Source organism: Pinus tabuliformis, chromosome 3_1 (genome assembly GCF_031772625.1).
Source record: "Pinus tabuliformis cultivar Carrire ecotype Pingquan chromosome 3_1, CPIR1, whole genome shotgun sequence".
In the NCBI taxonomy this organism is placed as follows: domain Eukaryota; kingdom Viridiplantae; phylum Streptophyta; class Pinopsida; order Pinales; family Pinaceae; genus Pinus; species Pinus tabuliformis.
This window is the reverse complement of record NC_142301.1, coordinates 457,361,229-457,433,317: the sequence shown is the minus strand read 5'-3', so window position 1 is coordinate 457,433,317 and position 72,089 is coordinate 457,361,229. Positions and strand designations below refer to the sequence as shown.

Sequence of the window (72,089 nt, the reverse complement as noted above, 5' to 3'; positions counted from 1 at the left end):
CCTTCGGTTCACTCTACACAAGGACTTCTTTTACCACTACATTAGGCACATAAGCAAGAGTATGCGAATGTAAAATGTAAACTGAGAAATCTTTGATTGTCTTATGAAAGACAAGGCCTATTTCTCAATGATGTTGTACTTAAGGGTTGCATCCCTGATGTTGCGTCTGAAAAATGCTATTGGCAGCTTGGTCTTATCCCTTTTTTGCATTAGTACCGCTACTATAGTATGCTCAGAAGAAAATGAAAATATGATAAAATTATCAGTGTAATCAAGACTAATCAAAATAGGGGTAGTGGTTAAGGCGAGCTTCATCTCATGAAAAGATTTGCGGGCTTCTTCGGACCATTTCACCTCAATATCCTTTTTTAACATATTGGTAATTTCTTTAATAAGTTTAGCTAAATTAGGAATAAATCTGCGTAAGAAATTCATCTTACCATCGAATGCTTGGATTTCCTTTTTGCTGTGAGGGAAATCAATTTTCTGAATGGCTTCTAATCGTGAATAATCAATTCAGATGCCATCTTTTGAAATGATGTGGCCGAGAAGTTTACCTTCCTCCATAGAAAATTGACTTTTCTTTGGATTGAGAGAGGTCTTGAACTTTCTACACTTCTGAAAAATGACTTAAATGATGCAAATGTTCATCATCTAAATGTGAAAACACGGTTACATCATCTAAGTATACAACCAAGAAAACATCTTTTTCATCTGAAAAGGCTATGTCCATGGCACGTTGAAAAGTGGCCCCTATATTTTTGAGACCAAATGGCATCTTTGGATATTTGAATGTGCCCCAAGATGTGGTGAATGTTGTCTTGTCCTGATCATCTTCATGCACTAAAACTTGATTGTAACTGGAGTAGCCATCCAAAAGTGACAGTTGGGAAGCACCCACAACTCTTTGAAGGATATGGTCCATTTTTTAAAGTGGGTAATTATCTTTCAGAGATACTTTGTTCAAGTTTCTGAAGTCTACGCAGATCCTAATCTCCCCAGTCTTCTCTCTCGTCGAGACTAGATTTGATATCCAATCAAAAAATCTGATAGGAACAATGATGCCCGCCTTGTAAAGTTTACTGACTTCTTTCTCTATGGATGGCAACAACCTTGGGTTAATCCTCCTTAGATTTTGTCTGAAGGGCTTTTGATCGGGCTTGATTGGGATGGTATGATGAATTATTTTCTTTTCATATTCCTTCAAATCTGCATAATCCCAAGCAAAAATATCAGAAAATTCACACAATAAATGAATGTATTTCTCTTTTACCTTAGGAGACAATGTTTTTGACAGCTTGATCATTTTTGGTTTGTCTACTATTCCGATGTTTACATCTTCGACACTTTTCTCTCTAGGAACCAATGTAGGCTTCCTTGCTACGTCATCCTAATAAAATAAGTCTTCCAAAGGTACAAGACCTTTTAGAATATTGTTTTCATTCAGCTGTAATATTTCAACTTGGGTTGCTTTGATGACTTGATCATCTTCATCATAGAATTCGTCCATAGAACAATTTTCAAACTCTCCTTCATTCTGAAGAAAGTTATTCACCTATTTGTCATCCCAAAATACTTGCCAATTGACGCAGGAAAAACCTGCAATACCCACAGTATGCTGATAAAATGCATAATCTCATTTATCCCAAGAATTTCAATGATCTTCCTAGTCAAACCTTCATAAATTAAGGTTTAAGGCCCCTTAATTAAATCTCATGCGGAACAATTTAATAACTAACCCCAGTTTGATCCTTAGTTAATCGTGTTTCACTAAACCTTATAACTCAACCCTTCAGCCTTTATAACAACTTTGGTTAATTCTATACCCACACATATTAACCAAACCCCACTCTACGTGCCAACTCATCATATATTGCAATCAAGGAGTTTCAAAGGACTTAGTAGAATATGCATCCAGAACTCTCGATTTGTGATATGTGATTGCTCTTTCCACCATTGATTTCATCCATCATATTAACGGATGTCAGAATATCGCGGATCACACCAACATGTGACTTTGTCATATTCCTAAGACTCCTCCTCTCGCATGCGGTATGCAATAAACACAACCAGACTCCAAATAAAATAAAACTGCGCCCATAACCTTCTCAGGTACGCTCTAGCCAAGCCTTATCGGCTTCAATCTCCACCGTCGATCTTACCTTTAATCCGATGGTTGATGTCTTCCCCGATCAACAAAGCTACTCGATGATCCTACGCCATAGATCAAAACCCATTTTATCCAATGGTTTGTGGCCCTTAAACTAGCACGTGGGTTAATTACAGGCCTAATACCATAGTTGACTATGACGTAAGCGTTTACTAATGAGATCAACAGTTGAAATTGAGTACGACCCTTCAACCACGATCAAGGCATATCGTACTCTCCTACCCCATTGCGGTTGCTAATCACCGTCGATCTACCAGATCTGTCGATCTGACGATCCAGATCGATTCTCGTGATTCACCTTCTGCAAGTACTTGGATTTAATCTCCGTCGTTCATTTCTTTCTCTTATGTTGTACGACTTAATCTTGGTCGCCCATCGCCTTCAGCCTCGTTCATTGATCTTTAGATCCAACGACTCCTGTGCATCATTACCTCATTTCTTCGTCCTTCTCTTTACTTTTTTTTTATGTCGTTTCTTCAATGTTCTTCTGTGGTTTCAGCTTTCTTCAGGGTTCTAGTCCTTCGTTGTTCTGCCACACAACTCTCTCCTGAGCTTAACTCTATGTATTCCTTAACCACTGTCACTCCCAAACTTTACTTTGATCCTTCAATCAGATTCAATGATCCAACACGATCCTTCATCCTCACTTCTTTCTGTATTCTGCTCGAACTCCACCTGCATACATATACTGTGCAGAACCTCTAATTCACACATAATTTATCATTCAATACTCAAACCACACACTTACACAGTTTAGGAATTGAATCTCTGTATATATATATATATCTATATATAAACAAATGATTACATAATGAGACTCTCTGTCTCTCTGGCCTGATTTTCTCATCAGTGGTCTCTATTTTCCTACCTACTGTAGGCTTATAGTCAAATGTATCTAACTCTTGACATGAATGACTAACAATTAACCCCTAACTTTTCCTTTTAGGCTTACATTTATAAAAAAGGATTCTACAACCAATTCCTGGTTTAAATCCATAATCTTCTCAACAAACTCCTAAAATCTCTTCCTTATCTCGAAGGATCATCTCTAATCCACAAATTCATGGACTAACTCCTAATCTATGTTTTACAATTAATTCTCAAATCTCTCAATCTCTCAACTATCCTGATTCTCTCATGTTCTCCTACATTCGATAATATTTACTAATATGCCCCACTATACTTAATTAAATCCTTATTCTAGCTTCTCTCATTAAAATCACTCAAAACCTTAATAATTACATTAATTCAAAACATAGGAAACCAACTTCCTTGAAAACACAAGACCCCCTATGTCTACTAAAATACAATGATATTATTGAGCTGAATGCTCCTGCATCAGACTCTCAAGGTTGAAAATAATCATGATCTCCTGATCATGTGCTTCTGATTTGTGTCCTCCTGGATCCCATACTTTGTTCTGTAGTCTGTCCTTGGTTGCTACTGTTGTTTGTTGTTGTTCTCTAGGTCTCCACACTTTATGTTGCATTTCCCCACTAGCTATGCTTTCACAGTCTGTTGCTATTTTTTTCTTGTTGCTGCTTTGCTTTCTTTCTGCTGTCTTCTCCCTTTGAGACTCTTTTCTCATCAAATCCTTCATGAGTTCAATTTCTATGTCCAAATAATTTCTTTGCTGGAATCTTTCCTATTCCTCTCTTGCATATCCTTTTCAATCTTCATCGGGTTCTTTCTTCCCTATTGGTGCTTTCAGCCATTTCTCCAGTAGCTCCAATTCTTTCTCCCATTCACTAATCCTCTGATGAGAGTTTAGTCCTTCTTCTTTATTGACTACCTCAACAGCTTCCCTGGTTATCTCCACTGTTCCTATCATCATGATGGAATGATGATCCTTTACTATGTTTTTAGCTAACATAGTCTCTTCTTTAAATTTGCCTTTAATCTTCTGCTGGCTACCTTCACTTTGTAGTTGTTGGTTCCTTACTGCCACCCTTACATCCTTACCCTCTTGTTGCTTCTGAACTTCCATTTCATCCCCAAATAAATTCTGTTCAATTTCTTCAATCACAACATCACACTCATTCATTCTATGCATTGTTCTTGCAAACAAACTATTGGTTTGTGAACCAAAACACTCTTCTGTCTCCATTTCTTTTAAAGACCCTCTGCTATTGTTAAGTACCGCTGTAACTACTTCTTTTCTATTTCCGTTTCCTCCTAGCAACCTCTCCAGCAATTCAATTTCCTCCTTACATTTAGCAGGTTTCTTATCACAATGCTCTTCATTTCTAGCTTCATCCTTTACATGGTCACTATTTCCCAATGATTCAATCAAACTGCCTTCCATAGACAATTCTGTCTCATTCATCTCCACAGAAATAAGTTCTTGTTCAACACTTATAATCCCTGTATTCACATAGCAATTGTCAGTTTGAAAAATCTACGGCTCAAGAGCCTCAACTAACGTTTCACATATCAACTTTTCAGGCTGATCTTCATCTCCTTCTTCCATAAGGAATTATACTTGTTTTGTAACAGTTCCAAATATCAATTCATCAATAATTTCTTTCTGCTGCAACAATTCAATATTTTCCTCATTCAAGAGGCATTCTTCATCATACTCTGCTCTATAATACTTATCCACTGAAAGGTACTCTTCATCCTCTATAGTACATCAGTATGTTGTTCCAAGTTCTCCTTTGAATTCTGGTAATTTTTATCAGGTTTTATGATAGCTTCATAATGCTGCCAATCCTTTGCAAAACCTGCACTCACAAAACAATCATTATAATTAAAAACATAAGGCCTCAATGTCTCCTTTTCCTTTGGCAACACTTTAGTATGCTCCTCTAAACTATCCCAATAGTTCACTGATCTCCATTCTTCATTTTCACCTAGAACTTCATCCTGTTCTAGTTCACAAATGTAAACTTCCATTTCCAACTCAGCTTCTCTGAGTTTTCCCATAATTCATTTTACTTGCCTCTGCTGTAGCCTTCTTTGTAGCTTATGCCACTTTACTGGCTTCTCCTTTAATACCCAACCTAATCTCTGGCTTTCCTCCAGTATCCTCCTTAATGCATTGAGTTGTTCTTTCATCTCTACAATTTCCTCTTGACTCATTCTCTATTCATTTGCCTTAGCATCCTCCTTCTTCACTTTTCTTCTGTTATGGTCCTCAGAACCTCTCTATGACTATCAGTAGTCATTTTCTCCTCCATCTCTATGAGTTCCTCACTCACTCACTATGAGCTCCATTAAAGCCTCTACAACAACAAGTCCTCCCTACTACCACTTACCTCACCAAGCTTTCCTCTATACTTGGTCTTTTGGCAAGCCCTTGGTTCTCTATCTCTGGAACCTCTTTTGAGCACTTCTCCCTACTCCTTCAGGCTTCAACTCATCTGCATCTTCTAAGAGCACAAATGTCCTCTTGTATTTCAATCACAATGAAATACTTGGTTTTGACCCCCTCTTCTTTCACTTAGAAAGTCTTATCAGCTTCTTTCATTACTTAGAAATTCTACCCACATCCTCTATGGAATTGCCCTTATGATCTTCTTGTGAGTTGCATCAATACCTCTACAGTAACAAGTCTCATTCTTGCTACATATGCCTCACTAAGCTTCTCTCCTCTAATCTTAGTCTTTTAGCATCTCTCTGGTTCTTTCCTCTGGAACCAATTGAGCACTCCTTGCTCTAGGTTGCTACAATCTTCTCACCTTATTTTGTTGTTACCTGTGTATCAATATAAAGACCACACACTCTCCAATCTTCAAATCAAATTAAAATAAAAACATACCATCTCACCTTCAAGATCTCTACACGATCTTGTTCTACCATTCACCTGCACTTTGAATGGATTGTCCTCTGTTCCCTTGCATCTGCAATTCTCCCAATATTCTGCTATACTTTATCTCTGTGTGCTTACTGTTTGTCAGATTAGAATCTGATCTCCTCTTGCCTGCTTTCATCACCATTCACCTATATACACACCTTCAAAACATAACTCTGTTCTAAATTCTTTTCAAAGAAATTTTCACACAGAATTTCTTTGTGCTACTTTAATATCAAATGTTTCAGCCACAATTATGCTCTGATACCAAAATGATGCAGGAAAAACCTGCAATACCCACAGTATGCATATAAAATGCATAATCTCATTTATCCCAAGAATTTCAATGACCTGCCTAGTCAAACCTTCATAAATTAAGGTTTAAGGCCCCTTAATTAAATCTCATGTGGAACGATTTAATAACTAACCCCAGTCTAATCCTTAGTTAATCCTGTTTCACCGAACCTTATAACTCAACCCTTCAATATTTATAACAACTTTGGTTAATTCTATGTGCCAACTCATCATATATTGCAATTGCGGAGTTTCAAAGGACTCTATAGAATATGCATCCAGAACTCTTGATTTGCGATATGCGATTTCTCTTTCCATCGTTGATTTCATCCATCAGATCAATGGCTGTCGCAATATCGCGGATCACACCAACATGTGACTCTGTCGCATTCCTAAGACTCCTCCTCTCGCATGCAATATGTGATAAACATAACCGGACTCCAAATAAAATAAAACTGTGCCCATAACCTTCTCAGGTTTGCTCTAGCCCAAGCCTTATTGGCCTCAATCTCCATCGTCGATCTTACCTTTAATCCGATGGTTGATGTCTTCCCCAATCAACAGAGTTGCTTGGTGATCCTGCGTCGCCGATCAAAACCCATTTGATCCGACGGTCGTGGCCCTTCAACTAACACGCAGGTTAATTACAGGCCTAATACCATAGTTGATTGTGATGTAAGCATTGACTAATGAGATCGACGGTTAAAATTGAGTGCGGGCCTTCAACCATGATCAAGGCATCTTGTACTCTCCTACCCTGCTGTGGTTGCTAATCATGTCGATCTGACGATCCAGATCGATTCCCACGATTCACCTTCCGCAAGTACTTGGATTTAATATCCACCGTTCATTTCTTTCTCTTATGTTGTACGACTTAATCTTGGTCGCCCATCGCTTTCAGCCTCGTCTATTGATCTTTAGATCCAACAACTCCTGTGCATCGTTACCTAATTTCTTCTTCCTTCTCTTTACTTTGTTTTTATGTTGTTTCTTCAATGTTATTCTGTAGTTTCGGTTTTCTCCAGGGTTCTGGTCCTTCACTGTTCTGCCACACAACTCTCTCCTAAGCTTAACTCTATGTATTCCTTAACCACTTTCACTCCCGAACTTTACTTTGATCCTTCAATTAGATTCAACGATCCAACACGATCCTTCATCCTCACATCTCTCTGTATTCTGCTCGAACTTCACCTACATACATATACTGTGCAGAACCTCTAATTCGCATGTAATTTATCATTTATTACTCAAACCACACGCTTACACAGTTTAGGAATTGAATCTCTGCACACACACACACACACACACACACACACACACACACACACATATAGATATATATATATAAAAATGATTACGTAATGAGACTCTCTGTCTCTCTGGCCTGATTTTCTCATCAATGGCCTTTGTTTTCCTACCTGTCGTAGGCTTACAGTCAAACCTATCTAACTCTCGACCTGACTAACTAACTAGCTAACCCCTGACTATGCCTTTTAGGCTTACATTTATACAAAAGGATTCTACAACCAATTCCTGGTTTAGATCCATAATCTTCTCAACAAAATCCTAAAATATCTTCCTTATCTCTAAGGATCCTCTCTAATCCACAAAATCATGAATTAACTCCTAATCTAAGTTTTACAATTAATTCTCAAATCTCTCAATCTCTCAACTATCCTGATTCTCTCATGTTCTCCTACATTCGAGAATATTTACTAATATGCCTCACTATACTTAATTAAATCCCTATTCTAGCTTCTCTCATTAAAATCACTCAAAACCTTAATAATTACATTAATTCAAAACATAGGAAACCAACTTCCTTGAAAACACAAGACCCCCTATGTCTACTAAAATACAATGATATTATTGAGTTGAATGCTCTTGCATCACCAATATCACAAGTTGTTAGGAACTGAGGGCCGATGTTTCACATGAATCTCAAACTTCTTTTTTGGAAACATGGGGATTTTGAAATTACTTGCGACTGTAGCTAATGAATCCGCCACAATATTCTGATTTCTTGGTACAATTGAAAGAGTATTCTCAGGAAACATACTAAGAATGTCTAAAACCACATTTCTATATTGTTTCATTCAGGGATGTTGAGCTTGATATTCACCTTTAACTTGCTTGATTACAAGTTCTGAATCACCATACATTGAAATTTTGTGTGCACCTAACCTATTCAAGATCTTCAAACCTGTGATCAGAACTTCGTACTCTGCCTCATTGTTAGTGCAATAAAAAGCTAACCTGTATGAGCACAATATAACATGCTAAGGGAGATTACTAAGTTGATGATGATGTGGGCTTCGAATCCAAATGCCAATACCTACTCTGTCTTTCCCAAGGGCATCATCAAAGTCCATGGCCCAAAGGCCATTTTCCTCTTCCAAGAGTTGTATATCTTTTTTTTGTTTTGGGTCTATTTTCTCAACTTTGATTTCAGACTCTTCTGAAGTTTCCATTACCTTCTCTGATGGTTGATCTGAAACTTTTTGTGCCTTCTTTGATGGCTGTTCGGATGAACTTGGTAGCTCTTCTTTTTATTGATCTAAAAATGTCCTTATAGTGTTGAAAATCTCTGGTACATCTTCAATTTCTAGTAGTTGACTATCTACATCATTCAGTCCACTATCATTATACAAAATAAAAGACTCTAAATCTGTATGTACAACATTTATAGGATGATTATTAGGCTTATCCTTACTAGTTATCATGAACTTCATTTTGTTTTCTTGGTACAAATTTCTCAATTGCCAAACCGTGGTGGTATATCAGCTATCACCACATCCATTAAAACATTCATAGCAGGGATTTGATTCAAGGATACTACCAAATCCATTTTGCAAAAGGGAGTAAAACTTTGCTTAAGAATTTTTGGTCTTTGGAAATTATATAAATTAAGTTCTTCAGTGAGTTGTCAGCTAAGGTGTAAGTGGAATTTTTTCCAATTTATAGTAGTTTACCTTTCGTCAAATTTTAGATTAAAGGAATGCTCCATTTTTATAATGAGTGGTTGACAAATTTCTTCAAGGAACTTGATTGATTTTGCCAAGAAGCTTGTTTTATACAAATAAATTGATCTAGTTAACTCTTTGATGGACTTAAAGTATCATCAATGCACTTCATTTGTTTGAGAAATAGCTCAAATTGGTGAAATATTAGAGTTACTGAACAATATAATACTCTCTACTATGGATAATACAGTCAAAATCAGCAAGGATTTTGTCATTGATATTCATAGTTGTTTACAAGATGTATATGAAAAGATTGATTTTTTATGGCTTGAATCTCAACTTCACCAAGATGAGTTATATCAGAAAAGGCATCATTTTGAACTTGCTTTTTTTTAGAACAATCCCCTATTTGAGTTTGAAACGGGTTCCTATCAGCAGCTAGCAAGTCATCAAGTCAATAATGTTAATCTAGATCAAGTGCTCATTTCAGAATCAGATTTGTAGGTAGATATAGAAGTTTAGTTTGAACTTCCCAAGACAGTATTGGATATGAAAAGGATGTGTCCTTTCATATTCCTATTTACTCAAAACCCATCAAATTTCAGAGTGCTAGGTTTCTTCATGACATTTCACCTTCAACAACAAACCTTACCAGATTCAAAAGAATACAAGTTATGGTAGTCACATGTTATATCTAGACCCAACCTTTCATGATGGATTTTGGCATTAAATTATGAGAGGCTCCGGAGTCAAGCATGGAGTTGTGAAGAATGAATTGGTGAATTCTCATGGAGGAACATCACCATCTCAACTGACTATCTACGGATGGACCAAAAATCAATTCAGGCTGGTCATCTTCATTATTAATCATGTTAGACATAGGATCAACTTTGAGCATTTTAACTATATCAGACTTGTAATGTTTATTTTTGACTAGTTCAATAAGAGGGATTGACACTTTCAACTTTGAAATTTTAGTTTCTAGATTGAATGAATTAGATTTATCTACCTCTCTTTGGACATTGTCTCTCATCTTGGGCATATCTCTTGGTATCTGATCCTTCTTTTGACTGTCGTGATCTTTGTTTGGACTACTTGTAGATGGTTGTTTTGTTTTGCTTTGATCGGCTGTTGCCAACTCTTTACCTTTTCTTTGACTACCTTGAGGATTTGATTTCTATTGGGTATCTTTCTGCCGTGATTTCCTTTTCTGAATAGGAGTGATTGGGACATCCCTATTCGTAAAAGAATATTGCTTCTTCTGAGAAATAATTGCATTCAAATATCCTCTTTGATAATCATTGGTTTGGGTCTCCAATGCATTGTCGCTTCCTAGTATGTAATCCTCATCTTTAGGATCCTATGCTTTCTCGACATAGTTCTCATATTTAGTCAAGAAAATGGGATGGTGATCTTCCCTAAAGAAGTGATTTTCCTCAACAATCAGGTCTATTTCATCATCATATTATCATTGAGCATAATTTTGTTGCAAGGGTGTCCGAATTGGCTGCTGAGTTGTTGATGCTTCATAAGCTTTCTGCTCTGCTCTCTTTGTTTTATCTTGTATTGAGGTTGCTACTAATTTCTGAAGTTAGGATTTCGAACTTGAGGCTCTTGAGATCTATCCACATTTATCATCTAGTCGGCCATTCTCTCCATGATTCTGATCAGTGCATCTAACTTAAGATTGGTGGAAGAAGATGGTTCTTCTTTGATGGTCACTCTCTTTCCGGTTTCTCATGTTTCAATTGAGACTTCTTAATCATCAAGTTTGCCTCCACACTTACTGCATTATTCTGCATGTCTTCCAGAGTTGTGGGATCTCTTTCCCTCAATTGATAAGCCATCTCCGGATCAAAAGCATCGGGTAGTGCTGAAGCGCCAAATCAGGTGGAGGTTTCTTGTTATCCGGAATAGAATTGTAGATCTGATTGAACCTTATGCTGAATTCCTGAACTGTCTCATTAGGATTCCTCTTCAAAGTGTTGTATTCCACCAAGATCTGTAATGGATTCTTCTTTTCACGCCATTTGGCTAAAAACAATTCATTGAGCCTTGCTGAAGAAGGCAAGGTACTTTAAACTTGTAGTATAGTGATGAGATGGCTTAGACTAGTGAGATGCTAAAAATAGCATGAGGGTCATGAATTCTTTTTAAAATGAAGAAATGAAACAATCTATGATGATTTTTCCAAAACATAGCATACAAAGATGAATTTTGCTTATCACACCTTGAAAATCAAACATAATTAGAGTGAAATGGAGCATGAAAGGAACAAAACATTCACACATATGAAACTAAAGAAGAAACAAGATCAAAATACCATGCCACGGGAATCCCACCAAAATAGCTGCAACTTCATCCAATATATTCCATGCCAAAGTTTGAAAGCTATTACAACATCCAAGAGAGTCCAACCTATAAAATGACTAAGAAAATACATAATATAGGCCTCAAACCAACTCATCCTAGCCTCAGGGTTCAAATCCATGAGAGGAGGAGTAGTTGCAAGAAAAATTGAATTGGTAGCTAGAGTATAGGGTGGTCAAAGTGACTCATCCCTAACTTAAGCAAACTGATTCATTACAAGTCATGTAGGCCATTTAACTAATGTATTTACCCTAGATAACAGTAAGAAACATAATAATTACATCATAATTATCAATTACATCAGTAAAACATCAATTTCCCATAGGTGAAAATTAATTTGGAGAGAAATAGTGAAAATTGGAGAAGACTGTCAAACACACCCTCTCTTTGTCAAACACGCCCTCTTAGTGTCAAATGCGCCCTCCAAGTTCAAGGCTGCTTTTGGGTGCCTTCCCAGTGTCCAAATTTTCCCCAAGATAGGTCGTTGGAAATCCCTTCAAGTCTACTTTCTAGATATGCCTTCAATTTTTAATTTGGAGCTCATTTTGCCCGTCAAAAACTCAATCTCCCAAGACTGGTAAACTCGTAGCACCAAGGCCAAAAAAGAGGCGCAAAGGTGGTTTTTTACTTTTTTGGCTGACCAGTTTGCCTCCAAATGTTTAGAAAATTCACAGGGTGCATGTCCTCATCACTCTAAATCCAAATATCCTGGCCTTTTGTTCATCAGATGCCTCAAGAAAGAGCGCAACACCCTAGTTGTTGCGCGTTTGACTCATTGACTGTGTTAAAAATGCTTTAAAAAAAACACAGAAAATCATAACTTGCAAAATTTGTTCAAAAATGGTCAAAATTGGTGGGCTGATGGCTAATCATATGTTTGAGGCATGGAGTGATGCCTTGACAAGATTATCTAGCCTCCTTTTCTCCTCTTGCTTGATCAAGGCTTCAATTTTTGCATGGGCTCTTTTCAGTTTGGCTCTTGCAATTTTGTTTCTCATGGCATAGTACTTTTCCATCCTTCTTTGAATATCAATATCCATTTTGGCCTTGTTTAAGAGGCTCTCAAGATGGGTGTTCACCCTCTTGAGCCAATGTTCCCGGTTCTCATTTACCATTTTGGCAAATTGCTCATTTAGGATGAGTTGATTGGCTAGTTCTGCCTCCCTTTTCTTTGCTAGCTCCAGAGCTCTCTTTAGGCCTCTAGTTCTTGTCCTTCTTCTTGGCACCTGTTCATCAAGTTGTTCACCATATTGTCCATATGCCTCATCAACTAAGGCCTTAGCCTTTTCAGCCTCTCTCTTTGCTGAATCTCCATGAGCTCATTTTTGACCTCAAATTGCATGTTCTCCTGCTCATAGTATGAAATAACATATTTGTCGCTTTGCAAGTTGACCTAGAGCCCTCCTATGAGTGCATTATTCTCCTTGATGACAATGGCTATGTTATCACTGTCATCATGCTCATTTGGGTCAACTAACTTAAAATCATGCTCTGTCTAATGGAGGTCCTCCTGCTACTGCTGAATCTCTGCCTCTGCCACCTTTTCCTTACCCTTCTGTACATGCTTTGCCGATGAAGAAGGCAAGGCCCATCCCACAATCTATGGGGCAAACATTTTTATGTGCCCTCTCTGATAGGTATGTGTCAAGGTCCCTAAACCAATCCCTTTAGGTTTGCTGCTTTCACCATGCTCAATGTGTTCTTGCTCACTGCCTTCATCTCTACCAGGTGAATGAACAGTGTCATGAGATAGTGATGATGAAGGTGATGATGTGGCTGACTCATTAGATGAAGATGGATGATGTATGGGCTGAGGTGGATGAACGGAGGTCGATGGATGAGATGATGAAGGTACTTCTTGGCCATGCTGAATAGGTGGGACTGTGAAAATCTCATTGGATATGTGTTAGGGTCCCACCCTAACCCCCTTATTTATGTAATGGGATCACGTCATAGTCAAGAGTCAATAAAGCCCATATTAATAATTGTAAGTGGTTAATCCGCAATTAATGATGAGACCACAGTTAGTTGCAAATGGGCCGTAGTATTAGATAGATGGTATTAATAAAACCCACGGTATTAGCCCGTGATATTGTATGTATGAGTCATATATAAAGGATAGAGACTCCCTGCGAGGAGCATCATGTCTTATTTTGTAATTGAGCTCTGCTCTATTGGAGGTTTCCCCCTCGAAGAGGCAAGTGAACATTACTCTCTGAATAATAAAATCATTGCTATTCTGTGTTCTGGGTATCTTTTCTTCGCATATTCTGTATTTGGGTATCATTTTGCAGGTTAAGAGCATAACAAGTGGTATCAGAGCACTTTCCAGGGCCGGTGGGATCTCCATTTCTTAGCAATTTTTTTTTTTGGCTAGAGACGTGTTCCGGCATCTTTAAACCATGGGATCTGTCGTTGAGCGCATAAACCTGCGGATTTGGGGAGGCATGCACGCAGGAAATACAAGAGGTGGTCATGTCTGTTGGACTCCCTTGTAACTCCTGTGGGTACCCCTTCGAGTAGTAGTGCATTAGACAGAACCGCGCATGGACTGTCTTCCACGTACCCTCTGGGTATCTCGGAAGCCCCCTAGGCTCCTTTGAAACCTTGCCATAGATAAACCGTCGGCCGTCTTGCGGCTACAGTACACCGAGAACAACACTCGGAGAGATTACTCGCCCGTACGATAGTGTAGTCAGGTTGTACGGCTAAGGGTACGGTCGATCCTCCTTAGTTAGAGCCCTGAAACATTGGGCCGAGTACTACTGCCAGACCCTTATGTATATTGCGATCTGTAGCACCTGACACTCCTCAAGTCCATAGTTCCCTTTTCTATCGGGGGATCACACATCATCTCTTCCAGATCCGCTTGTGCAAAGGGGTGCAGCAGCAGCAAACATCAGTCCCGCCGTCTCGAGTTCGCAGATCAGCTATTCCGATCTATTAGATCCATCAGATCCGCAGAAGCAGTCTGTTCCGCCGCCCAGAGCTATCAGATCCGCCATTCAGATCTCTCAGCTCCACCAGATCGGAGTCGTTCCTATACCGGGGTATAATTTTCGCAGGACTTTTGGCCGCATTGACATTTTGAGGATTTGGCAACTGCAGTATTGATAAAGAAGGAGTAAAACTCCGTTAGGAGTTTTCAGAAAAAAAAAAAAAAAAAAAAAATCAGGACGACGAGCTGAGCACTGTGGTACCATTAACTTCTTAGTGAATTTTTTTTTTTTAGGCGGTCCCAATTTTCAAAAAAAAAAATCAGGTTGGTGTATGGTAGAAACTAGAGCTCAAGCGATGGCCAATGATAGGATGGACAAACTTGAAGAATCAGTGCAAAACCTCCACATTCAGCTTACCGGACTATGTAGCATGGTCGAGAAAATAGTCCCGAAGGGCAAGGAGCAAGCCCACGAGGAGGAATATAATGGCAATGAACACAATGAGGGTGAGTCTAGCCACTCTCCTCACGTCTGGCACACCCACCAACCACCTAGTCAGCGACCTCCCAAGTTGGATATGCATAAATTTGACGGTTATCACCCATCGGCATGGATATCACAAATGGAGCAGTATTTCAAACTAAATCACATCTTCGATGATGCGACTCAGGTTATGTTGGGGAGCATGTACTTGGACAATGAAAGGTGGCAATGGTGGGAATGGCACCAACGTTGCACTGGACCTTTTAGTACTTGGACCAAATTCACCAAAGCTCTTCAAGACCGCTTTGACCAGGAATCATCTTTTTTGGGTCGTCTTACTAAGCTCCGACAGACTGGTACAGTGGATGAATATATTACAGCTTTTGAAGCCTTAGCCTTCCGCACTTGGGGTCTCTCAGATGTGTTCTACACGGAATGTTTTATCAGTGGTCTTAAAGAAGCTATCAAAGCCCAAGTCCTACTGCACCACCCTCCCACATGGACGGAGGCTTGCAAGGTAGCTCGTAATGTGGAACATGCATTAGCAGCCCAATACAGTCGCCCAAATTTCTCAGCTAAAGGTCTCCCCCCACAGGCTCACAACACGACTCAAACACTTAAGGTCCAAAAGGTGTCACCTGCGGAAATGGCCGAAAGAAGAAAGCAAGGCCTATGTTACTACTGTGATGAAAAATACTCCCCAGGCCATAAATGCAAGGAGCCCAATTTTTTTCAAATTGGTGCCACTGACTACAGCTCAACAGAGGAAGATCCACCACTTGAGGAACATGAGCCGCTAGAAGAAGACAACCAAAAGGACAATGTCTCTGATGAACCAGTTATTTCGTTGCATGCTTTGGCAGGGATTTATTCCCCTCAAACTCTCAAAATACGAGGTTTTATTAAACATCGCCCAGTAGTAGTATTGATTGATAGTGGAAGTACACATAATTTCATCCATCAAAAAGTCGCAGAAGCAGTGCATTGTTTTGTACGAGTAGTTTCTAACTTCCAAGTTCAAATTGCGGATGGAGGCACAATGAAATGTGAAGGCTGCTGTGAAAATGTCAAACTTCAAATGGGGGATTATCAGTTGAAAACCCACATGTTTGCCATACACATGGGGGGTTGCGACATTGTCCTCGGCGCTGAATGTCTCCGCACTCTTGGGCCAATCACAATGGATTTCCAGGAGTTATATATGAGTTTTAAGTAGAAAAACTACACACATACCCTCCTTGGACTCCAGGCGGGAGCCCCCTCTATCATCAGTTCGCATAGGATGGAAAAATTGTTAAAAAAGGGCAATCATGGAGTTGTAGCTCAATTTAATGCCATCTAGGCAGTCGAAACCAAGCCTCTGCCAATTCATCCTGAGATGCAACATATTTTAAATAACCATCTACCGGTCTTTGACAAGCCTCATGAGCTTCCACCCTCGCGAGGGGAACATGATCATAGCATCACATTGGTTCCAAGGGCCCAACCCCCAAATGTGCACCCATACAGATATCCGTTGACCCAAAAGAATGAAATAGAAAAAATAATCAAGGAACTTTTGGAAGTAGGTGTCATTCATCCCAGCATTAGTCCTTATTCATCCCCAGTGGTCATGGTGCTCAAGAAAGACGGGGAGTGGCAGATGTGTCCCGACTTCAGGGCCCTCAATAAGTTGACGGTCAAAGATAAATTTCCCATCCCGGTGGTTGATGATTTGCTGGATGAACTCAATGGGGCTCCATTCTTCACTAAGCTGGATCTTCGCTCAGGCTACCACCAAATTCGCTTGAAGGAAGTTGACATTCCCAAGACTGCTTTCAGAACTCATGAAGGCCATTATGAATTCCTGGTCATGCCATTTGGTCTTTGTAATGCCCCCTCTACTTTTCAGAGCCTTATGAACCACATTCTCAAACCATATCTCAGGAAATTTGTCCTTGTCTTCTTCGATGACATCCTCATCTATAGTTGCACTTGGGCCGCACATCTTCAGCATGTAGATCTACTCTTGCAACTGATTTCCAAGTGTTCGTTTGGCATGGCAGAAGTAGAATATTTGGGCCACATTGTGGGGCGTGAAGGTGTCAAGGTGGACCCCAAAAAGATCCAGGCAATGCAGGAATGGCCTCAACCTAAGACCTTGAAGAGCTTGAGAGGATTTTTGGGTCTCACAGGCTATTATCGTAAATTTTTCCGCAACTATGGTTGCATAGTGAAGCCCCTCACCAAACTCCTAAAGAAAAATTCATTCTTATGGAATGAGGAAGCACAACAGGCCTTTACAGCTCTAAAAAATTCCATGTGTTCCACTCCAGTCTCAGCACTACCTGACTTCACCAAATCTTTTGTCATTGAATGTGATGCTTCGGGTACAGGTATTGGGGTGGTCTTAATGCAGGAAGGGCGACCTTTGGCCTTCACAAGCCAACAACTAAGTGGGAGGAATCTTGGCCAATCTACCTACGAGAAGGAAATGATGGCCATCTTACATGTAGTCGAGACTTGGCGACCTTACTTATTGGGGCGACTTTTTCAAATCCGCACAGATCATCACAGTCTTAAATATTTTTTGGAGAAACGCCTATCCTCCCCACAACAAAATAAATGGCTCACCAAAATGCTCGGATATGATTATGAGATCATTTACAAGAAAGGGAAAGACAATAGTGTAGCAGATGAATTATCTCGCCAATTTGAGGAGGAAAGTACTCTACTAGCAATTTCCCTCCCCATTCCAGAATGGATTGAAGAGGCTTGCAGGGAATGGTTTTCACACCCCGGGCTCTCCCAACTCATTTCTCAATTGCAGGTAGATCCAAATTCCACCAAGGGCTACTCGTTGCAGGATGATATTCTTCACTACAAGGATAGAGTCGTAATATCACCAACATCCACCCTCAAAAGTCGCATTTTGGCAGAATTGCACTCATCTCCCATTGCAGGACATTCGGGCTTTCAGAATACATATGCTCGCACCAGAAGATCATTTTTTTGGACAGGCATGAAAAAGGACATCCTTACTTTCGTAGCAGAATGCGATGTCTGTCAACGCCACAAGGGGGAAACCGTCAACACACTAGGCACATTACAACCATTGCCCATTCCGGCATCAGTTTGGACGGAGGTTTCTATGGATTTCATTACAGTTCTTCCAAAGTCAGGGAACAAGTCAGTCATCATGGTGGTTGTGGACCGACTGTCGAAGTATGCTCATTTCTGCGCCCTACCACACCCGTTTACACCAACTTTGGTTGCTCAATCTTTCATGGATCAGATCTTCAAATTGCATGGCATGCCCGCTTCTATTGTGTCCGACCGCGACCCGATCTTCACTAGTAATTTTTGGTAGGAACTCTTCAGGATACAAGGCACTCAACTAAAACTCAGTACTTCCTATCATCCGCAAACAGATGATCAAACCGAAGCCGTTAACAAATGTCTAGAAACCTACCTTAGGTGTTTCACTTCAGAAAAGCAACACCTTTGGGTACAGTGGTTACCTCTAGCTGAATGGTGGTATACCACCAACTATAATGCCACCACCAAAATGACTCCCTATGAAGCTGTATATGGTCAACTCCCGCCTTCACCTACTTCGTACCTCAAGGGGTGCTCAAAAGTCCAAGCAGTGGATCAACTCCTACAACACCGCGCAACCATGCTCACCCATCTTCGAGAGAATATTCATCAAGCTTAGAACCACATGAAGCAACAGGTAGATCAGCATCGCTCAGAGCGCCAATTTCAAGAAGGGGATCAGGTCTTTTTATGGCTACAACCATATAAGCAAACATCACTCAAAGACAAGGGGTGTCAGAAACTATCTCCCAAATTCTACGGACCATATCAAGTACTTCAGCGCATTGGAGAAGTGGCTTACAAGTTGGCCTTGCCACCTACTGCAAAAATCCATCCAGTTTTCCATGTCTCATGCCTCAAGAAAGTGATTGGGAACAATTGCCGAATTCAGACCAGTTTACCTGAATTAGACGAAGAAGGGTCCATCTAGCTTCAACCCGAACAGGTCCTAGACACACGAGACAAGCAACTGCGCAGCCGCATTATTAAGGAAGTCCTCGTCAAATGGAAAGACACCTCTCCGGAAGATGCAACTTGGGAACCAGCCACTATTCTTTAGCAGTTTCCGCAGCTTCAGCCTTGAGGACAAGGCTAGTCTTAAGGGGGAGGGCATGTTAGGGTCCCACCCTAACTCCCTTATTTATGTAATGGGATCACGTCATAGTCAAGAGTCAATAAAGCCCATATTAATAATTGTAAGTGGTTAATCTGCAATTAATGACAGGACCACAGTTAGTTGCAAATGGGTCGTAGTATTAGATAGATGGTATTAATAAAACCCATGGTATTGGCCTGTGGTATTGCATGTATGAGTCATATATAAAGGATAGAGACTCCCTGCGAGGAGCATCGTGTCTTATTTTGTAATCGAGCTCTGCTCTATTGGAGGTTGCCCCCTCGAAGAGGCAAGTGAACATTACTCTCTAAATAATAAAATCATTGCTATTCTATGTTCTGGGTATCTTTTCTTCGCATATTATTTATTTGGGTATCATTTTGCAGGTTAAGAGCATAACAATATGAAAGTGTCCCATGCAATGTTAAGCTGATCAAGGTGGTGTAGGACTATCATCTTCATGTGGGAGTGGTGAAATATACTTTGCATTTGATGATCATAATCTTTCCTTTGGGAAATGAATGACATCTTTTCAATGTCCCGGTGTTGTGGGGAAAAATGCCTATGCAGGACGATCCTATCCACCTAAGGTGTGACAGTGCCTTAGCAACAAACAGAGACAGCTATTTTGGTATTCTTCCTTTATGAATTAAGAATGAAGAGAGAGATAGATGGACTAACCGGTGTCTTCCGTTTGTCCCATGATCCGGCTTCTCTTCCCTTGGAGAGTTCCCAGCTACTTGCCTTCTCGCTCGCCCAGCTTCAAGAGGTTTCTGCAAGATCACAAGAAGAGAACACTACACAAGACATGGATTCATATTCATAACTAGTTTAGGATTAGAAATAAACTAAACATACTAATGCATTCATACATCAAAAATACATCAGTATATAGGAGAAACCAAGATAGCTTTATTGATGAATAACAAGGTTCAGGAAGAGATACAACCCAGAGGGCTCCAATCCAGCATCTCCTTCCCAGCAAATGGAATTCCTATCTTCACCCCCTTCAAAGCATTAAGCACCTAATGATTCCAATCTCAAACCAACAACAATTCTTTGCAATAACAAAATTCCAGCCTCTAGATCTCATGGAGGAGAGATCCATATATAGATGTTTGGAGAGAGGATGAGTCAGCTTGAGATCTGACTAGTGTCCTCTCCCTCTGTCAGTTCTTGATTCCACTTGGAGGTTCTTGCTTCCACTTGGAGATTTGGAACCTCTTACTCATCACCAGTCAAATTCCCTGAGGCAAGTGTCATTTTGGAAGCTTCCTGGGTTTTGACACCTTGAGAAATGAACTTGCCACATGTCCACTCTCGTTCAGCGCAGGTAGCCAGTGTTCCCTTTGACATTCAACGCAGGTAGCCAGTGTTGGCTTTGACATTCAGCGCAAACAGCTAGTGGAGCCACTGAATTGATCCTGAATTGACTTGTTTTTGAGCAGTTTCTGGTGGAGAACTTCTGTGAATTGCTGTGGTTTGTTAGCCTTGTTCCTCTAGGGGTAGGAACAACATGTTTAGGGACTTTGGATCCCTTAGATTATGGACATTTCATGCTCAATGCTGTAAGGCACAAAAATGTCTATAACAGTTGCCCCCTAAAGTATGAGGCCGTTTATCGGGTGAAATGCTTTATCAGGGGTATCCGAAGTTCATCCAATGCTGGGAGGAGACCTGTAATAAGATACAATACAATACATTATTTTTCATACTGCTTTCATGATCTAGCTGAGGCGGGCATTCCCATGCTCAGCTTTATAAATTCATTTTTCTGTACATAGAACAGACAATCATCTGATGGTAGACTGATAATTTTGATGAAATTATCATCCTTTGAGTAGGATGATTATCTGCTGCAATGATGTACATGTCAATGTCTTTATTTTTCCTGAATATATATCGCAGCCCGGATGGATGAAACTAGATCCGGGGTCTTCAAACTCGTTCGATCTTCACTCTAAGTACAAGTCGATCCATGTGAGAAATGTTCTGAAGTCGAACATGGAAAGACATCGCTTGATTACCGGTCAATGATGTAAACCGTTAACAAGCGCGAGAGGAATCACCGATAATGATAATGACCCTCAAGGTACTGCAGTACAATTCACGTGGTGTGAATAAAGGACTTGGTGTCGAACACCACGCAAAATCTTTCGGTCGAAGGTCATTGATGTATACCTGTCGCCGGAAGTGAGAAACTTGCCATTGAGGCATGCAAGCTTCAAAGTACTGAAGGGGTTGTTCCTAGATCAACTTCTTGGATAATGAGCTGATGTCGACAAGAAGCGATCTGTCACAGGAGGGCCTTAATGAATCCCACATCAGTGACACGGAACGGAGTTAATGATTTTAATGGAGGTGAAAACGATCTGTGACATGTGATTCAGGGTGGCGGTCATGAAAGGATGAAGGATAATGTATGGCAGTGGATGGGACACGGTTGACTTTTCTGAACGACTTCTCTTGAACATGTGGTGACACTAATACGATGGATCAGTAGCATTACCCCAAATATGGATGGTATGGCGAGACCATGGATGTGACCGGTGAATGAAACAACCCAACCCGATTGTGGTACGGAGGAAAAGTGTCATGTTCAAGAGCGACTTGCTACCATCAAAGTTTTCTTGAGTTTCTCCCAATTTTTCCCCAGTCATTGCTAACCAGTACCTCTTTATTTTTGTCAAGCTTGAGGAGGATAACATATGCTTGTTCTATAACCTGCCCATCGGGCAAGCCCATCGCTATATTTTAACGAGCCTAGCGATAGTGAAACTCGTTCTCGTCTAAAGACAAGTTTGTCGCTATTTAATGATTTTAATGAGTCTAACGACAAGGATAACTCGGTCCTTTTCATTTTTAGAGAGTATGAAAAGGTACATAAAGTTAACTCCAAAATTCCTTTTTCGTCATCTAATCCCTTTAGTCCAAAAAAGTATAAAACAATACATAAGGGATGAGTTTTCGATAGTTTTAACGAGCTGAACAAAACAAGCGCTCGATATTTTTGTGCAATAATCCCTCAGGTCCAAAAAGATTAAAATCTAGAGGAGGGATAGCTCTTTCGGTCGCTTTAACGAGCTGGAAGGCCAAAACTCAGCAATCTTTTCATATTTTACGAGTCAGATGAAAAGAGCTTAAACAAGACTCGTCTTTTGAGGAACGAGTGATAAACAGGGTTAGCAGCTGATTCCAGGTACAAGTTGGAATTTTCCAATCACGGCAGTGTCACAAGGATGGCTAGGTGAAATCACTCTTCGCAGCTGTTCCTCAAAATGGGTAAACAAACATATGGAGGTGAACGATCGGCCAATGGAAAAGTGGAGGTGACGGTGCAAACACGACCAAGGCTTTAATGGCTGATAAGGTTACATTCACAGTGGTTATTTACCGGGATAGTTCATTTTTTAACGAGCTTAAACGTGGGTGGAAACATTTGCTCGATCTTATGTTTATTTTTTAACGAGCATGAACTATGCGCTAAAACTGCTCGGATCTTGCGTTTATTTTTTAACGAGCATGAACTGTGTGCTAAAACTGCTCGAATACCCAGTCATATGATAAGAATGTCTCATCAAGATTCTATTTTTTATGGAGCTTCATCTCACTAAGCTTTGCTCCGGATCCTTTCTTTATGCAAGTTTGGAAACGACTAATCCTACGAGTTTAAAGGGTTAGAGGTCCTAAAATTTTAAAAATAAATAGCCGCCCCTTGCTTGCACTCCAAAAGGTTTGCATGCCCCCAGGTATAAAACAGAGTTTCAAGGTTACCTCTACTTCACTTCCGCCAAAACATTTGTTTTAACGAGAGAGGCTTACCTCTTTCGGGTTACCCAAAGATTGTCTCGTTAATCTTTCAAACAAAACACTTCCTCGGCAATGTCTACCGAAATAGACAAAGGTGAGCGACGATGCCCGCCAACTCACATAACTTTGACAAAAGAATCTTATTCTAGAACAACCCCTCTTCCTAGACGGACGGGATACGGACTAGTCATATCCTCCTGCGGAAACCTACTCTATACGCAAAGTTTTCCTGCCGAAGCAGACCAGGACGCATGCCCCCTGGGTTTCAGTCATATCCTCCCGGATTACTCGCGCTCATCAGGAGGACGGACTGTGGGTTGAGACACTTCTTGCGTGAATAGACCATTTAGGGATGGTATATGACTATTTGCGATGCGTGATCCGGGAAATGAAAGTTGGTCCACGAGCTTGACCACTCTTCCTTCATGCGGAAAACACATTACTCTAAAGAGTGAGGAGACGATGGCTCCCATGCAATATATATAGTCTCGTCCAAGGAGTAGGTTATAATCCAAGGGTCCTTGAACGACCATCACGTTCATTTGAACGGTCTTCCCTTTCAATGTTATAGGCACATTGGGGAGGATCCCTAAAGGTCGACTGGTTCCTTTATCAAAGCCTGATAGATTTCTCATTTCAGGCAAAAGCGTTGGCGAACCAAGCGCTTTCCAAGCAATAGAGGAAAGGATACTCACAGATGCACCCTCATCAATGATAGTGCCAGCCATTACCATTCTGTATATTTGAACGATAATTCTGAATGGTATGCTTGCTGGCAACCGGGGTCTGCCTAGTTGGTTCCAGTCGAACGAGACAACTAGGTTGCTTGGTGGTGGGACCGAGTAGATGGCCGGGTATGACTCTGACGAAGTTCCTTCCTGCGATAAAGGAATGGGCAAATTGCCCCCTTGTTCGTCGGAGTCTGTGTTGATGAAGAGAATTTGGACGGTGTCGTCTTTATTCTCCTCTGTGATGGTATCATTCGAAGATAGAGCCTCTGAAGGCAAAACCGGGTCAACTGCCATCTCAACCTTTAGAATTTCGTCAGGTATGGATTCAGACGGTTCATCTTCAATGATAGGTGCTTCGGCTGACCACCTGGGCGGGTTAGCCGGGTTCTCAACTAGTGAAGGACTTGGCAGGAGTTTTTGATATCCAGGAGGAAGTTGCGCTCGTAAAATCGGGCGATCTTCCAAAACTCTTTTAGCCTCGTCTAAGAAGGGACAACGGTGGATGGCATGGTCACCTTCACACAGTTTGCAGGGAAATCTAGCTTTCCTTCTCTGTCCTGTGACTTCACTTTCACTAGTCGACGGTGAGCTGTCAACATGGCTATCAGAGGTCGACGCTACCGAATTGTGCAAACGGGGAGACCAGTCCCTTAGTATCCGAGGGATGCAGGGACAATCTCTGTGGAAGTGGTTTCCCTTGCATATGACACATGGCGATTTAGGCCTAGTCAGTGTTGTGTGTGGATTTTTGTCAGACGACACTTGTTTGCCCCCAGTCACTTTTGGCTCCTTCTTCTTCTTCTCTTTCTTCTTCTTTTCCTTCTTCTTCTTAGGAACTTGGTTTTTTGTTTTACCAGTTCCGTCAAGCGAAGAGGAATGAGGAGAGGAAGAGTTAGATGAAGTAGAAGGCTGGTTGGCAACTCTGGTCTGGTCTAACTGTTGACTCGACTGTTCAGGAATAGTGGTGTTCTGAACGACATTGGTTGAAAAGAGCCAGACTGGCAGGCCGATTGTCAGTCCTGGAAGTGACAATGTGGCCATATGGGGCGCACCAACATCTCCCCAAGAGGAGAAGGGACTAGGATTTCCACCAAGGGGAATTCCTTGGTTGGTGTGCTCCATTTTTTCAACCTAAAGATCAACGCAGGAATAAAGGGTGATTGTTCCGTTTAAAATAAATTTTAACGATGCTTAGACACAACTTGCTTTTTCAATTTTAAAGAGTCGAGAAAAAGCTAAAGATGACTCTAGTCTCCTTCGATGTTTTAACGAGCCCGAAGTGACAAATGCTCGGATGGACTTTTTCCATTATAGAGTCTGAAAAAGGCCAAAAGGAACTGCTCTGGAGTTCTAGGCAGAGGGTGTGCCGAACTTTTCGCAAAACCGTAGAATACTTTTTAGGGTACGGGCGGTCGATCTTCCTGAATGCTGTGTTCAGTGCATTGCGATTAGTAGGGCGGCCGACACGGCTTCCTAAGGATAAAGGTTTTATGCCTATAGGGGTCTCCCAATATATACACGACGGTACGTGGGAGCACAATCCGTACTGGCGCTATCGTCCCTCAGGAGGAATCACCCACCATCCACGAGATCGACAGTCACCAGGCTTTACGACGCCGGAACACGTCTCTAGCCTAGACCTCTATGTTGTGCGTTATGTTGCAAAGCGTTGTTAAGTTCATTCAATTTATTTTAGGTTGATCTTTTTAGAAGTTTGCCTTTCAAGGTTCACCACGAGATGTATGATACAATTCCTAAATGCAGTCTAAAGATGATAAGCAAGATTTATATCTTTTCAACTTTGAAAATCCTAGCTACTAAGGGAAAAGAAAGACACCATCTTTTCTCAAAGAGCAATCAGCACACTCTAATGCACTTTTCCTAAATCAAACATGCAAACTATCAAGATGCAAATGCACAATGCAGGTGTTTGTTTTCCGCTTTCTTAGTATTGATGCCTACAAAGAAAGCTTTTTGTACAACTTTGAATTTGATTTTAAATGACAAATACAAACAAGTTTACTTTTTCGAAATCAGAGAGGGTAGAAGAGATTACAACACTTAACGATTTCCGAAATGAATACTTGTTTTGACACTTAAAAGAGACAAACTCAAACCAATAAGCAAGAGTAAATGTATAATCAACTGCAAACAACCAATGAACTCTCTTCTAAGATCACAATCAACAGATCTGAATCAAGGGCTACAGGATGACTATTTCACTCATGCAAAGGAAAACTGTAAATGATGCCACAAACACATAAAAACACTCACAGTCTTTTTGTACAAAAGGAGGCGGAATTTAAGTAGAGAAAAGGAGTTATTAGACTGGTACCTATGCTGGTTATAGGCTGCAAAAATCAAAGATCAAAACAAGGCAAAACAGAGCAGAGAACCCTAGCTGCACAAGGGTAAACTGGTTCAACGCAACCTCAACACAGGGGTTTTGACATTCAGTGCAGGTAGCCTTCACGGGACCTGCGTTGAAATGAAGAATCCCTTCACTGGGTCTGCACTGAAGGAGAAACTCTCGTTTCTCACTGGGTTCTGGGTCACAGATTGCTATTTAAACCACTGTTTCAGGCCAAATAAAAGCAACAAGCAAGGTGCAATCAAAGGGATGCTTTGAGGGAGTACTAAGATCTATCACAAAGGATCATCAAATCATTTGTGAGTCCATTGTTCAGATCATAGACAAGTCCAGTGATTGGATCAAAGCGGCAACTGTCTACTTTGCATCCAGGAATAGCAGATGCAGTTCGATTGTTGCTGTCGAGTCTATGAAACAAACAATGATAGAAACACAAATAAAATGACTAAACAGATCTCCCCAGTGGAGTCACCAATTTGTTGTGTGGAAAAATGCCTATGCAGGACGATCCTATCCACCTAAGGTGTGACAGTGCCTTAGCAACAAATAGAGACAGTTATTTTGGTATTCTTGAATTAAGAATGAAGAGAGAGATAGATGGACTAACCGGTGTCTTCCGTTTGTCCCATGATTCAGCTTCTCTTCTCTTGGAGAGTTCGCAGCTACTTGCCTTCTCGCTCACCCAGCTTCAAGAGGTTTCTGCAAGATCACAAGAAGAGAACACTACACATGACATGGATTCATATTCATAACTAGTTTAGGATTAGAAATAAACTAAACATACTAATGCATTCATACATCAAAAATACATCAGTATATAGGAGAAACCAAGATAGCTTTATTGAAGAATAACAAGGTTCAGGAAGAGATACAACCCAGAGGGCTCCAATCCAGCATCTCCTTCCCAGCAAATGGAATTCCTATCTTCACCCCCTTCAAAGCATTAAGCACCCAATGATTCCAATCTCAAACCAACAACAATTCTTTGCAATAACAAAATTCCAGCCTCTAGATCTCATGGAGGAGAGATCCATATATAAATGTTTGGAGAGAGGATGAGTCAGCTTGAGATCTGACTAGTGTCCTCTCCCTCTGTCAGTTCTTGATTCCACTTGGAGGTTCTTGCTTCCACTTGGAGATTTGGAACCTCTTACTCATCACCAGTCGAATTCCCTAAGGCAAGTGTCATTTTGGAAGCTTCCTGGGTTTTGACACCTTGAGAAATGAACTTGCCACATGTCCAATCTCGTTCAGCGCAGGTAGCCAGTGTTCCCTTTGACATTCAACGCAGGTAGCCAGTGTTGGCTTTGACATTCAGCGCAAACAGCTAGTGGAGCCACTGAATTGATCCTGAATTGACTTGTTTTTGAGCAGTTTCTGGTGGAGAACTTCTGTGAATTGCTGTGGTTTGTTAGCCTTGTTCCTCTAGGGGTAGGAACAACATGTTTAGGGACTTTGGATCCCTTAGATTATGGACATTTCATGCTCAATGCTATAAGGCACAAAAATGTCTATAACACCCGGTAAAGGTAATAGCGCATATTAAGCATTTTGACTCTCTTGAAATGCATGAGTAGCTAAATATGATAGGAATAGAGCATAGAAAACCTACCCTCACATGTGAAGTACTTCATGATGAGTTTCATCATGGGAACATATTTGTCTAGGAGGTAAGAGAAAGGAAAAATCCTCTTTCTCTCATTCTTGTACCTTGGTTTAAGATATGGCTCATAATAAAAATGATCCAATTCTCCTTGTTTAAACCATTTTTCCCCAACATTTGGGATCCCAAAGGCTTCTGATATGATAGCAGGAGATATAGTGAAGGTGACACCAGAAAGGGTTACCCAGTTGTCATGGAGGTTGGTGATGAATAATCTGGTCAACACAGGATGATGCTGGATCCTTTCCACTTTCTCACAAAACTCAAAACAACCCATATGTTTAAAGCTTGTCACAGTGATGGGAGATGCCATGAGTTCTCGGGTATTGGTTGGCTCATGTCTAATGATTCTCCCTCCTTTCCTAGATAGCCTCCTCTCCTATATTTTTTCCTCACTCTGACTTTTGTTCCCTTCTTCTACCATGAGTTATTGGAGTCAAACCCTAGGGAGATGATGAAATAGAATATAAGTGTAGAGAGTATGGAATGATGTGAGCAAATTGAGGAGATGGCAATGGGGATGTGTGATTTGAGGGAGGTGATAGGGGTTAGTTTTGAAGTGAAGGAATGGCAGTCAGATGCTAGGAAATGAGATTTAGGATTGGAATTATGTTACTAGGGTTTTGAACTTAGTATAATTCCAAAACAAAATGAAACACCATATAAATCAATTGTGAAGGAGAGGAATAATGTAACTCTAACCTACTTGCTTGCTGGAGCACCTTGTTGGCAAATTTTGATGCTTGGAGCAATGTAGTGCATTTTGGGCAATTTCTGGATGTTCTTGGGCAAAGGCGTAGCAAAATGGTCAAATGTGCCCTCTCCTTACAGGGGCGCAGTGCCCTTAGAAAATACACTGAGTTTTATGGAAAACGTGCAACACCAGTTCTGAACGCGCCCTCCAGTTTCTAAACGTGCCCTCTGGCCCTGTTTTGCCCAATTTCGCCTGAAATTCGAAAATTATCTTTTGCTGAGGAGTCTTTGAGAGTGTAGGACTGAAAATGAATGTTGAATTGATGTCTTTGAGGGCTTTTATACTTGAATGGGTTTTGATTTATGCTTTTAAAACCCATTTTCTAATGTTTCATGTCACTTTTCAAATTTTCACACTAATGCTCTTTGACTTTCTGACCTTTTCCTTTGACAAGTGGATGATGCTTTAGCAATCTTCATTTTTACTATTGTTTGGATGTTGTTGGTAATGGAATTGAGTAGACAGCTAAAATGGTGACTTATTACATATAATAGACATAAAATTATAGAAATGAAATAAAAATTATTACATCTCTTTTGAAATAAAATTTACAAACTAGAATTCCTTTCTTGAAATCAAATTTGGAAGTTCAGTAATCATGGTTACATACTTCTAAACCTTTATTTAACTAAAAAAGGGATATTATTTGTTTCACTCTCATATTTTGTTGACCTTATGCAGTGAGAGGGTGATTTATTGGACCTTGGGAAATTGAAACCTAAGTGACCTAATGGAACCTTGAATGACTGAACTTCAGGTGGACTTGACTGATGTAAAACATGATGAAATGAGCCTTTATAGTCAATAAATGCTTAGCCAGACACATGAAGGTGGGCCAACAAATACAAATTTTTGAGAGGGGAGTGTGATTTTTTATTTCAAGCTACCATCAGTGAGAAAATTTCTGCATGATGACCTAGGTGCAACGATAAAAATTTCAAATGGGACACTAATATGATGTAAAAGAGGAATTTTTATCACTGATGGTAGTATGCAAATATTGACTCTAACAAAGAACAATATTTTTAAAAAATTATCCTGAATAGAAAATCTTCAAAGGCCATCTAAATCAATGGGAATTTTAGGATTATTATTGTGAGATATTTATTTGTGGAAGTTGGCCTTCACTTATCTTTTCTTTTGGGTTTATAAAATAAACAGGTAGTGTTCCTATTAGCTACCTATACCAATAGGTTTCATATTTCATGATTGGCAAAGAAAGGTCCAAATATGCTCTGCTTTGGTGATGCAAAGATCCCATATTTCCAAGAGAAAACAATGTGTGTACATAGCTTGAGGTTGACTAAATTTTGATGGATGGTCCAACAGCCTAATCTGGACCATGCCATGTTTCAATTTTTTGTTGTAGAATAGAGAAAGAATTCTGTCCAAACTGTTTAATCTTGGCAGACCAGTAGCTTAGGTAGAGAATTAAGGTTACCAACTGCTTAATCTAGGACCTTGGAAGCAATAAGGGTAGTTCTAGATAGAAAATCAAAAGAAAAAGCCAAGAGAAAAGAAAAGGCAAATAAGGGTCTGCAAGTCTAAGTGCACCCTCCAAGAAGAAACAAAAAAAATGCTAAACAAGTACATGGGTAGGCAGATGGGGTTGCAGAAATGTCATTCCTTACAATTGAAAATGTGCTAACCTATTCACAAAGGAACATCAATGGATTGAGAAGCTCTTCTTCTCCATCAGGTGGCAGCAAAGCAAAGGAGCATGTCTAACATTCCATTTTCCCTTTTCCCATTCATAACTAACATCCCTTCATCAGTTGTGTTCATGAGAGAATTTGAGGTTTTATGCTGGTGCTTATTCCTTTAAAAGCCACATTTCTTGTCTAAAAATCTTTTCATTTTGATCTACTCCCTAAACTAAGTGGTTTTCAAATAAACTTAGTGATTTCACTCCTCATTCACCTTTTCATCCATATTAACCCTTAACTCTTACTATCTAAATCCCCTATGTCACCCTTTCCCTACTATTATAACACTATGGTGTATAAATCCCAGCATTGTATAAATATCCTCCCTCTTTAGCACTATAGCTAAGTAAGTTAGTCTTGGGGGACTTTAGTCCAACAGGGACTATGATCAACCCTGTAATGGGATTGCTTCAACCTCTGGTTGGAGTGATAACCTCCTCCTAAGCCCTCACTTTCCCTCTCCTCGAAAAATGCCATAGAAAACCCCCTTCCCCCTGCTAAACCCACTCTTAACCTCTTTTTCCTAATAAAAAACCCTTTAAAAACCCATAAATCCTGAAAAACCCACCAAAACCCTTTTATCCTAAGGTTCCGCGCATTTAAATTAAATGGAATATTTTAATAATGGGCGGGACCCAACCCAGAAAGCTGCGCGACCGTCGGCATTACCCGCCAGCCGTCCGATCTCCGCCGCCCAGATCTAACGGTGGGCGGTCGATTTCGCTCCCCGACCTGCCTCCCTTTAACGTCCGGGGAAAGGCGGTATTGGGCGCCGTACCCGGGACGCGTGGCAGGTGGCGGGGTTGTTCGGAGCCCCCCTCCCCGATACCGCCTTCGCCCAAAGGTGGTGCGGGGAAACCGCTTACCACCATCCCCGTTACCACCTCCCCCTTACGTCATGCATACGTCATCATGACGTAGCACCCTCCCCCGCCCCCGCGCCGTGTGGCCCTCCACGTAGCCCTGCCACCCTATCCGCCCGCCACCGTGTCAGTCCACTCTGGCCGCCAGCTCAGCACCCACGTCACCTCCGTACCCGGGCCCACCATGACGTCATCGGCGGAAAGGCGCCAATTACTCTATTTTTCCGAATTTGTTGTTAAAAGCCGCGGTTTGGGCTGTTTTATGTCATTTTCGAGCGAAAAAGACATAGCCGTTGCCGCTGGTTCACTGCCAAATCGCCTCCGGACCTCCAAATTCAAACTTGCGGCCATGCCAACTCGTCAACCAAGCTACATTCAGCCTTCACAGGTCGGCCCGCAGGCTTTCTAAGCGATTTTTACAGGTATTCACCATAATTCCCCTATTTCGCCCATGCATACCATTTCTCTGCAAATTCACCATTAAAACACCTGTCAAGTTCCACAATTAATCACTGTCTGCTAGTTAAATAAGAGCTAAAACAACCTGCATTGCCACAGCCCTATAATTCGACATTGAAACAGTCAAATTCGTGCACCAAAATTGCAAATTCGTCCCCAAGGTGCCCAACATTGTTCCCTTTTGCTGGGTGTAGACCAGCTGCAGTTTCTTACCAGAATAAACCTTACATACCCTCTGAAAGTTACCCCTAGCAATTCACAATCCCTGTGAATTTACCAAAAACTGCAGAAACAAGCCTGCTTTTCCACTGTACAAAAACATTTCAGACACTGTCTGCAGTTGGCCTATCATTTAAGCTCTTAAGAACTTTGCAAACCATTGCACTCACCTTATTCAAAGTCAGATCATACAATGGCTGCCCCTGCACCCACAGCTCTCAGTGTTGCTTCATTAAATCCACCCAATAAAGACCTGCAGTCCTTGCCTCTTGCTGACAAGGACTACCTTATTGAAGACTGTGTGGGAAACAGGGACTTTCTGCAGACCTTCAGGCAGTTAAGAAAGGACTACCTGAATGGTCATGATACATATGGGATATGGGAGTCAAACCTGCCATACTATTGCCTCCCATCTGTAAATGTCTTCCCTGAAATCATTCGCCTATGTGCTGAAAACTATGATGTGCAGCACAGAGCTATTAGCACTCCATCTGGGAGGATCCTCTTCTACGTTAATCCTGAATCCATCAACAAAATGCTACATTTTGATCAGACAGAGCTGCTAATCCCATTCTCCATGAACTATCTGCTAGACACTGGTGCCAAGATGACCAGTGAGGAGATTCAAAAGGTCACCAGGACATTCATGAGACCTGAGTGCCAGCCTGTAGGGCCACCTCCTTATTTAGATGTCTACTTCACTGAAGTAGGCAGATTACTCCTGGACATGATTGCTTATGTGCTGGGATACAGAACCAACGAACATGTGGATGAGACAATGCTAGTATTACTAGCTGTTTACAGCCCAGGCCAACCCCCTGCCCGCAAATATAACTTTGCCAAGTTCATTGCTAACAAAATCCATGATCAGTTGGGTGCAGTGGATAGGCAGGGGGTCTTCAAGTACTCGGCCTATATCTATCACCTCTTTATGTACTATCAGTCTAAGGCTTTTCCATGCTATATCAAAAAGCTGGATTATAGAGGGGAAAGAAGATCTGTGATCTTCTGGACCTCCGTCTATCACAAAGTCACAAACTCACCCTATTCCTATTGTGAGTTTGTTGACCAATTTGTGTATCCAGTCTCTTGCCTATTGATGAGGTCCCCTCCTCGCAGAATGTCAATTGAGATACAGAAGGCTCTGCAGCTTTCCAAAAAATGTAAAATAGGTGATTGGTACCTATATGAGGATCATACAGTCATCAGAGTCTATGGCTGTGAGCTCTGTCCATACAGGCTCCCAAAATATGTGCCTATGAGGTTGTTTGCCTTGGAGTATTACAGGCAGCTGATTCAATCCGACCTCACCCACTTCCACAGCGCCAAAAAGAAGGCCCACCTCAAGTTCAAACACCAGTTGGGCCCCTTCATCATGAATCAGAAAGAAGGGTGGGAAGATGCTGACCTCATCCTCAAGGACAAATATAAACTATCATATAGTTTTCGGTGGGTCCCTTATGACCCTGAGGGCTTCATTACTGCCAGAAGAAACAAATACAGGCTTCTAGGTTATAGGCATTGCCAATACCCACACATTGAAAGATATGCCAACCAGCAAGAATGGCAGCAGGGTACTCTAGTTGAAAAGCTAACTGAAGAAGAGATAATGCTAAAGAATATGAAGGAGCTAGAAAAAACCATTGACCTAGACTCTGTGCAGCAGGTACCTTTCAAGCAGCCTTATTCAACAGGAGAAGGGACCTCGGCCTCAAGGACTGCACCAGTCACACAAGCACCTTCCACAGCAGCGCCAGCTGCAGACAAAGGCAAAGGGATAATGGGTGCAGAGGAGGAAACAGTGAAAGAAAAGCCTGCCCCTGCAAATGAGCAGCATCAAGGGCCCCAACAAGGGCAGCAAACAGAACAGCAGCAAGAGCAGACTGCCCCTCAACAAACAGAGCTACCAGCAGCTCCAGTAATGCAAACTCCACCTCCACAGACTGAGCCATTGACTGCTCCAAGTTTGCAGACCCCAGCACATGAAGAAAGGGGTATGAAAAGAGATAGAGAAGAGTCCACTCCAATTAGTGGATCCTCCGAACAACCAGGAGCCAAAAGGCAAAGGCTAGACTCCCCAGAGGTAGAAGACATCACTGAAGAATTCCTTGTCAGCTCAAGGAAAAACAGGGAGGGCAGCCAGCACACAGGGACAAGCTCCTTTCAGCAGGAGCAAGGATTGCAACTTGGTTTGGAGGTGTCTTCCTCCTCCCAGCAGAGCAAGAAGCCCAAGAGCACTAAGGCTTCTTTCAAACAAATAAAATCTCAGAATGATCTGCTGAGGGCTGAGGTCTACAAGCAATTTATAGATGCAACACCAGCCCAACAAGAAAGGCTAATGTCTGTGTATGACATTAAAGAGGAAAAAATAATCCTCAGTCACTTTAAGCCTACAATACCGCAGCCTAAGTCAGCTGCAGATTTTGTGAAGACAAGGGTGGAGGTCATGACCAAAGACATCCATCCCATGGACCAAATAGAACTCCACAAGCAAGCTGGAGAAATGGTTTATGCAACCTTGGTGGAGAGGGCAACCATGGCCCATGAGCTAAAAGAGTCCCTGAAAAACACCAATACACAGTTAGATTTTGAGAGAATGTCCTCCTTGGCCAAAGACAATAGAATAAAGTCTCTTGAGGACATCATCATTGATCTAGGACATGATCCTAGTGATCCAAAGGGTGTGAAGGCCCTTATGAAGAAGAAAGAGGATGACCTGAATGCATTAAAGAAGAGGTTGAAGCTGCTGCCCACAGAGCACCCTCAAACCGCAGAGCTTCAAAAGCAAAAACAGGTTGATGACCAATTGGACCTCATAATGCAGCTAGACCAGAGGATCATGGATTTGGAGAAAGAGTTGGAAGGAGCATTACAAGATAAACAGGGAGAATCCACTTCCCAAGCTCCTCCAACTACTTCAACAACAACAACAACTTCAGGGGTAGCAGTGGCCCCCACAACAGAAGCAGCAGGAACAACAGCAGCTCCAGATGCCAGCACAAGTGTAGAAGAATTGACTAAGGGCATCAAGGAAATGGAGCTCCAGGCCAATGAAATAAAGAAGGCCAAGGAAAAATTGGCAGAACTGGATGCCAAATATGACAAGTCAAAGGTAACTGTAGCGGAGCAGGGCAGAGAAATAAAGGCCCTACAAGACAAGATAAAGGCCTTAGAGAAGGAACTGAATCTAGAGACTGCCATGGCCGACATAAAGAGGATTCTATGGGCCAGAATTGGCCATTCCATCAGTCAACAATGGAGGTCAATCAAAACAATACATGAACAGATGGACTTAATGGGCCAAGCACAAGCAGAAATCCATAAGGCCAAGACAACACTGGGAGATAAGCCAGAACAGGCCAACAGGATGATAGACTTCCTGAACAGGCAAGAAACGGAGGAACTGGCAGCCATAGGCATTACCAACAGAACCGAGGCTGTCCTCACTGCTAAGAAGGTACTAACTCTCAGGAACTATGTACAAACTGTGGAGAGGAAGTGCTATGAGATACAAGCTGAGGTGGAGGAATATAAAGTTAAGATGGCAGTGCTGCAAGCAAAGGGACTGCCCAGCCTCCTAAGTGGTGCAGGAAGACTGATCTCTCGAGATCAATTTGCCAACAGAATGGCAACCTCCATTGAAAATCAAATTATTGCATCTGGCAGTACATCTGAGCAAACAGGGCCCCCCATAGGACAGAGCTTGTATGATAAACTTGAAGGCCTGTTCTTCATTGAAAATGAGGTAAATCATCTGTTTGAAGCTCCTCCTAACTTTTATAGGTATACAGAGGCCGATGAGACCTTGATTAAAATTCGGAGACATCAAATGCCTAAGGAGGATTGGTGGCAAGCGATGCTTCAGATTTTGCCACGGTAGCCTCAGTTGTTCGGCCACTGCCAGCTCCAGGTCACTACAAAACAAACAGCATGACAAAGTCAGAAATAAAGGCAGCTGAAAGGGTGACTCAGCACAAGGACAATGACAGCTAGCCTAAAGGATAAGCAAATGCGCATATTTGGACAGCTTAGCCTCAGCCGACTTCGACACCCACCAAGTCATCAATTTCTGACTATTTTTGACAGCTAAAAGCAATAAAAAGTTACTGCAGCTTTTACTTTCTCAGCTACCAAGCTCCAGGAGTTGGCATAACATTTATGAGCCATTAACTCCTTTTCTTGATCTTTTTACATGTAAATTTTGTATAAATACTCCCCTTAGTAACGCATAAGGGGTTGGTGATTTTTGACTCTAAGGAGAATCTATTGTATACTTTCAGTTTATCTAATACAAAGGGCTGGACCAGCTCAGTGATTTCCTGAAGTAATTGATGTATGGATGATGCTAGATGTGTTGATGCAGAATTCCTGTGCTGTCTGATGAAATAACAAGTTTTCCTCAATCTCTGTTTCTTGTTTTCTTATGTTTATCAAACCATACTCATGTTGTACTAATTTAGCAGTGAAGAAAAAGAATAGTACAGGATTTGTTTTATTACACCTTGTGCTCAATTTTTACTGCTGTGAATGTTTGTCTTCAGGATTAACGATGTACATGAATTCTTAACTGCTCATGTGTCTATTAATTCTATATGTGTCAATGTTAACTAGAAATTCTTCATTGCTTCTAGATTGATATTCTTACCGTCTTTTCTTTAGCAGTTTTCTGTGAGATTCTTAAGTGCCTTACATAAACTGGATACACCCCACTTAATAACTATTATGAACGTTTTTCCTCAGACACAAATCTGGCTCTGCAGCATCACTAAGGTATCACACAGTATCTCGAACAAACTAAAGGACCACTGACTCCATGCCCAATGGACTAGGACATACTAGTGAGAACATATACATCTTAACTAAAGTCATCACCAAACACATTCCGAAAACAAAAGCCTGAATATCATAGCTAGCCTAAAATACTATCAAAACAGAGCTAAACTTTAAAGAGAGAGCCCTCTCTGATTACAGCTTGGTAGAAGCTGCAATCAAAAGACTGGTTAGTGGTTACCCCGGCCGTATTCCCTTGGGAGTCATAGGGAACAACCTGGGTGTTAACATAAATGGCGACTCCACTGGGGAACTGAGCATACTGTTTTTCAACTGTTGTCTGCTAAGACAGTGGTTTTAAAAAGCTTGAGCAGTCCCTTAAAACAGTCCTAAAAATATCTTAAAAATACCAAAAAGAAGTTCAGAAGCTGGCTCCTAAAAAGGAAATCAGGCACACTAGGTCAAATCCTGACCCTAATCCACTAGCTATTTTTGAAAACCCCAACACAATCCCCAAAATTATCAGGAGGAAACAAAGGCAGGGAGATCCTACTGATTTGAGCCCTGAGACAGCTAACCCTGAACCGGTTCTAACTCCAATCAAGGTTCTATTTCGTTCTACTCTTGATTCCCCCAGTTCACCATCTACCTCTCAAAGTCCTTCTTTCACACCTCCATCCACTGCACATATCCCCTTGACCAACACTGTGGTTTCCACTGTCCCCATCACCCCTATAGTACCGGTCATTCATACTATCCCAGTTGTCCCAATAAATCCTATAAATCCTATAAACATGGCTAATAGATATGCACCCCTGCAGCTGCCTGCTAATGCAGCAGCTCTGCCTCATGAGTACCAATCCAAGATCACATATTTTGACTCCACTGGCCCTTTCTCAGCAATTCAGCATGCCAAGAGGATGCAAGACCATTTTGAGAACTATGAAATAGACGATGATAGTATAAGAATGAGAATCTTTGTTCAGAGCTTGACAGGGGATGTAAGGACTTGGTTTAGATCCCTGGCTGCAAATTCCATCACAACTCCTGATGAGCTTTATCAAGCCTTTACTAACAGATGGGAGAAGAAGAAAGATCCCTTGCACATACTTGGTGAATATGATACAATCAAAAGAGGTCCCCAAGAGACTGTCTTGGAGTATTGTGCAAGATTCAACAATGTATATAATGCAATACCACAAAATTTAAGACCTCCTCTTGATTTGGCCTTGTACAAATTCCCTGATGGTTTTGACCCTGATATGGCATATCAGTTAAAGGAAAGAGCCCCTGAAACTCTTGAAGAAGCCCAGAAGGTTGCTGTCACAGTGGAGGCTAACCTAATTGCCAAGAGAAACAGGGCAAGATTGGAAAAGAGAACCACCTTCAAAGATGAACCCTCAGCCTTTGATCAAAAATTGGATGCAATACCCACTGGTATGAAGAGGTTGGGAGATAGAGTAGAATCAGTTGAGAGAAAGTCATCATGGGAAGCACCACAAAACAACCCTAACAGAAATCCAAATTTTAGGAGAAATCAAAACCCAAATGTTAGCAAGACCGGTCCTGACCTAGACATAAGACCTCCTTTTCAGGAAAACTATACTGAGGCATCCACTTCAGATGAACAAATAGATGACACCCACATCAACCTGATGGGCCTGAATGAAGAGCAACAAGTCTTTCTAAGTCAAGAAGATCATGAGGATGATGATATTCAACAATTCCAAACTAGGTCAGGTGAGTCATTTGACTTTAAACAAGGCTATGATACAGTTGTTTATGAAGTTCATAAACAATATAAGCTAAGGAGTAGAACTATAAATGTAACACAGCCTGAAAAAACAAAGGATAGCCAGCAGCCGAAGCAAGCCATTGTCACAGAACCAAGTAACAAAACTGGTCCAAATACAGATGAGGTAACCGTTGAGGAAATAGCTGAAACCTTTTCCTCAAAACAGCAGCCAGTAGATCCCTCACCCTTGCAGCCCAACCTAAGTAACACCTCTCAAGAAGTGAGTAAGAAGGACAAGCTTCCAGATCAAGATAAGAAACAAGAGGAAGACCTGGTTAACAAGGAAAAGGCTGCCACTCACAACACCAAGATCCAATCTGATAGACCCTTTGACTTAGAAGCTGAAATTGGAAAATTGAAGGTAGCTGTTCCCCTATCAGAACTGGCCAAACATGACATTTATAGGCAACAAATAAAAAAGTCCCTTCAGCTAACTCGTAATAAAGATAATGTGAATGTGTTAGATGACACCCCTGAATTGCTTTTCGGTCCAGAAGTTGATGGAAAAGCAGCTGTTGCAGGTATCTTACCCTTTTATGTTAGTTTACATGTTGATGATAAGATATTACACAATGCAATGTTTGACTCAGGTGCCTCTCACAATTTGATGCCTAAATCAGTCATGGAAAGATTAAATCTAGATATAACAAGGCCATATAAGGACCTATTCTCATTTGACTCCAGCCAAGTTAAGTGTTTAGGTCTCATAAAAGATCTCTGTGTCTCACTCGTCCAATATCCCAATAAAACAATCCTGATGGATGTAGTAGTGGCTGACATCCCACCCAAATATGGAATGCTGTTATCAAGGTCATGGGGGGCTAAACTCCAAGGTTCTTTGCAGTTAGACATGTCATATGCCACTATCTCTGTCTTTGGGCAACCAAAAATACTATACTTGGAAACACTTATGAAATACATGGTCAGCAGTGAAGAAAAACCTCAAAATTTTCCTATATATGCTGTTCATTCTGATATAGACTCATACATTCTCTTCAATGACAACACAGGTCTTATAAACAATGAAGAAACTGAGACACCTAAATAAGAGCAGGACATCAATCAACCAAATGTTACCCCAGAAATAATGGCTGATCAATCATCAAACAAAACTGCTGCTCTAGAAGTCAAATTGATCCAATCAAGAGATGAGACAGTCCTAAAAGACAAACCAGAGGACAAACCAAAGCTTCAACTTACAATTCCAGCTCATGAAGAGGTCATCAACTCTTCCCTAGAACAAAATATCCTGTGGTTCCTTGAATTTGATGGGTCAGTAAATAAACTAGGGGCAGGAGCTGGAGTTTGGATACATAATAAACAAAACAGTCATGCAGAAGGCCGAGCCTATAGACTAAATTTCAGATGCACTAATAACATGGCAGAATATGAAGCTCTCTTACTAGGCCTTAAACTAGTAAAGTCCTTACAAGCCATAAAGGTCTCAATTATGGGAGATTCAGATTTAGTCATCCAACAAGTAAAGGGAAATTTTGTCACTAATGACAAAAGATTGAGGTCTTATAGGACTACTGTTGCTGAAATACTCAACTCCTTCACTGAATTTCAGATTACCAAAATTCCTAGAACCCATAATCTGCATGCCCATAGCTTGGCCACGTTTGCAAGTACCTGCAAGCTACCTTTTGAGCCCCACCATTGCTTCACAGCTGAGGTAAAACACAGACCTTCTGTCCCAAACAATGTCAAGGACTGGCAAGTATTTGAAGATGATGCACAAATAAATAATTTCTTGACCTTGCAACAAGAATTTGTAGGACTAAATATTGACACTGAAAGAGCAAGTCAATCACAAATACTTGAAAGAGCAAGTCAATCACAAATACCTAATCAACAGAATCATAAGCCAATATCACCCAAAACAGCTAACCAAATCCTGCATCCAACAATTTTCAACAAAGACAATATACTACAAATTCAACAAATTGGTTGTGAAGAAATGGCTGATGCTGAGGCTGAAGTTATACAATTGAAAGATAACTTTCTACCAACAGGCCTAGCTCCACTAGAGGATATTTTTGATTCAAATGATGTCCCTAGAAAGCCAAAAATGCAGCCCCTTAACTCTGCTATTGAAGAATGCAACATAGGAACCGTGGAGGAACCTAGGATAATAAAATTATCTGCATCCCTACCTCCTGATCAGAAGCCCAAATACATTGACCTCTTCAAAGAATTCCAATATGTCTTTGCATGGAGTTATGAGGACTTAAAATCCTATGACACCTCTGTTATCCAACACACAATCCTTCTCAAGCCAAATCAAAAGCCATTTAAGCAAAAATTGAGAAGAATAAACCCTATGCTTCTCCCAGCAATTGAGAAAGAGGTACAAAAAATGTTTAAAGCGGGTATCATAGCACCAATCAGGTTTTCTGATTGGATTTCTAATCTAGTACCTACAAGAAAGAAAACTGGTGAAATAAGACTTTGTGTTGATCTGAGAAATCTAAACCAAGTGTCCCTCAAAGACAACTATCCCCTACCTAAGATGGATCACATTCTCCAAAGAGTGGTAGGAGCATCAAGGATCTCATTACTTGATGGATTCTCAGGTTTTAATCAAATCCTTCTGCACCCTGATGATCAAGACAAAACTGCATTCACAACCCCATGGGGAACTTTCAAATATGTGAAAATGCCTTTCGGATTGAAAAATGCAGGGGCAACATTTCAAAGAGCAATGGACATTGCTTTTGCCAAGGAGATTCATGACTTTCTTGTCATTTACTTAGATGACCTTACACCTTTCTCAAAATCAGACCAAGAACACTTGAAGCACTTAAGGCAGATCTTCCTAAAATGCAGGAAATATGGAATTTCATTGAATCCAAAGAAGTCCCTGTTTGGTATGGAAGAAGGAAAGCTCTTAGGGCACATCATTTCAAAGGATGGCATCAGAATTGACCCAGATAGGATACAAGCTATCCTGCAAATGCCCCACCCTAGAAACATTAAAGAATTGCAAGCCTTCTTAGGGAAGATTAATTTCTTAAGAAGGTTTATCCCAAACTTAGCAGAACTAATCAGATTATTAAACAACATGCTAAAAAAGGATTCAAAAGTGAAATGGACAGTGGAAGCAAATCAAGCCTTTGAAGGTATAAAATTGGCCCTTACCCAAACCCCAGTCTTAACAAATCCTCAATTTGATAGAGAGTTTATCATTTTCTCTTTTGCTTCTCAGCATACTATTGCTGCTGTTCTATTACAAAAAGATGACCAAGGAAATGAGAAACCAATTGCTTTCTTCAGTAGAGCTCTTAGAGATGCACCTCTGAAATATCAGATCATGGAAAAACAAGCTTATGCTTTGGTCAAAGCAATTAAAGACTTTAGGATTTATATCCTTTATTCCCATGTTATAGCTTATGTGCCAAGTCTAATTGTAAAAGACATACTCACTCAAGAAAATTTAGAAGGCAGAAGAGGAAAATGGATCGCCAACATTTTGGAATTTGATATTGAGATTAAACCTACAAAACTAATAAAAGGGCAAGGTTTGGCCAAACTAATGACATAAGCAAATTTCCAAGCCTTAGACATAAACCAGCTGGACAATGAAATGGAGCTGGCGACTCCAAAGATCAATGCAGCCTTTGAACAATCCCATTGGTATTCTGATATATGTTATGTATTACAAAACCTGTGTGCTCCACCAGGATTGTCCAGAACTAAGTGTAGGTTCCTAAAAATGAAAGCTTCTAAATTCTGTGTTATGGATGGAAATTTACTTTGGAAAAACCATGAAGGGATATTGTTAAACTTCTTAATTGAGAATGAAACTAACAATATCATAAAAGAATTTCATGCAGGTGACTGTGGTGGACACTTGTACTGGAAGTCCACTGTGGATAAAATACTGAGGGCTGGTTACTACTGGCCCACCATGTTCTCTGATGTCAAGAAATTCACCACCTCATGTCATAAATGTCAAGTGTTTGAGGGAAAGAGACAGTTACTGCCACTTTCCTTGAGGCCTATTGCAACAGAGAGACCTTTTCAACAATGGGGCTTGGATTTCATTGGGGAAATTCATCCCTCATCTTCAGGACAACATAGATGGATTCTGACAGCTACGGACTACTTTACTAAATGGATTGAAGCTGTTCCATGCAGACAAGCAAATGATTCCACTATCATTCAGTTCCTTGAGACCAATATTCTTTCTAGATTTGGCTGTCCTGATAAAATAATAACAGACAATGCTGCTGCCTTCAGATCTAAGAAGATGGTAAATTTCTGCCACAAGTTTCACATTACCTTGGGCCATTCAACTGCATACTATCCTCAAGGAAATGGCCTTGCTGAATCATCAAATAAAAGCCTGGTAAACATCATAAAGAAGGTATTGGAGGAAAATAAAAAGAATTGGCACAAGAAGCTGGTGAATGCCTTATGGGCAGATAGACTAACAACCAAAAGATCAATTGGGATCAGCCCATATGAGTTAGTCTATGGACTAGAGGCCAAATTCCCTTCATCACTAGGGGTTCCTGTTATGAAACTACTACAAGAAAGTCAAGCTGAACCAAATGACATGCAAAGAAGGGTAAATCAAATAATATGTTTGCAGCAAACTAGAGAACAAGTTTACAGCAGAGTGCAAGTGTTACAAGAAAAGTTAAAAAAGGCTTTTGACAGAAGGACTAAGGCAGAAGATTTCAATATTGGAGACAAAGTCCTCAAGTGGGATTCAAGAAGAGAGGATAAGGGAAAACATGGAAAATTTGACTCCCTTTGGAGAGGGCCTTTTGTCATACAAGCAACACAGGGAAATAACACCTACTTTTTGGAAAATTTGGATGGCACTGACTTAAGTGAAGGTCCTGTGAATGGCAGGATGCTGAAGCACTATTTTGACTACCATCCATGAAGTACAGCCTAATTTTCCTTTGTACATAATCAGCTGTATATATTTTCTTTCAGCAGATAAATAGTTCAGTTTGAGAAGTCATTTTAAATAAACAGAAAGGGGGCTTTATATGCCAGAAAGTCCACAAAGGTGATAGCTTTTTAGTTTTGAAATACAAAAGAGAGAATTTTCAAATTTTGGCAAGAATAGATCAAGGGCCAAGGCATTCTGACCTGCTGTTCTTGGTCTTTCAAGAAGAAAAACCATCCCCAAGTGGAGCCACTGTTAGCTACCTATACCAATAGGTTTCATATTTCATGATTGGCAAAGAAAGGTCCAAATATGCTCTGCTTTGGTGATGAAAAGATCCCATATTTCCAAGAGAAAACAATGTGTGTACATAGCTTGAGGTTGACTAAATTTTGATGGATGGTCCAACAGCCTAATCTGGACCATGCCATGTTTCAATTTTTTGTTGTAGAATAGAGAAAGAAGTCTGTCCAAACTATTTAATCTTGGCAGACCAGTAGCTTAGGTAGAGAATTAAGGTTACCAACTGCTTAATCTGGGACCTTGGAAGCAATAAGAGTAGTTCTAGATAGAAAATCAAAAGAAAAAACCAAGAGAAAAGAAAAGGCAAATAAGGTTCTGCAAGTCTAAGTGCACCCTCCAAGAAGAAACAAAAAAAATGCTAGGCAAGTACATGGGTAGGCAGATGGGGTTGCAGAAATGTCATTCCTTACAATTGAAAATGTGCTAACCTATTCACAAAGGAACATCAATGGATTGAGAAGCTCTTCTTCTCCATCAGGTGGCAGCAAAGCAAAGGTGCATGTCTAACATTCCATTTTCCCTTTTCCCATTCATAACTAACATCCCTTCATCAGTTGTGTTCATGAGAGAATTTGAGGTTTTATGCTGGTGCTTATTCCTTTAAAAGCCACATTTCTTGTCTAAAAATCTTTTCATTTTGATCTACTCCCTAAACTAAGTGGTTTTCAAATAAACTTAGTGGTTTCACTCCTCATTCACCTTTTCATCCATATTAACCCTTAACTCTTACTATCTAAATCCCCTATGTCACCCTTTCCCTACTATTATAACACTATGGTGTATAAATCCCAGCATTGTATAAATATCCTCCCTCTTTAGCACTATAGCTAAGTAAGTTAGTCTTGGGGGACTTTAGTCCAACAGGGACTATGGTCAACCCTGTAATGGGATTGCTTCAACCTCTGGTTGGAGTGATAACCTCCTCCTAAGCCCTCACCTTCCCTCTGCTCGAAAAATGCCATAGAAAACCCCCTTCCCCCTGCTAAACCCACTCTTAACCTCTTTTTCCTAATAAAAAACCCTTGAAAAACCCAAAAATCCTGAAAAACCCACCAAAACCCTTTTATCCTAAGGTTCCGCGCATTTAAATTAATTGGAATATTTTAATAATGGGCGGGACCCAACCCAGAAAGCTGCGCGACATTCGGCATTTCCCGCCAGCCGTCCGATCTCCGCCGCCCAGATCTAACGGTGGGCGGTCGATTTCGCTCCCCGACCTGCCTCCCTTTAACGTCCGGGGAAAGGCGGTATTGGGCGCCGTACCCGGGATGCGTGGCAGGCGGCGGGGTTGTTCGGAGCCCCCCTCCCCGATACCGCCTTCGCCCAAAGGTGGTGCAGGGAAACCGCTTACCACCATTCCCGTTACCACCTCCCCCTTACGTCATGCATACGTCATCATGACGTAGCACCCTCCCCCGCCCCCGCACCGTGTGGCCCTCCACGTAGCCCTGCCACCCTATCCGCCCGCCACCGTGTCAGTCCACTCTGGCCGCCAGCTCAGCACCCACGTCACCTCCGTACCCGGGCCCGCCATGACGTCATGCTGACGTCATCGTCGGAAAGACGCCAATTACTTATTTTTTCGAATTTGTCATTAAAAGTCGCGGTTTGGGCCGTTTTATGTCATTTTCGAGCAAAAAAGACATAGCCGTTGCCGCTGGTTCACTGCCAAATCACCTCCGGACCTCCAAATTCAAACTTGCGGTCGTGCCAACTCGTCAACCAAGCTACATTTAGCCTTCACAGGTCGGCCCGCAGGCTTTCTAAGCAATTTTTACAGGTATTCACCATAATTCCCCTATTTCGCCCATGCATACCATTTCTCTGCAAATTCACCATTAAAACACCTGTCAAGTTCCACAATTAATCACTGTCTGCTAGTTAAATAAGAGCTAAAACAACCTGCATTGCCACAGCCCTATAATTCGACATTGAAACAGTCAAATTCGCGCACCAAAATTGCAAATTCGTCCCCAAGGTGCCCAGCATTGTTCCCTTTTGCTGGGTGTAGACCAGCTGCAGTTTCTTACCAGAATAAACCTTACATACCCTCTGAAAGTTACCCCTAGCAATTCACAATCCCTGTGAATTTACCAAAAACTGCAGAAACAAGCCTGCTTTTCCACTGTAAAAAAACATTTCAGACACTGTCTGCAGTTGGCCTATCATTTAAGCTCTGAAGAACTTTGCAAACCATTGCACTCACCTTATTCAAAGTCAGATCATACAATGGCTGCCCCTGCACCCACAGCTCTCAGTGTTGCTCCATTAAATCCACCCAATAAAGACCTGCAGTCCTTGCCTCTTGCTGACAAGGACTACCTTATTGAAGACTGTGTGGGAAACAGGGACTTTCTGCAGACCTTCAGGCAGTTAAGAGAGGACTACCTGAATGGTCATGATACATATGGGATATGGGAGTCAAACCTGCCATACTATTGCCTCCCATCTGTAAATGTCTTCCCTGAAATCATTCGCCTATGTGCTGAAAACTATGATGTGCAGCACAGAGCTATTAGCACTCCATCTGGGAGGATCCTCTTCTACATTAATCCTGAATCCATCAACAAAATGCTACATTTTGATCAGACAGAGCTGCTAATCCCATTCTCCATGAACTATCTGCTGGACACTGGTGCCAAGATGACCAGTGAGGAGATTCAAAAGGTCACCAGGACATTCATGAGACCTGAGTGCCAGCCTGCAGGGCCACCTCCTTATTTAGATGTCTACTTCACTGAAGTAGGCAGATTACTCCTGGACATGATTGCTTATGTGCTGGGATACAGAACCAGCGAACATGTGGATGAGACAATGCTAGTATTACTAGCTGTTTACAGCCCAGGCCAACCCCCTGCCCGCAAATATAACTTTGCCAAGTTCATTGCTAACAAAATCCATGATCAGTTGGGTGCAGTGGATAGGCAGGGGGTCTTCAAGTACTCGGCCTATATCTATCACCTCTTTATGTACTATCAGTCTGAGGCTTTTCCATGCTATATCAAAAAGCTGGATTATAGAGGGGAAAGAAGATCTGTGATCTTCTGGACCTCTGTCTATCACAAAGTCACAAACTCACCCTATTCCTATTGTGAGTTTGTTGACCAATTTGTGTATCCAGTCTCTTACCTATTGATGAGGTCCCTTCCTCCCAGAATGTCAACTAAGATACAGAAGGATCTGCAGCTTTCCAAAAAATGTAAAATAGGTGATTGGTACCTATATGAGGATCATACAGTCATCAGAGTCTATGGCTGTGAGCTCTGTCCATACAGGCTCCCAAAATATGTGCCTATGAGGTTGTTTGCCTTGGAGTATTACAGGCAGCTGATTCAATCCGACCTCACCCACTTCCACAGCGCCAAAAAGAAGGCCCACCTCAAGTTCAAACACCAGTTGGGCCCCTTCATCATGAATCAGAAAGAAGGGTGGGAAGATGCTGACCTCATCCTCAAGGACAAATATAAACTATCATATAGTTTTCGGTGGGTCCCTTATGACCCTGAGGGCTTCATTACTGCCAGAAGAAACAAATATAGGCTTCTAGGTTATAGGCATTGTCAATACCCACACATTGAAAGATATGCCAACCAGCAAGAATGGCAGCAGGGTACTCTAGTTGAAAAGCTAACTGAAGAAGAGATAATGCTAAAGAATATGAAGGAGCTAGAAAAAACCATTGAACTAGACTCTGTGCAGCAGGTACCTTTCAAGCGGCCTTATTCAACAGGAGAAGGGACCTCGGCCTCAAGGACTGCACCAGTCACACAAGCACCTTCCACAGCAGCGCCAGCTGCAGACAAAGGCAAAGGGATAATGGGTGCAGAGGAGGAAACAGTGAAAGAAAAGCCTGCCCCTGCAAATGAGCAGCATCAAGGGCCCCAACAAGGGCAGCAAACAGAACAGCAGCAAGAGCAGACTGCCCCTCAACAAACAGAGCTACCAGCAGCTCCAGTAATGCAAACTCCACCTCCACAGACTGAGCCATTGACTGCTCCAAGTTTGCAGACCCCAGCACATGAAGAAAGGGGTATGAAAAGAGATAGAGAAGAGTCCACTCCAATTAGTGGATCCTCCCAACAACCAGGAGCCAAAAGGCAAAGGCTAGACTCCCCAGAGGTAGAAGACATCACTGAAGAATTCCTTGACAGCTCAAGGAAAAACAGGGAGGGCAGCCAGCACACAGGGACAAGCTCCTTTCAGCAGGAGCAAGGATTGCAACTTGGTTTGGAGGTGTCTTCCTCCTCCCAGCAGAGCAAGAAGCCCAAGAGCACTAAGGCTTCTTTCAAACAAATAAAAGCTCAGAATGATCTGCTGAGGGCTGAGGTCTACAAGCAATTTATAGATGCAACACCAGCCCAGCAAGAAAGGCTAATGTCTGTGTATGACATTAAAGAGGAAAAAATAATCCTCAGTCACTTTAAGCCTACAATACCGCAGCCTAAGTCAGCTGCAGATTTTGTGAAGACAAGGGTGGAGGTCATGACCAAAGACATCCATCCCATGGACCAAATAGAACTCCACAAGCAAGCTGGAGAAATGGTTTATGCAACCTTGGTGGAAAGGGCAACCATGGCCCATGAGCTAAAAGAGTCCCTAAAAAACACCAATACACAGTTAGATTTTGAGAGAATGTCCTCCTTGGCCAAAGACAATAGAATAAAGTCTCTTGAGGACATCATCATTGATCTAGGACATGATCCTAGTGATCCAAAGGGTGTGAAGGCCCTTATGAAGAAGAAAGAGGATGACCTGAATGCATTAAAGAAGAGGTTGAAGCTACTGCCCACAGAGCACCCTCAAACCGCAGAGCTTCAAAAGCAAAAACAGGTTGATGACCAATTGGACCTCATAATGCAGCTAGACCAGAGGATCATGGATTTGGAGAAAGAGCTGGAAGGAGCATTACAAGATAAACAGGGAGAATCCACTTCCCAAGCTCCTCCAACTACTTCAACAACAGCAACAACTTCAGGGGCAGCAGTGGCCCCCACAACAGAAGCAGCAGGAACAACAGCAGCTCCAGATGCCAGCACAAGTGTAGAAGAATTGACTAAGGCCATCAAGGAAATGGAGCTCCAGGCCAATGAAATAAAGAAGGCCAAGGAAAAATTGGCAGAACTGGATGCCAAATATGACAAGTCAAAGGTAACTGTAGCGGAGCAGGGCAGAGAAATAAAGGCCCTAAAAGACAAGATAAAGGCCTTAGAGAAGGAACTGAATCTAGAGACTGCCATGGCCGACATAAAGAGGATTCTATGGGCCAAAATTGGCCATTCCATCAGTCAACAATGGAGGTCAATCAAAACAATACATGAACAGATGGACTTAATGGGCCAAGCACAAGCAGAAATCCATAAGGCCAAGACAACACTGGGAGATAATCCAGAACGGGCCAACAGGATGATAGACTTCCTGAACAGGCAAGAAACGGAGGAACTGGAAGCCATAGGCATTGCCAACAGAACCGAGGCTGTCCTCACTGCTAAGAAGGTACTAACTCTCAGGAACTATGTACAAACTGTGGAGAGGAAGTGCTATGAGATACAAGCCGAGGTGGAGGAATATAAAGTTAAGATGGCAGTGCTGCAAGCAAAGGGACTGCCCAGCCTCCTAAGTGGTGCAGGAAGACTGATCTCTCGAGATCAATTTGCCAACAGAATGGCAACCTCCATTGAAAATCAAATTATTGCATCTGGCAGTACATCTGAGCAAACAGGCCCCCCCACAGGACAGAGCTTGTAGGATAAACTTGAAGGCCTGTTCTTCATTGAAAATGAGGTAAATCATCTGTTTGAAACTCCTCCTAACTTTTATAGGTATACAGAGGCCGATGAGACCTTGATTAAAATTCGGAGACATCAAATGCCTAAGGAGGATTGGTGGCAAGCGATGCTTCAGATTTTGCCACGGTAGCCTCAGTTGTTCGGTCACTGCCAGGTCACTACAAAACAAACAGCATGACAAAGTCAGAAATAAAGGCAACTGAAAGGGTGACTCAGCACAAGGACAATGACAGCTAGCCTAAAGGATAAGCAAATGCGCATATTTGGACAGCTTAGCCTCAGCCGACTTCGACACCCACCAAGTCATCAATTTCTGACTATTTTTGATAGCTAAAAGCAATAAAAAGTTACTGCAGCTTTTACTTTCTCAGCTACCAAGCTCCAGGAGTTGGCATAACATTTATGAGCCATTAACTCCTTTTCTTGATCTTTTTACATGTAAATTTTGTATAAATACTCCCCTTAGTAACGCATAAGGGGTTGGTGATTTTTGACTCTAAGGAGAATCTATTGTATACTTTCAGTTTATCTAATACAAAGGGCTGGACCAGCTTAGTGATTTCCTGAAGTATTTGATGTATGGATGATGCTAGATGTGCTGATGCAGAATTCCTGTGCTGTCTAATGAAATAACAAGTTTTCCTCAATCTCTGTTTCTTGTTTTCTTATGTTTATCAAACCATACTCATGTTGTACTAAGCTAGCAGTGAAGAAAAAGAATAGTACAGGATTTGTTTTATTACACCTTGTGCTCAATTTTTACTGCTGTGAATGTTTGTCTTTAGGATTAACGATGTACATGAATTCTTAACTGCTCACGTGTCTATTAATTCTATATGTGTCAATGTTAACTAGAAATTCTTCATTGCTTCTAGATTGATATTCTTACCGTCTTTTCTTTAGCAGTTTTCTGTGAGATTCTTAAGTGCCTTACATAAACTGGATACACCCAACTTAATAACTATTATGAACGTTTTTCCTCAGACACAAATCTGGCTCTGCAGCATCACTAAGGTATCACACAGTATCTCAAACAAACTAAAGGACCACTGACTCCATGCCCAATGGACTAGGACATACTAGTGAGAACATATACATCCTAACTAAAGTCATCACCAAACACATTCCGAAAACAAAAGCCTGAATATCATAGCTAGCCTAAAATACTATCAAAACAGAGCTAAACTTTAAAGAGAGAGCCCTCTCTGATTACAGCTTGGCTAGAAGGTGCAATCCAAAGACTGGTTAGTGGTTACCCCAGCCGTATTCCCTTGGGAGTCATAGGGAACAACCTGGGTGTTAACAGTTCCTACACCTTAGCCTTGGAAATGTGTTGGAAGTTCATCTGGGCCTTTTCCATTCAGGACTCCTTCAACAAGATCCAAAAGTGTTGTGGTGGAGTAGTCTAGACTCTAGAGTAGCAAAAATAGGAGACTTTTGATATTGAATGGAATTTGCCACTTGCTAACATAAGCACTATTGGTAGACCTATGCCAAAAAGACTGTGGGAGCACGATAGCTATGGAAGTAACTATGGAGGTAAATGTGTTGCAGTATATCCTATTTAACTAATGCAACCTAGATTCTTTTGAGTTTTATCTTGATTATTTAAGATTTAATCATTAAGATTATTATTCATGATCAGTACAAGTTCGCAATATTGTTACATCTTGATTGTTAAATTGTAATTATGTTATTAAGAAGTTATGCACCCGAAAACCTTTATTTTTGCTAAATTCAGGATATGGTTCCATGAAAAATTACAATTTAGGCTATGGTTTTGGCCTTTATGGATCCAAAAATTTATATGGGGGAATGGGAGGGGATATGGGGTGATGTCAGGACCATATGGTGTTGGTCTTTATGGTAATAATATGTACAAAGGAGGATATGGTGGATCAAATATATTTGGTGGAATGTATAATAACAGGAAGGGGGGGCTGATGGGTTGATATGGCACAGGAACTAGAGGTCCTTATGGCAATGGAAATAGTAATCCAAATGATCCATTTGGCGACCTATTTCAACCCAAAACGTTTGGCAGTATATGCTTCATGCGGTGAGTGTATTCTCGCTTTAATTTTTTTATGTCTTCTTTGTTGGCATTATGGCACAGGTTTGGAGCTATGGAACAGGTGTTGTCCTTGATGGCAAATCTCTTTGGTAATAGATCTCAGTTCAGGCTTTCAGAATGAAGGAAAAGACATATACACAGGTTCATGCAAGGAAAATCGCGTATATGTTGGAGAACTTACCTTTGTTCCGTGGTAGTTAGTCCTTGGTATTTGAACCTATGGTTTTGGACCATGGTACCTCGTCAGAAGTGTTGATCCCAAGTATTGGGTCCGTGGTATTGGTTTATTATGGTTTTGGACCGTGGTATTGTGGAAGGCCTAAAACTATAAAAGAGGAAGGAGATCATGTGGTAAAAGATCATCTAAATTATTATTGAATATCTGATAAAGTGCTAGATCTGGAATACTGGTATTTGGGGTTATGGTGCAGATCTAGATCTGAATGAAGGAGAAACCTTAGTGCAAAGAGAAGGATAAATTCTATTGATGGGTCATAATCTTTAAGCTTGAATGATAGTATCTTTGTATGATTTTGATCTGCTATATGTGGCGCTTGCTTGATCTATAAGTCTGATAATCTGGGTTAATTAGTGTTTGAATATTTGAAAGAGCGAATTATCCTTTATAGATCTGTATGCAGGTTCAGTGAAGTGAAGACGCGTATACACGCTGGTTCAGTGAAGCGAAGGTGCGTATACGCAGGTTGTTCCAACAACAGAAGTGTATGTACACAGGTTTTAGGTTATTAAAGTAGCGTATATCTTTTGAGTTGTGATCTAGCTGCTTCTATTTATTACTGCAGTGTTTTGGGTTCAGATTTGTTGTGCGGTTACTGTTACTGTGATCTGGGTACAGTTGTCAGAGAAGTGTTTATTTTGATTCCGTTTTGATTTGTGAAAAGGTGATTGGTTGATGCATAAATTCTTGATGTTTGATTGATGTTATTTGTGGATCCAGTCTGAAAATTGATGAAACGTGGTCCCTGAAAGAAAGAGAAGGTTGTAGCCTTCTGTAGGCCAGCACCTACGTACTAGTATCTTGGCTAGTGCAAGAGCTAAGGGGGTTGTAGCTCCCTTCCAGGAGAAGATGGAAAACGAGAGAGGGTTGTAGCTCTCTGCAGGTTGCAGCCTGCGTACTGGTAAAGGATTACACCAATACAATTGTAAAAAGAAGTTTCTAATTAAAGAGAAGATAGAGATGAATTGCAGCAGGTGGTTTTCACCCACATTGGGTTTCCACCTTATATCTTGTGTTCTTGTGTGCAATTGTCTTTCTGCTCTGCTTTACTATTTCTGGTTACTGGTTATTTGATTCTCAAACACAGATTAACAATCAACATCAGAAAGATAAAGTAAATTAAAAGTTTGCATTGTATACACGAGTTTCCTTCTGCATAGTTGCGTATATAAGCGGGTTTAATTAACTGAAGTAGCGTATATCATTTGATTTTGAAAAAGGAATATTTGACTTGATAATACTGATTCACCCCCCCCTCTCAGTATTATTTCCAACAATTGGTATCAGAGCAGGTCCTTCAGAAGAAGCTTGATCGCTTGAAGGAAGATCTTTCATCATGAGCAACTACGAGAGAGAAGCATCAATCAGGCCACCGATTTTTGATGGGACAAATTTCGTATACTGAAAGGTAAGAGTTACTGCCTATATTCAATCTCTTGGTATAGAAGTCTGGGATATCATAGATACAGGGTATACTTTTCCATCAGCAACTCCTACAGATCCGGCTGAGAAGAAGAAATATGAAACAAATGCAAAGGCGGTCAATACTCTATTAGGATGCCTATCTCAATCAGAATTTGTCAAGGTAATGCAGTTTAAATCCACAAAAGAGATATGGGACAAGATTTTTCTGAGCTATGAAGGAGATGAACAGGTAAAACGAGAAAAACTTCAAACCCTTAGGATTCAGTATGAAAATATCAGAATGCACAATGATGAAAGTGTGGCTAACTATTTCCTTTGTGTAGATGAGATTGTTAATTGTATGAAAAACTTAGGTGAAGAAATAAAAGAGGCTATTGTGGTTGAAAAAGTTCTAAGATCTTTGTCCCCTAGGTTTGAATCTAAAGTTTTTGCAATAGAAGAAAAGGAGAATCTTCGAAACCTTACCATGTCACAGCTACACGGGATTCTAACTGCTTATGAAATGAGGAAAGGAGGACCATCAGACAGGAGAGAAGAAGTTTTCAAGGCTTCAGGCAAAGGAGACTACTATGAGTCAGGACACGTGTCAGAAGAAGAAGAAGAATCAAATTTTGTTAAGAATCTTCAACGGGGTGCTGGAAGATTCCGAGGTAAGTTACCTTTCAAATGCTTTGCTTGTGGAAGAGTCGGTCATTATGCTGCCAAGTGTCCTCATAAGGATAAGATTGACAAAGGGAAGGAACCTGTTAGATGGAACAAGAAACAAAATGCAACTAAGAAAAGTTACTACACTCATGAAGACAGTGATGGCCTATCAAATAGTGACGAAGATGAACGAGGTAATGATTATAAACTTTTAATGGCTTTTGAAGCTGATGATTACATGGATACTATAGATGTAGATGGTTTTTATGAAGAGATTTCTAGACTCAAAACATGTTTAGAAGAAAAAGATATGATCACTGATACTCTGCAATTCCAACTTGATCAAAAAGAAAAATTTCTTGAGAAGTTAGAATGTGAAATTGTTGGCCTTAGAAAAGAAATTGAGAAAACAAAGGCTCTTAATCTTAAATTTGTTAAAGGATCTGAAACTCTGGATGATATTATCAATGTACATCGTTCTCCACTAATCAAGACAGGTCTAGGGTATAATGGAGAAGCATCTCAAGCATCCACCTCAAAGAGTTATCTTGATGCAGCAAGGAGGAATGAGCAAAAGCCCAATGGAGATCACTAGGTAAAACAGGGACGAATTACATCAAGAATAAACAAAGACTACCAGGTAAACCAGGGGCAATCCATCTTAAGGGTGAACAAAAGCTACAACCAGCCACAGGTAAAAACTTCTCAATTTGCTTCAAGAATGGATGACAATAGAAACTACAATCATTTGGCTGGTAGATTTGATAATCGCAAAAGTTTCTTCAATGGCCAATGTTTCTCTTGCCTATAAGACAATCATGACTAGAGAAGCTCAAAAACGAAGAAGTATGACTAGGATTACAAAAAGGACCTATAACAACTTTTCGGCCCTTGAAAATGAAATAGAATGTTCTATTTGTAATAACTTCGGTCATGAAGATTCTGAATGCAGGAGAAAGTTTTGGAAGACAACTCAGAAGGAACAAACCTCAAGTGCCAGAACATGGAGAATGAAGGAACCGTAACCAGAAGGATGTGGGATAGCCTTTTATGCAGAAGGACAGGAAAATGTATGGTACATCGACAGTGGATGTTTGAAGCATATGACAGGTGATAAAGAAAAAATTGAATCATATAGTGTTTTAGAAAAGGGAAAGAAAGTTTCTTTTTGAAATGATACCCCTGCAGTCATAAAAGGAAGAGGCACTGCTCAGTTGAAAGAAAAGGTCAAAGATGGAAATGTTTTGTATGTTGATGGCTTGAAGCATAATCTACTGAGTGTTAATCAGATGTGCGATCAAGGAACCGAGGTAATATTTCGATCAAATGGATGTAGTGTTCGTGATCTTGATACAGGAAAAAAAGTGATCAAAGGTAGAAGAACTCCAAATAATCTATACATATTTGAAGAATGACAACAACAATTCTATTTGAGCAAGGATGATGAACACTGGTTATGGCACCAGAGGTTGGGGCATCTAAGCTTTTCACAAATAAGGAAAGCATGCAAATACCAGGCAGTTCATGGTTTTCCAGATATCAAAATTCCAGACAACACAATATGCAAATCATGTCATTTTGGTAAGCAAACCAAAACTAACTTCCCTGAGAAGGAAGGATCAGCTAGCAGGCCTCTTGAGCTAGTCCATACAGATGTATGTGGTCCATTTAGGACAAGGTCACCTCGAGGAGAAGAATACTTTATATTATTCATTGACGGCTTCTCCAGGATGGTTTGGTTAGGACTTATGAAGCACAAAGACGAAGCATTCGAAAAATTCAAATCCTTCAAAGCCTTGGCTGAAAATGAATCAGATCACAAAATTAAGTGCCTCAGGTCCGACAGAGGTGGGGAGTTTACCTCAAATGAATTTTTCGATTTCTGTATAGAACATGGAATAAGAAGGGAATTCTCTATAGCTAGGACTCCTCAGCAAAATGGAGTGGTGGAAAGGATGAACAAAACAGCCCAAAAAATGGCTCGTGCTATGCTTGATGAGTTTGGAACTCTCGCAACCTTCTGGGGTGAAGCTGCATTTGCTGCGGTTGTTATTCTCAACAAAACAAATGTCCGAGTGAATAGCACTCAAACTCCTCATGAGCTTTGGTATGGTGAGACTCCTTCGGTAAAGCATTTCAAAATTTTTGGAAGCAAATGCTATATTAATAATAATGATGAACAACTTGGCAAACTTGAACCTAGAGCAGATGAAGGCATTCTCCTTGGTTATTCTCCCCACAACAAAGCATATAAGTGTTACAATAAAAGACTTGGAAGAATTGTTGACAGCATTGACGTAGTGGTTGATGAAAAAGGATACATTCCTAGGCAAGTAAATTATGAAAATATCGAAGAGGATGAAGACTACTCTCCAAATCAGACTGATGATGAAGAAGAACCTCAAGAGGCACCAGAGGAACAGATAAGGATAGAAGAGAAGTCTCCATCCAGGTATGTTCAGAAGAATCATCCAGAATCTCAAATTTTGGGGCAGAAAGAGGCAGGTATACAAACAAGAAGAACAATTGTAGAAGCCTCAACCTATTTGGCTTTGCTCTCCTCCACTGAGCCACAAAATGTAAAAGAGGCATGCAAATATGAATGCTGGGTCAAGGCAATGGATGAAGAACTTGAGTAGATCGAAAAGAAAAACACTTGGGAGTTGGTTCCTAGACCAAAAGATAAGAATGTCATAGGGACAAAATGGATCTTTAAAAATAAGTTGAATGAAAATGGAGAAGTAATCAGAAACAAGGCCAGACTTGTGTGTAAAGGGTATGCTCAACAAGAAGGAATAGACTTTGAAGAAACTTTTGCTCCCATTGCTAGACTTGAGGCCATCCAAATGTTCCTTGATCTCTCAAGCTTTCAGAAGTTCAAAGTATTTCAAATGGACTTGAAATCAGCCTTTCTGAATGGAGACTTAGAAGAAGAAGTGTACATTGAGAAACCAGATGGTTTCATTCTTGGGAATGATCCATATCTTGTATGTAGACTAAAAAAGGCTCTATATGGTCTTAAATAGGCTCCAAGAGCTTGGTACTACCGTTTGGACAAATATCTTCATCAACAAGGTTTTTCAAAAGGATCAGCAGATAGTAATCTCTATATAAAAATTGAAAATGACAAATTGCTAATACTTGTTGTGTATGTAGATGATATTATCTTTGGCAGCAATGAAGAAGCTATGAGTCAAAGCTTTGCCTTGGTGATGTAGAAAGAATTCGAAATGTCCTTGCTTGGAGAACTGACATACTTTCTTGGATCGCAAATCCAACAAAATGAAGGCGGTATCTTCTTGTCTCAAACCAAGTACCTCAAGCAGATTCTGAAGAAGTATGGCATGGAAGATTCGAAACTAGTATGTACCCCTATGGTTACAGGATGCAGTCTCAGTGCAAATGATGAATCAGCAGCAGTACAACAACCAACCTATAGATCTATGATTGGAAGTCTACTTTATTTGACAGGTACACGACCAGACATCATGCATGCAGTGGGAATAGTTGGAAGATTTCAGGCAAATCCAAAGGAAACTCATCTTCAGGCAGTGAAGAGAATTTTCAAGTATCTTCAAGGAACTCAAAACTATGGCTTATGGTATCCTAGAGATATAGATCTCACTCTTCATGCTTATATAGATGCAGATTGGGCTGGAAGCGTGGATGACAGGAAGAGCACAAGTGGTGGTGCATTCTTTATGGGTTCCATATTAGTATCTTGGTTCAACAAGAAACAAAGTTCGATTGCTTTATCTACAGCTGAAGCGGAATATGTGGCTATTGCATCTTGTTGCACTCAGCTTCTTTGGATGATGCAAACCTTGCAGGACTTTCAAATCACTTGTACACCACCTATCTCCATCTTATGTGATAATACAAGTGCAATTAGCATTTCAAAGAACCCAGTCATGCATTCAAAGACCAAGCACATACCGATCAAGTATCACTTTCTCCGGGAACAAGTATTGGAACAAAAGGTCAAATTGGAGTATGTTCCTTCTAAGGAACAAGTTGCTGATATTCTCACCAAACCACTGCCCAGGGAGACATTTGAATACCTTAGACAGAATTTGGGAGTAGTTGATGCATCATCTTGTTGTTAAAACTTGTCTGTTTCAGAGAAAAATGGGTGTACTCGAGTTGCCTGAGGAGGATCCACGTACATACGCCGGTTTGCGCAGAGACAGTCGCGTATATGGAGGCTTGATGGATATCAGTAGGGACAGGCTCTGGTTGAAGATATTCTGATATGGGTCTGACAGAGACCATCTGGCACAGGTTCAGGGGGAGCAGATAATCATCTAATAATGCATTGTTGGCATTATCTTAGAAGCTTTTGGTTCTAGTTCACAACTGTTGTTGGTTTTAGGTGGAACAGAGGCAGAGGGAGAACAGAAGGAAATCTTAGTAGTGATTGACAGATGCTGCTGCTATCAGTTATTGATGACTTTCATAAGTCTTGTTCTAGATATTTCGTCTCTATGTCATGTATCTCTTTTATGGTGTCAAGGTCATGTAACGACCTATTTTGGTTTCCCCACTATGCCTGGGATGAACATGTAATGAACTTGGTTGTCATATGTAAATTTCTGATGTATCCCCACTTGGTTGGGTGATGGATGTATGTATTGAGTCTTTTGGTGATAGGAAGGTCTTTTATGATGTATAAGTCATGGTTCTTCTTGAAGAACATCTTTTGCAGATCTTGCCTACAGTCACGGGGAGCATGGTCAGCATAGCGGGGCAGAAATTTCAGCATGTACTCAGGGGGAGCACAACCCTTTGCCCTTGATGACAAAGGGGGAGAATGACTTTGAGGATTTTGGGTTGCCATCAAGTCCAAAGGGGGAGATTGTTGGCATTATGGCACAGGTGTTGTCCTTGATGGCAACTCTCTTTGGTAACAGATCTCAGTTCAGGCTTTCAGAATGAAGGAAAAGACATATACGCAGGTTCATCTAGACGAAGATGCATATACACGCGGGTTAGACGTTTCAAAGGCGCGTATGCGTATACACGCACTTTCATGCAAGGAAAAGCGCGTATATGTTGGAGAACTTACCTTTGGTCCGTGGTAGTTAGTCCTTGGTATTTGAACCTATGGTTTTGGACCATGGTACCTCGTCAGAAGTGTTGATCCCAAGTATTGGGTCCGTGGTATTGGTTTATTATGGTTTTGGACCGTGGTATTGTGGAAGGCCTAAAACTATAAAAGAGGAAGGAGATCATGTGGCAAAAGATCATCCGAATTATTATTGAATATCTGATAAAGTGCTAGATCTGGAATACTGGTATTTGGGGTTATGGTGCAGATCTCGATCTGAATGAAGGAGAAACCTTAGCACAAAGATAAGGATAAGTTCTATTGATGGGTCATAATATTTAAGCTTGAATGATAGTATCTTTGTATGATTTTGATCTGCTATATGTGGTGCTTGCTTGATCTATAAGTCTGATAATCTGGGTTGATTAGTGTTTGAATATCTGAAAGAGCAAATTATCCTTTATAGATCTGTACGCAGGTTCAGTGAAGAGAAGACGCATATACACGCTGGTTCAGTGAAGCGAAGGTGCATATACGCAGGTTGTTCCAACAACAGAAGCGTATGTACGCAGGTTTCAGGTTATTAAAGCAGCGTATATCTTTTGAGTTATGATCTAGCTACTTCTGTTTATTACTGCAGTGTTCTGGGTTTTGATTTGGTGTGTGGTTACTGTTACTGTGATCTGGGTACAGTCGTCAGAGAAGTGTTTATTTTGATTCAGTTTTGATTTATGAAAAGGTGATTGGTTGATGCAGAAATTCTTGATGTTTGATTGATGTTATTTGTGGATCCAGTCTGAAAATTGATGAAACGTGGTCCCTGAAAGAAAGAGAAGGTTGTAGCCTTCTGTAGGCCAGCACCTACGTACTAGTATCTTGGCTAGTGCAAGAGCTAAGCAGGTTGTAGCTCCCTTCCAGGAGAAGCTGGAAAACGAGAGAGGGTTGTAGATCTCTGCAGGTTGCAGCCTGCATACTAGTAAAGGACTGCACCAACACAATTGTAAAAAGAAGTTTCTAATTAAAGAGAAGATAGAGACGAATTGCAACAGGTGGTTTTCACCCACATTGGGTTTCCACCTTATATCTTGTGTTCTTATGTGCGATTGTCTTTCTGCTCTGCTTTACTGTTTCTGGTTACTGGTTATTTGATTCTCAAACACATATTAACAATCAACATCAGAAAGATAAAGTAAATTAAAAGTTTGCATTGTATATGCGGGTTTCCTTCTGCATAGTTGCGTATATACGCAGGTTTAATTAACTGAAGTAGCGTATATCATTTGATTTTCAAAAAGGAATATTTGACTTGATAATACTGATTCACCCCCCTCCCCCCTCTCAGTATTACTTCCAACATTATTTTTATCGTGTTTCAACATAAGATAGTACAATTTAATCTTGAAATGAATGAAAAAATAGACAGAGTGGATGAATGGAGGATGTACAGTTGAATATATTTTTCATTTTTTTTGTCTTTGTGCATGTTCCTGATAACTGTGTGCACACAGAGAGCCTGGTATTACCTTACATTTTGGACCATGAATGGGGGTTGTTGGGAGGTTTCATTTTGCTAGTTGAGGGCTGCAGTAGCTCCTTATTATCATAACATGTTCTGCTAAAACCATGTTGATCATGAATTTTTTTAAAAGTTTCCATTTCTTTCTTCGGGGACTAGATTTCCATTCTCTTTTGGAGTTGGATGGAACTAAATAAGTAAAGAAGTGACTTGTTTGGAACATTTCATTGTTGGACAGAGATGGATGCTTAAAAGTTTGGATATTTCTCCAGACCATAATTGCATAGGTAGTTTTGTACCTTCTTAGCCATACCTGTACTTGTTAAACCCATGTGATCTTGTTGTACCTGAATGATGATGAACTCCTCCTTTGGAAAAGAAAGGTGCCATTTGTTTACATCCATAGCTTAAAATATCTTCATCGTTTGTTGTCCCTGCAGTTGGACCTGTTAGCTCTGCTATAATTTTCAATGTTTAAGGGTCAGCTTCAGGGCGGATGATTGGTTTGTACCAAGAAGGGTGCTTGCAGCTGTTGGTTTCCTTTGCCCCTCGTTCTCCTTTAGAACTCTATTTAATCCTGTGTTTTCTCTGAGCCCTGATTTCTCTGCTTTGTTTCCAAAATTTCTTCTTTCCCCGCGCCCTTTGTTTTTCTTTACAAACTCTGTGTAGCTTTTTTCTTTAGGCCCCGGGTGCAAAAACTTATGAGCCCGCGCTCATGTGACCCACCCCTTCATAACCTTTCACAGCCCTTTTCCCGCACATTAAACATTGTGCATCTCCCTCGACATCTGACTGTCCATCGCAGATCTGATGGTTGACGCATTGCCCGATCGTGCGACCTACGCACGCGATAACCCGCGGGGGCAGTGGTTTTGGGCTGCTGCACGTCACGAATTTGTTGGATCGCACCTTAATGTACGTAAATGCTCGACGCTGTAAGGTGGTGTGGGGAAACCGCCCGCCGCGCAAAACCGCCGTCCTGTATGATTCCCCCAGCCGTTAACCTGTGTGCGCCTTCCGATAGCGATCACCGTCAGATCTGCTGCGTCCAGATCTGACGACCCCAGTTATCCTCGCCTGTCCGCCTCCTGGTAGCTCCTCCCGACTTATCGCAGCCATTCATCCTTGCGATCTGACAGCCCATATTCGACCCTCGCTTCTCTTGATAGCTCCTTCTAGCGCGATCCCTGCCGTCCGATTGTTTAATCCAACGGCTGAGATTTATCCTCAGCCTACTCATTCTTCCGCCATGAAACCTTAACTCCCGATTTCTCTCTGTTGCTCGAGGAAGGATGAAGCCTTCAGCTACCCTATACCTACATAATAATATCTCAGCAATTACATTTAAAGAGTTGCATGGCTGAGGACAAAAATGATCGCCTCGAGTAGTTTAAAGCATTGAATAGTTATGGGTTTCATTCATTTTTCACTTCATCTGCCCGAGAAGGATCACAGAATTCCAGAGAAAGGCCGATTTGTTCATTAAAGCAGGCAGAGTGTAGCAGAGGCCGATTTATGTTTGTAAATGTGGTTGGTGGTCCATTAAGACACCTCCACGCATAGCATAGCAGATATATTTTGTAACCAACCTCAATATATGCTGAGAAGAGAGAATGTAATAGGTTGATGAGTGTTATTTTGCTGTAAGGTTCAACTTCTGGAGATTGTAACTACTGTGATACCTGTAGCGTCTTGTCTTCATTTTAAGCTAATGCAAGCTTCTTTTGCTATTAATTGCTCACTGTCCACTTCTTCTTCTTGTTCCAGGCTGTGCCTATTTTGCATTTGTTCATTGTGCTATTAATGTTTAGCATTAAAGGGGCTATCATCCCACCTCTATGTTAGGATTTAGCATGTATCATTGAATTTGTGTGCAGGTTTCTGTTGTTTTAATGCCAGAGAGATGTCATCCTGTCTTTGTATTAGAAAACAGATTTACAAACCTTTTAACTGGTTGTAGTCGGCCATCACAGGGTCCTGTGCATCTGCTGGTGTGGTCAGTCTTCTCCATGATCACCTTATCCTCAAAATGTGAGTAATTGGTGGTTAAAAGCCTTGTAGTCTGGGGGTGTTCACCCATGTCTAGGGTCAAGCACAATAGAAGTGGTTATCTGGCTTGAATATGCATTATTTGTTTCATTCATCCACCAATTTATCCAACATTTTGTTGAGTTTGTAATGTTCCCAAGCATCTCTGATATACAACCTAGGAGAGTTTCTTGGGGTGATAACATTAATTGGTGCCGTTGTTGGGGAGAGGAGATTGAAGCTCAGCTTCCCTGGGAGAACGACATAGTTCTAGATTTTGATGATAGACAAGGTCTGGACACATATTTTGGTTGTAATCATCTATCTAGCGACTCCATTGATGGAAGACCATCCTTTGGCGACTCCACATTTCAGTTCTGTTGCAGTTGCTGAGGCATGTTCGGAGATATCTTTAGAAAACCAGCAACTGACCAGTGCCTGATCCTGAGAAGACCATTAAGCAGAAGAAGTACTTTGCAGAAGGGAGCATCAAGGTCAGGTAAGCCTTAGAGAATTTTTATGTATCTCTACCAGTGTAGAAATACCTTCAGAGATTCATATAGCTCCTTAGTCATTCATTTCCCTTTTGAATTCCAGTTCAAAGAAAAAAGCACCATGATGTCCATCGTATTCCTCTATCTCCATTATCCTTTTCATTGATTCATTTCACTCAATCCACCAATATCCCTTTCGTACAACTCAGTCATGGCAGGCTAGCAAGCCCTCACAAATATAGAACGAATAGTTGCTGCTAGGTATGGAACCCTGGTCTTGCCTACCACTTTGAATGCCATGCCTACAGGAGATTATCAAGAATTTATGCCTAAATTTACTGGTGCAAAAGGAGTAACAACTGAAGATCATTTAGAAGCCTTTTATAGCTATGCTGATAACCTGGATATCAATGAAGAGGATGTCTGGATGAGGGTTTTTGTTCAAAGCCTAGGTGGGGAAGCTAGAAAATGGTTTAGAGAATTACCCCTATGTCTATTTCAGACATTGAGGCCCTAGATGATGTGTTCTTAAAGCACTGGGGGAATAATAAAGATCTACTCTTTTATCATGATGAATTTGGCAACTTGCAGAGAGAAGATGGTGAGCCACTTTCTAAATTTAACATTAGATTCAATCATATGTACAACAGAATGCCAACTGAAATAAGACCTACCCCTGCTTCTGCTATGCTCACTTATGCTAATGCTTTCGATTCTCAGTTCTGCCTAATGTTAAGAGAAAGAAGATGTACTTTTTTGGCTGATATGCAAGCTGTAGCCTTTGAAGTAGAACCAAATATTATTGCTGCAGAGAGACTTGAAGGTGATGTTGAAGGGAGAAGACAGGGAGGAAAGTCCTCATCATCCTCAGAGTCTGAGATTGATGAATTAGCTAGGATGATTAAGTTCTTGGCCTCTGAAGTTTCCAAATTAAAGGCTGAGCAGCATTTTGAAGAAGCAGGAGCTCATTGTTCCATTTCTTTTCCAACTCCAAATCCATGTAGAGGAACAAATGAGCATTTGCAGATTATGCAAAGAAATAAAGTTACAAATGAAGATAAAGGGGTCAAGACCCTTTTGCAGAATATAGTCATGGAAGAAGTGCAGCATGAGGAGGAGGTCCATGGTTTGGAAGGTGTTCTTTTGCTAACCAGAGCTGCCTATGAGAAAGCAATATCCAAAGGCACTGCTCAACAATTTGTTGTAGCTGCAGAACAACAAGTTGATCAACAACAATAGTCAGCAGCAGGTTCTACCAGCCTCCAGGAATCTGTGCTTGAAGCCAGCTCAACTTCAATTGATTATGGAGATCTACAAATGCACCAGCCCACTTTTGTCCCCAGCCCAGTGATCAGTAAGGGAGAAGAAAGCTCCCCATCATCTTATGTTTCTCTATCTGATCAAATAACAATCCCTCAAAGTCACCCCTTGAACACTGAGGCAGGAAATAACTTAATGCTCAAGGCTGAGATTGATCACCTCAGTTTTGATTTTCTGAAGCCTGCTCAGGTGGCCTCTACATAGACTGAAGAGGTAGTTTATCAGATGACATAGGAAAAAGATGCACAGTCTTGGAACTCCTCCTTGGATGAGGATTATTCAAACAAAGATTCAAGAGCAGATGAGGTCTCTGTGTCCTCCGCACATGAAAACGTTGTTACACCATTCGTATTTATTGTGTAGACCACAAAAGACAAAAACAGGGACACAACAGCCATGATCATTCAACAGGTGTACAAAGGCTCCTCTAAAGAAGATCCAAGAAAGAAAATACACAAAGGGGAAATGAAATTTGATCAATATCTACCTCTTAAGCTCAAATATCCTAAATTGTTTGAGGTAGATGATCAAATCAATCCTGCTTTGCAGCTCTATGATGATGGGGCTGAGAGCAGGAGAAGAAATTTTGAGGGCCTATTAATTGGCCAATTTTTGAGTAATTGTGTTTATTGTAAGCTTTTTCTTTTACAGGTTTTAGTGTAGACCTAGTTTGACTCCATGCCCAATGGATACTAGGAAATGTTTTTAAAGCTGGTTTTGTATGAAGGTAATGTCTACAGGTTCTTGAGACCACACAGGGAGGATCTCATTCCCCAGAAGGAGCCAATGTTAGCTCTGTTATAATTTTCAGTGTTTAAGGGTCAACTTCAGGGTGGATGATTGGTTTGTACCGAGAAGGGTACTCGCAGCTGTTAGTTTCCTTTTCCCCTCATTCTCCTTTAGAACTCTGTTTAATCCTTTGTTTTCTTTGAGCCTCGATTTCTCTTCTTTGTTTCCAAAATTTCTTCTTTCCCCACGCCCTTTGTTTTTCTTTACAAACTTTGTATAGCTCCTTTCTTTAGGCCCCGGGCGCAAAAACTTATGAGCCCACGCTCATGTGACCCGCCCCTCCATAACCTTTCACAGCCCTTTTCCCCGCACATTAAACATTGTGCATCTCCCTCGACATCTGTCTGTCCATCGCAGATCTGACGATTGACGCATCCCCCGATCACGCGACCTGTGCACGCGATAACCCGCAGGGGCAGTGGTTTTGGACTGCCACGCATCGTGAATTTGTTGGATCGCACCTTCATGTACATAAACCGCCCGACGCCGTAAGGCAGTGTAGGGAAATCGCCCACCGCGCAAAATCGTTGTCTTGTACGATTCCCCCGGCCATTAACCTGTGTGCGCCTTTCGATAACGATCACCGTCGGATTTGTTGCGTCCAGATCTGATGGCCCCCATTATCCTTGCCTGTCCGCCTCCCAGTAGCTCCTCCCCATTGATCACAGCCATTCATCCTTGCGATCCGACAACCCATATTCAACCCTCGCTTCTCCTGATAATTCCTTCTAGCGCGATCCCCACCATCTGATTGTTTAATCCAATGGCTGAGATTTATCCCCGGCCTACTCATTCTTCTGCCATGAAACCTTAACTCCAGACTGCTCTCTGCTACCCGAGGAAGGACGAAGCCTTCAGCTACCTTGTACCTACATAATAATATCTCAGCAACTGCATTTGAAGAGCTGCATGGCTGAGGAAAAAAAGGACTGCCTCAAACAGTTTAAAGCATTGAATAGTTATGGGTTTCATTCATTTTTCACTTCATATGCCCGAGAAGGATCACAGAACGCCAGAGAAATGCTGATTTGTTCATTAAAGTAGGCAGAGTGCAGCAGACGCCGATTTCTGATTATAAATGTAGTTGGTGGTCCATTAAGACACCTCCACGCATAGCATAGCAGAGATATTTGTAACCAACCTCAATATATACTGAGAAGAGAGAATGTAATAGGTTGATGAGTGTTATTTTGCTGTAAGGTTCAACTTCTGGAGATTGTAACTGCTGTGATAGCTGTAGCGTCTAGTCTTCATTTTCAGCTAATGCAAGCTTCTTTTGTTGTTAATTGCTCACTGTCCACTTCTTCTTCTTGTTTCAGGCTGTGCCTATTTTGCATTTGTTCATGTGTTGTTAATGTTTAGCATTAGAGGGGCTATCATCCCACCTCTGTGTTAGGATTTAGCATGTATCATTGAATTTGTGTGCAGGTTTCTATTGTTTTAATGCCAGAGAGCTGTCATCCTGTTTGTGTATTAGAAAATAGATTTATAGACCTTTTAACTGGTTGCAGCCGACCATCACAGGGTCTTGTGCATCTGCTGGTGTGGTCAGTCTTCTCCATGATCACCTTATCCTCAAACTGTGAGTAATTGGTGGTTAAAATCCTTGTAGTCTGGGGGTGTTCACCCATGTCTGGGGTCAAGCACAGTAGAAGTGGTTATCTGGCTTGAATATGCAGTATTTGTTTCATTCATCCACCAATTTATCCAACATTTTGTTGAGTTTGTAATGTTCCCAAGCATCTTTGATATACAACCTAGGAGAGTTTCTTGGGGTGATAACAAGACCTAGCTACACACATGGTTTATATGATTAATCTATTAAATGATAATTATGGTCTCTTGCCTTCAAAAGAATTCACACTTAAATGTATTTAGTAAATGCCACATTATTGGGATTATTTTGGCAATGTACATAGTGACAAAATGAGTGTAGCTGGATTGTATAACACGTTCACTTTAACTTGAACTTGAGAAGGATGCAAAGCTTCCTTGAATATTATGAAGGTTTTGACATGGGATGAACATCACAATTTTATACGTTTTGACCTTTCTATCTTGTCTTAAATATTTTGAAAGAAAAGATGCATGGTTTTATGATATTTTTTGGTCGAATTTACATCCTTATTGATCAAAACACTAAAGCATTCCATTTTTATTATGACTTCCCTTCTCTAAGTGAAACTTGCACATAACCATGTTCATTTTCACAGATTTCATCTGTTTCTCACTGTATGTATCAATTTGACCATTGGTTTCTGGTTTGTTCTTTTCTATTCTACCATGCTCTAGAGTTGTTTGACCAAAATAGTGTATTATATAGGGAACTTGCTCATTTTGTGTTGAGGTTACTTGACATTTAGACAAAATGAAGGGGCCTATCCAAGTTTGAACTTAAAGAAATAGTTGGTCAAGGCCCTGAAAACTACCATATTGAAGAACCTAAAGAGGCAACTGGTTGGTTGGGAAAATGTATGAGAAGGTTAAGTTGGAAGGTTGTAGTAATCAATTGTAGGTTTTTCTTCATGCAGATTTACTCAAGTGAAAATTTTAGGGGCTAATATTTGTAGGTGGGCTAATTTTCTATACTTTTTCTTAAAAAAATATTCGTCAATTTCCATTTTTTCTAAAAATAATTCGCCCAACTTTTATAATATAAATTATTTTACCTTAAAAATCACAAAGATCTTATATAGACTAAAATAATATATATATATATATATATATATATATATATATATATATATATATATATATATATATATATATATATAGATATATATATATATATCATCAAACATTTTACAAATTTCCTATTAAAGACTAGTAAGATTCGCCAAAGTTTCTAAATTTTAAGATAAACTTCTATTGATAAAATTTCCTTGAATATAAGTTATATTTTTTCTTGCTTTTTTTTGTGGCTCAAATATGCTTCTTGTATGATTATGTTCACAAATACAGTGTGCAAGGAATTGTAATTGTAATTTTTAAGTATGAACTGAATTAGGGCACCACAGGTGTGCACAAGGGGTGTGTAGTAGATTCAATTTTTAAGTGAAGTTTTTTTATCATGGCACCTAGCATTATAAGTGCACTATATTCTCTAAATAATAAGTGATTGGATAATAGCTTATGAACTAATGGCAGAAATGTCCTCAGACACGTAATTTTATTAATAAGAAAAACAATTACATCTGTAATTTTGCGAGAGTTTATACCCGAACGACAAAACACTCTTGCAATGAGCTATTTATAAGCTCAATTTCCTAACTACCTCTAATTATGGATCACTTATTAATTAACAAGTGTCCACTTACAATAAAAGCTATTCAAACAAGTTACTAACAATTCTCCTAAATTAGAGCCTGAAATACAACACATTTGTAGAGTCATATCTTGTTACAACAATATACTAATTCCAAATGTTTCCATTAAAAATTAAATATTCTAGATTAATAATTATTAATTTAATATCTTAAATTAATAATTATTTTATTCCAACTTTAAAACCTATGATAATATTTTATTTTGGATCATCTAACATTCCCCCCTGTGATCCAAAGATACATTACAACAGATACCAAGTTCATCCATGAACTTAGTAAATTTTATTCTACCAAGAGGTTTCGTGAAAATGTTAGAGATCTGATCTTCTGAAGGACAATAAACTGGCTTGAGGACATCTTTGGCAATGAGAGATCTGATATGATGATACTTGGTGTCCACATGCTTTGTCTTTGAATGAAAAACTGGGTTCTTAGCAAGCTTGATGGCTGATTGGCTGTCAATAAATAATGATGTAGCTTCTGCCTGAGAAATGACCAAGTCCTATGAAATTCTGCGCAACCAGACAATTTCACATGCTACTTCCCATGCTGAAATGTACTATGCTTTTGTTGAAGAAGTGGCCACTGTAGCTTGTTTCTTAAAAATCCAAGATACTGCTGTTGACCCCATGTTCATTAAATAACATGATGTTGATGCTCGATCATCAGTACTTCCAACAAAATCGACATTTGAAAATCCACCAAGTACAAAGTTTTTAGTCTTTGTGTAAAGAAGACCAAAATATTTTGTTCCTTGGATATATCGAAGAACTCTTTTGGCGGGATTCCAGTGGCTGTCTCATGGTTCCTGCATAAAACGTGAAAGAATACTAATTGCAAAAGATAGATCAGGGCGAGTATTTTTCAAATATTTCAAGCTTCCAATCAACTATCTGTAAGTAGTGTTGTCCACCTTTTCCCCCCTTCAAATTTTGAAAGTTTTAAGTTTTGCTCCATGGGGGTAAGAACAGGCTTGCAATCCTACATTCCAAATCACTGAAGAATCTTTGCTGCATACTTACCCTGAGAAATGAAAATATGATGTGGACACTGGAAGACTTCAACTCCAAGATAGTAGTGAAGTAATCCCAAATCTGTCATTTTAAAACCTGCATGTAACTCTGTTTTTACCTGTGAAATATAATCATCATTGTTTCCAGTAATGATAAAATCATCTACATTCATAACAAGAATCACCAGATATTTACCCTGTTGTCGCACATACAAAGTATCATCAGATTCACTTCGTTGAAAACCAACTTTTCTAAGGTATTCATCCATTTTTGCATACCAATCTCGGGGAGCTTGTTTTAACCCATATAAAGCCTTAATCAATTTGCAGACTTTATGTTCCTTCCCTTCAATTCAAAACCTGGGGTTTGTGTCATATACATTTCTTCCTGTAAATCCCCGTTGAAAAAATCACTTTTCACATCCATTTGATGAACTTTCCATCGTTTCTGAGCAGCCAATGCAAGTGTTAATCGGATGGTGTTCCATTTAGTTGTAGGAGAAAAAGTTTCCTCACAATCAATGCCTTCCTGCTGCGCAAAACATTTAGCCACAAGTCTTGCTTTATATTTTTCAAGTTCTTCCTTTTGGTTGTACTTAATTCTGTAAACCTATTTGCATCCTATGGGTTTAACATTTTGAGGACAATCATCAAGTTTCCAAGTGTTGTTATCAATTACTATTCGATATTCTTCAATCATAGCCGGTTGCTATTCTTTATGTTTTACTGCTTCTTTGTATGTGGAAGGTTCAGTAAAAGCATTTGCTATCAAGGCAAAATTTCCTTCACTTCTGTTTGAATTCCTTGTTCCTGTTTTATTTTGCTCATCGGGCCTTACATCTTTCAAAAGTTGAACTGCCCATTTTGGTAGTTGCTGCTCACTTGTTTGAGATTCTGAAAAGTCACCATCATTGTAAAGAGGATTAATGTAAACTGATGTTCATCGATCAGGTGAAGATTTTGGAGAATCATTGTTAGAAGAACTGCTGCGCTTGGAGATGCGGATGAACTACTAGAAGATCCAGATGGTGCTGTTGAAGTAGATGGACTAGATGAATCATCTTCAGATGAAGGAAAATCAGTTTCATACCAATTTGGTGAATTTGGTTTACTTTGCGTATTTCCTTTTCTTTGACTGCCTTTAGTTTCAAACTTTTGAAGAAGGCTTTCGATTTCTTTAGCACTTTTACTCTCTATTTCATCAAAAATTACATTCCTGCTCACAATAAATTTTCCATTGGTCAAATGACGGTACCATTTTTTCTCATCAGAATTTCCAGTCATTGTGCATTTCAAACTTCTTGAGTCAAGCTTAGTTAGTTTTTCTTTCGGAACTAAGGCATAACATACTGATCCAAAAACTATAAGATGTTTAACGTGAGGTTTGAAACCAAACCAAGCTTCATAAGGTGTGATTCCGTCTAAAGAAGCAGTTGGAGATCTGTTTCTTAAGTAGACTGCTGTATGAATTTCTTCTGCCCAATATGTTGAACTTAACTTTTTGAAAGTTAACATAGATCTCGCCATTCCTAGCAAGATGGAAATCTTGAAAATTCCAAAAGAAGTCTCGTTGACAAGTCATGTGCTGAGTTGCTCCTGAATCCAAGATCCAAGCATCTTCATAATCAATTATAATATTGGAGGAAAGTTGTAATGCCGACAAAGAAGTAAAGACATATTCTGAGTGATCATCATCTTGATCATTTGCAAATTGTGCTGAGTGCTAATAAAAATTAGGAATTTTATTAAGAGGTGTTCGACAATCTTCAGCATAATGTCCAACTTTGTTACATCTTCGACACACAATTTAACTTAAGTCTCTTCCTCTTCCTAGAGACTGTCCTCTGCCTCTACTTTGACTTCTGTTTTGAGGTTGTCCTCTACCTTGATTATTATTTCCTCTTCCTTGAAAATATCCTCTTCCTTGATTGTTTCCTCTGCCTTGAAAATTACTCCTGCCTGAACTGTTGCCACTGTTAAAGTTGTTTCCTCTGCTTTGACTTCGACCTCGACTTTGTACATTATGTGCTGCCTGATTCTGATTGAAATTCCCTCTGCCTCTGTTTCTAGAACTAGGAGTTGATGATTTACTAGTGCTGGCCTTTGTGAAGAAAACATCTTCACCAACTTTCTTTTTCTTCCCAAAGGTTTTATCATGTTGGGTCAACATTTCACAGAGCTCATCAAACTTTAGCTTCTCTAACTTTCCAGTTAATTGTAGAGTTTCCAAAAAATGTGTGTAGGAAGAAGGAAGTCTAGCAATTAAAATTGTGACCATAAAACTATCATCTACTACTTGAAAACCAACATTAATGATTTCCTGCTTAATATTCTTAAGTCTGGAGATGTATTCAAGAACATCACCTCCTTCAGTCAATTTTTGTTGCAACAATTTTAATTGTAGATCAACTCTCTTTGATTCAGGTTAAGTATCAAAGAAGTCTTTAAAAATTCGCAAAGCAGACCATGCATCTGTAACATTTTCTATATGGACATACATTTCATCATTAACAGAAGATTTAATGAGAGCTAATGCTTTGGCATTCTTAACTTCCCATTTTCCTAGTGCAATTACATCTATGGGTTTATTTGACTTAATATCATCATCACATATATCATGCCACAGTTCATTATAAATGAGAGTGCTTTCGATGAAGCATTTCCATGTTTTGTAAGATTTTGTGCCTTCAAGTTTGTCGAAATCATAAAACAAATTAATCAATTTTGACATTGTAGTGTTGAAGCTTCACATCAAGAATCAAGCTCAAAAAAATATGAAGACAAAAAACACAACATGCAACACACTACACAAAAAAAATGATCTATTGGGGC

General features: G+C 40.5%; 1 pseudogene; it reads left to right on the top strand.

The window, feature by feature from the left end:
- Nucleotides 1-13,384: 13,384 nt before the first annotated feature.
- LOC149187719 (peroxisomal membrane protein 13-like) lies at nucleotides 13,385-67,406 on the top strand (annotated as a pseudogene).
- The last annotated feature ends 4,683 nt before the right edge of the window (nucleotides 67,407-72,089 follow it).